The sequence below is a fragment of the Rutidosis leptorrhynchoides genome, chromosome 11 (assembly GCF_046630445.1).
Source record: "Rutidosis leptorrhynchoides isolate AG116_Rl617_1_P2 chromosome 11, CSIRO_AGI_Rlap_v1, whole genome shotgun sequence".
NCBI lineage: Eukaryota > Viridiplantae > Streptophyta > Magnoliopsida > Asterales > Asteraceae > Rutidosis > Rutidosis leptorrhynchoides.
The window spans coordinates 38,201,684-38,262,631 of NC_092343.1; the positions used below are offsets into that span (position 1 = coordinate 38,201,684).

General features: G+C 33.1%; 1 protein-coding gene across 1 annotated transcript; it reads left to right on the top strand.

The window, feature by feature from the left end:
- Positions 1-57,014: 57,014 nt before the first annotated feature.
- On the top strand, positions 57,015-58,100 carry LOC139874467 (putative F-box protein At3g16210). Its single transcript, XM_071861897.1, has one exon. It carries the CDS (start codon positions 57,015-57,017, stop codon positions 58,098-58,100), a length of 1,086 nt encoding a protein of 361 aa, XP_071717998.1.
- Positions 58,101-60,948: the final 2,848 nt, after the last annotated feature.

Sequence of the window (60,948 nt, forward strand, 5' to 3'; positions counted from 1 at the left end):
ATGCGATTTCAGGACGAGCGAAGAGGAATAAGAGGATATTGTGGACGTCCGAATTGGGGACCAAATTTTACCTCCACAAGAGTCCTTTAGATATTTAGGCTCGATGCTTCACAAATCGGGAAGGATAGATGAGGACGTGACACATCGTATACGAGTAGGATGGTTGAAGTGGAGGGCAGCGAAAGGGGTGTTGTGCGACAAGAAGGTACCCCTTAAATTGAAAGGGAAATTCTTCAAGGTGGCAATCAGACCGGCCATGTTGTACGGATCGGAGTGTTGGCCAATGACGAAAGCCCAGGAGAGAAGGATGGAGGTGGCAGAAATGAGGATGCTTAGGTGGACGTGTGGTAAGACAATGCTAGATTTGATACCAAATGGAGTTTTTAGGGAGAACTTGAAAGTTGGGAACATAACCAACAAGCTGAGGGAAGGACGACTAAGATGGTTTGGACATGTTTTGAGGCGCCCACTTTTAGCCCCGGTTAGGAGAGTCGAGACCCTTGTTGTTGGGGGCGTAACGAGAAGGGGTAGACCCAGATGTAGGTTGGAGGATAGATTGAAGCTTGACATGAATGAGCTCTTATTGACTGTGGACATGACTTCTGATAGGAATTTATGGAGGAGTAGAATTAGAATAGATGACTAAGCTCTACATTTTGTTTATTTTTTTATATATTTATATTATATTTCCTTCCTACTTGCTTGTGTGCCTTATCGTATTGGCTGTACCTGTTTTACGGTTATATTATATATCTATACTTATTGTAGCATTTTCAGAGGATTTATTGCACTATATAGTTACATGTTTGTATTACATTATATAGCAATTAATTTATACATACTTACATATCACATGCTTTTATGCTATCATTGTATGCTTATTTGTCTATGTTTACATTGTATACCATCTATTTTATACTGCATAGTATACCTACATGCTTCTTACCAACATGTTTTCGTATACTTATTGTACTTACATGACTGGTTATACTTGCATATTTGACACGCACATATTTTAATTATATGTTATATTACATTATTTTGTTACATGCTTTATTTACCTATACATATCGTATTGATATATACTTTATTCATGGTAAAGTTTCTTTTTTATCTACTTTACTTGTATACTTTTACTGCACATATCGAAATTCATGGTCCTTTATGGTCGGAGGTCCCTAGAAAGCAGCCTCTCTGCTCTACAGAATAGGGAGGGACGAATTCCTCTACCTGGGGACCGATAGGTATCCGTGGGTGGAGGAATGACTTCCCTTTTACTTTAGGGTAGAGGAAAGGACTGTCTACATCTAACCTCCCCCATACTCCACTCTAGTGGAATTGGGTATTGTTGTTATCGTGTTGTTGTTGTTGTTGTAGTGATTTCCATATGTAGATAATAATTCTATATAGGTATTGAGCAAAGTAGAAACAAAAAACCAATATTTACATAAAAAAACAGAATCATACTATATTAATTTAAAATTTTGGTCTTGTTTCCTATAGGTTATTCCACGTTTCCAATCTCTTGATGTGCTGATGAATTGTAAAGATCGCATAAGCCTTCTGCTTTGTATACAGAATTTTTTGGATTGTAGAAAATGTATCAGATCGCAACTTGTCTGCCTGAAATGTCAAACGAATAAGTTAGAATTCATACAAATTTTAACTGTGCTTATAGATGGTAATTTTAGTATCTTACCTTTGTTAAATAGTTTTGCATGGTATACAACTTTCCAATTTGCTCAAACATTTGGTTATGATATTTTGACGAAGCCGGATCATCGCCTTTATAAACAAATGAGTGTCCAACAAATGTTTGTGATATATTTTGTTTCAACAAATTAAATTTATTTGAGATGTTTTTTTAATCTTTGGTTGTAGTTTTTTTTAGTAAATTTATTTTCTCCGACTGATTACTATACAATTCCACATGATTCAATATTAGCTGCAATAGTTTAGTTTTCATTTAGTTAGAATATATGTAGTGAAATATGGTAAATATATTCATATATATATAAAAAAAAAAGGTTTATGTAAGTCTAACCGTAAGGATATCTGATGGACGAATTCCACCAATCCGTATAACAGATGTTAATGCTTGTGGCATCCATGTGTTGTTGATTATAGACATTACACATGTCTTCGCAGATATTCTCTTAAGTTGTAATAGCTCATTGTAATTATCGTTCATAACTTTTATTATTGGCTCTATGTGTTCATCAGAATTGTTTGCCGATATTTGCCTTTGTAGTGTTAGGATAAGATTGTTAAATGTTGAACACCATTCCTTATAGTATCTAAAGAAATTTGTAATGTCTATAAATATTGAAGTTGTTAGACAACACTCATTAACAGATCATAAGTGGAAAAATAGAAAAATCTATAGCTATTTGATGTTTAAAATTACCTGTAGATCCATGACAATTTTTGTTTGCCTGCATTAACATGAATAATTATTAAATTCGTAAGACATTTATGTATCTTGACAGAATATGACTAACCTGTACTTTAAAAAAAGCAAAAACATTTGTAGTAAATAGTTATATAGTTACCTTAATTTCGGATTCGGATTCGGATTCTATATATATATATATATATATATATATATATATATATATATATATATATATATATATATATATATATATATAGAGAGAGAGAGAGAGAGAGAGGGGGAATAATATTGAAAGTTTAACATTGTACAAAAAAATTGACATTGATGCTTGCTCAATATTTTATACATTGATGTTTTTTATTACTAACGATGTACCTGCTTCCTCAATATTTTTATTGATGCTAAATGGTTTGTTGGTCTCTAATCTTGAAAATTTATTCTTGAAACATTGTTCTTCAGACCAACATTCTTCCAAAAGTGAGTTTCCTCCCAATTACCTATTACTTTCTCAAAAGAGGACAAAAAATCCAAACCCAAATTGCAAAAGGAGTTGCTAATATTTATAATGGATTTCCAAGTGCACCCACCATTAACAACGTGCGAAATACCAGCATCCTCTAGCCCCCCATTTCTTCCTATAATACTTTTAATTATTTCGACCCAAAATGAATCTTTTTCAACCCGAAGACGTCACAACCATTTTCCCAAAAGTGCTAAGTTCTTAGCTTTTAAAGGCCCAGTATTTAACCCCCACCCTCATAAGGTAGTAAAATTGAATCTATCAAATCCAAGCCATTTTTTATCACCCGAACCGCCCCAAAAAAGTTACGCCTCATGTTATCGAGACGGTGGATGATGCTTGAATGAAAAACGAAATATTGAGAAGTTCAACATACTATTGATGAACCATGTTTATTTATCAAAGTACCCATGTGAACAGTAATGTTCATAGTTATTTTCACAGGTGTATTTTGGTAACAATGGATTACTTTTTTAAATTAATTTTTATAATTTCTAACAATGGTGATTATCAAAGTTGGTAAATTTATCCATTTAACTGTGAGTGGGTCAATTTTAGTTATGTTTCGTAGCGACCCGACAAAATCGTCATTGACGGCGCCGCTAACTTAGGTCCCGTTACGTGGTCGTAGTCCCTATATGAGACTCGTTTGACCAAAATTACGTCGCCTTCATTTGAAAAGTACAAGACTTGCAAAGTTTAGTTTGCCAAACGGATTGACTACAAGTTTAAGTTTACAAAAGTATAATGTATAAATGAAATAAACTTGCAACATAATGTAAGTTGAAAATCACGGTTGCTATAAATAGCGTAAGTCTGTAGACAAAAGTTTGAATCCAAATGCGCTATCACTAGCATATGTATGTATGTATGCTTGACTCCAAGCACGAAATCAAAGTGTATGCATGTATGCTTGACTCCAAGCAAGTATGAGTGTACGCAGAAGCATGTAACAAATAGCCAAGTATGAACCTGAGAAACATATAGAAAACTGTCAACGAAAAACGTTGGTGAAATCATAGGTGTTTTAGTAAACGTTGTAATTGAACCACAAGATTTAATATAAGATGATTATCAAAATCATTTGCATTCCAAAGTTGTTATTTGTATCGCGGGCACCCAATTATCAAACTTAACTGTTTTGCACCCTTTGCGTAGTGTTAGAACATACACTAGACCCGAAAATATATTTCATCCGCTAACGGTAGCGAACCGTCCGAATGAGGCTCGTCAAGCCCATGTGATCACATAATATAAGTTCACGTTTACACCCTGTAAGTGTAACTAATTATAATTGAATTGAGGCTTTTTGTTCAAACCCGTACGTGGAATGTTCGTTTCCGTACTTGTGTTCAAAGTGTAAAAGTATGTAGTATAAAACCGTATATGTTTCTCATCCCATGATTTAAAAGTATAAAAGTTGTTGAAAGATGGGACTATGATCTCACCTCGAGTGCACTAGTATAAAAGTACTTCACAAAGTAAACGTGTGCATGAAAGTTGCTTAGCCTTGACCTAAACAAGTAAGTTGTATCAATTAACCAGTTACGACACAAGGTCGGGCGAAATGTGTTCAATTAGTCCTATGGCTCGTTACGACTCGAATAGTATAGCATGTGAATCACGTTGTCAAGTTTCATGCAAGAATTAAGTATAAAAGAAGATTAGAACGATTGCATAAACGTTTAGTTAAGTTTAACTAAAAGTCAAACTCGATCAAGTCAAAGTCAACGAAAAAGTCAACACATTCGGGTCGGGTCCCGAACTATTTTTCTGTGCTAATTATTCATATATAAGCATGTTAGAACAAGTTACATGTGAATCGGAGGTGCGTAGCGTAGCAAACATTTTTCTAAATTTTGACCATGTAGGTCAGAACCCAAACACGGCAAATGCCGCGCCGCGACAGAGGAGGGCCGCGCCGCGACATTAGGCGTGGCCTGGCACCTGGGCTGTTTCAATTGTTCAAGTCTTGATCCAAAATTCAATTTAGCACAAAACACAAACCGTAAACACTTAGAATACGTATCTTATATCGTTGGAAAGCTCTTTTGACAAGAAATACGACTAACCACTTTTCATCAAGCAAAAACATCAATTGCAATAACCGAAATCTCGTCAAGTGATCATTAAAGGTTTATTTTCAAAGTTTCAAGTTCATCAAATGCATTTTAAGTTTCGGGAATCCAATTCACACATATGATATGCCGTTTTGAAGGTAATGAAACATACATTACAACTAAACACTTACTAATAACATTTCATGACATTCGAAACATCAAAAGCTCATTTTAAGTCTATCAAACCTTAACCAAAATCCACAAAAATCAATATTCATGTTTTTGAAGTTTTCTTAATCAACCTACGCATCAAAACGAAGCTAGTGATACTAGTAACACAATTAAAACATGAACTTTAACAATTTAACAACATTAACTCATCCAAAATCAAAGAATAAGCAAACCCATTTTCAAATGTTCAAACTAGTGACTCAAAACAACAAATCGAGCAAACAAATCATATATTCATGTTATACACGAGCCATAGACACTAACTAATACCATTTCAAGTATATAAAACGAATTTAGAGAAATTTAGTGTTTTAGAAATGTTACCCAAACGAGATGAAATTGGTACCAAAATGTAGAGGATGAAGAGAGGATCACGAATATGTAATTTGTTTTGATGTTTGCTTCTTGATTCAGATTTAGATGATGATTTTGTGAAGATGGGTGTTTGAGTTCAAAAATGAATGAGAGAAAAGGAGGTAGAAGAAGAAGTAAAAAATGAATGGATGAGGTGGGAGGTGGTTGACTTAGTCAACCACTAGTCACCTTTTTGATTAAATGGCAAAACTAGTCCCTCAAGTTTGTAGTCGGGTGCGAGAATTAACCGAACGAATATTTTAAAAACGCTCGAGTAAACGAGTGATGTTATAATTAAGTAACGGAAATATTATGAACGTTAGTCAACGGAAACTACGAATTTAAATAACGAAAGGTATTATTTAAAAAAAAGATAGTGTTAAAAATAAATTTAACGAAAAAACGCGGGATGTTACATTACCTACACCTTAAAAGAAATTTCGTCCTGAAATTTAGTTGGAAGTAGTAGTTGTTGTTTCTTCTTCGAAACCTTGCGTTGCAAATTCTACGGATATGTGAAGGTACTTCCTTGGGCATTTCAACGAACTTTGACAGTCGGGATTTTACGTTGGTTTAAAGTTTGGCTTCACGATTTATAGTTTCAACCGGTCCTCCTAGGAAGTGAAGTTTATCGTTGATAGTAAGTTCATCGAAGAGGATAACAAGTTCTTGTTTCGCAAGACACGCCCTTAAGTTTGATACACAGAATGTAGGATGAACGGAATTTGTTTGAGTCGGAAGTTTGAAGCGGTAAGCAACGGGCACAACACGCCCCAAGATTTAAAAAGGACTAAAAATATCGCGGATTTAGCTTTCTACGTTTCCGAAACGGACTATACCTTTTCAAGGTGCGACTTTTAACGTTACGCGGTTTCCCACATGGAATTCGAAAGGTTTACGTCTAACATTGGCATAGCTTCTTTGGCGACTACGGGCCGTCTCGAGCCTTTCTCGGATTGGAACGATTTTAACGGTTACTCCGTGAATGAGTCCAGGTTCGGTGACTTGATTATCATTTACTTGGTTCTACAAAAGGAGAATGACGTTTCTGGTCATATAAGATTTCAAAAGGTGTGACGTTAAGACTTGAATGATAACAATCGTTGTAAGAGAATTTGGTTAAAGGCAAAAACTTTTCTCAAGTAAATTTGAAGTTGATAACACAAACTCGTATTATGGTTTCCAAGGTTTGAATCATGTGTTTGCTTGGTCCGTCGGTTTGTGGATGATACACGGTACTCATGTTTAAACGTGGTCTCGAGGCTTTTTGTAAGTTTAGAAGTGAAACGAGCATCTCGATCCGAAATGAGGTACATTCCTTTAAGGTATATTTGAAAGGGTTTGTTAGGACGTGAAAACGTTTGTTGGAACAAGTTTCTATTTCTCAAGAATTTCGCGCCGCGGAAGATTTATCGATTTCTAAAAACGTTCGTTAGGACTATTCACCCTCGTGGCGAACGCTAGTATAGTGTGAAGAGTCTCTCTCTCCATTGAGAATTTAGATAGAAGGTTTCTTTATACGAAAGTACGAGTGCAATGCGGAAGAAGTTTCCGCCTCGATATGAGCATAACAAGCATATTGTAGTTCGTCGATAAAACTATAAGAAAACGAGATAGTATACACGTGTAACATATGTTTGGAGTCGAAAGAATTTGTCATTCATTCGGAAGCATAAATATGGTTCGACAATAATCGAAGGTGTGTCCTTGGTATGGTTGTTATCAATATTCTCGGAGTTTTCGGATACCTAACAAGAAAGATGAAGTCATGTACATGGAACATGGTGGTGATTAGGTTGATCGAGTCTAACCACCATCACGTGTTATTAGAACTTTGGTATGACGTACCATAATATAACCACGTTGATCGAGTGTCGTTATATTACGCTAACTCATACCTCCATTCCCACATCATTCCATAGATTCAAGTTCGTGTAATCATAAAGATCTAAAATGAACAAAGTGTAACGACGTCTCAAACGTGACTTGTACTGAATCGAAAGAATTAGTGCGACTCTAAAGAAGCGTTCCCCGAGGGAAGTGTATAAATGATCGTTCACGTCAATGCGGTACAAGTTAAACGATAATGCCTTTAGGCACGAAAAGAGTAACGAATCATGATAACAAATAGTACGCAGCCGTAGTGATAAGCATTGATGACGATACTCACATAGAGTAGTGATGGTAGTAACAAGAAGTGGTAGATAGTAAGGAACACCGGTGTGACACCGATAGTAAGTTGAAACGGTGGCGAATAAAAATCTGGGAGACAGAGTTCCCGAACAAGTGTGACTAATGAAGTCGTTGTCATCCTTACGCGCATGAATCTCGAATTTACGTGTGTTACCAGGAAGTGACAGAATACGGATTCGTATGATGAAAGTTTAGTACCATTATGGAGTTCACCTAAGAAAGATTCAAGTATATATGCACAAGTAGTCAAGTAAGTGCTATCTATAGCAAATGCAAGTCAGGATCCAATGATTAACTATCCGGTTGTAGTCTAGATTCACTAATGCGTCATAACGACTCTGTCAGACACACTAATGCACATCCTAGTTCCTTACAACCAACGCTCTGATACCATCTGTAGCGACCCAACAAAATCGTCATTGACGGCGCCGCTAACTTAGGTCCCGTTACGTGGTCGTAGTCCCTATATGAGACTCGTTTGACCAAAATTACGTCACATTCATTTGAAAAGTACAAGACTTGCAAAGTTTAGTTTGCCAAACGGATTGACTACAAGTTTAAGTTTACAAAAGTATAATGTATAAATGAAATAAACTTGCGACATAATGTAAATTGAAAATCATGGTTGCTATAAATAGCGTAAGTCTGTAGACAAAAGTTTGAATCCAAAGGTACTATCACTAGCGTATGTATGTATGTATGCTTGACTCCAAGCACGAAATCAAAGTGTATGCATGTATGCTTGACTCCAAGCAAGTATGAGTGTACGCGGAAGCATGTAACAAATAGCCAAGTATGAACCTGAGAAACATATAGAAAACTATCAATGAAAAACGTTGGTGAAATCATAGGTGTTTTAGTAAACGTTGTAATTGAACCACAAGATTTAATATAAGATGATTATCAAAATCATTTGCATTCCAAAGTTGTTATTTGTATCGCGGGCACCCAATTATCAAACTTAACTGTTTTGCACCCTTTGCGTAGTGTTAGAACATACACTAGACCCAAAAATATATTTCATCCGCTAACGGTAGCTAACCGTCCGAATGAGGCTCGTCAAGCCCATGTGATCACATAATATAAGCTCACGTTTACACCCTGCAAGTGTAACTAATGATAATTGAATTGAAGCTTTTTGTTCAAACCCGTACGTGGAATGTTCGTTTCCGTACTTGTGTTCAAAGTGTAAAAGTATGTAGTATAAAACCGTATATGTTTATCATCCCATGATTTAAAAGTATAAAAGTTGTTGAAGGATGGGACTATGATCTCACCTCAAGTGCACGAGTATAAAAGTACTTCACAAAGTAAACGTGTGCATGAAAGTTGCTTAGCCTTGACCTAAACAAGTAAGTTGTATCAATTAACCAGTTACGACACAAGGTCGGGCGAAATGTGTTCAATTAGTCCTATGGCTCGTTACGACTCGAATAGTATAGCATGTGAATCACGTTGTTAAGTTTCATGCAAGAATTAAGTATAAAAGAAGATTAGAACGATTGCATAAATGTTTGGTTAAGTTTAACTAAAAGTCAAACTCGGACAAGTCAAAGTCAACGAAAAAGTCAACACGTTCGGGTCGGGTCCCGAACTATTTTTCTGTGCTAATTATTCATATATAAGCATGTTAGAACAAGTTACATGTGAATCGGAGGTGCATAGCGTAGAAAACATTTTTCTAAATTTTGACCATGTAGGTCAGAACCCAAACACGGCAAATGCCGCGCCGCGACAGAGGAGGGCCGCGCCGCGACATTAGGCGTGGCCTGGCACCTGGGCTGTTTCAATTGTTCAAGTCTTGATCCAAAATTCAATTTAGCACAAAACACAAACCGTAAACACTTAGAATACGTATCTTATATCGTTGGAAAGCTCTTTTGACAAGGAATACGACTAACCACTTTTCATCAAGCAAAAACATCAATTGCAATAACCGAAATCTCGTCAAGTGATCATTAAAGGTTTATTTTCAAAGTTTTAAGTTCATCAAATGCATTTTAAGTTTCGGGAATCCAATTCACACATATGATATGCCGTTTTGAAGGTAATGAAACATACATTACAACTAAACACTTACTAATAACATTTCATAGCATTCGAAATATCAAAAGCTCGTTTTAAGTCTATCAAACCCTAACCAAAATCCACAAAAATCAATATTCATGTTTTTGAAGTTTTCTTAATCAACCTACGCATCAAAACGAAGCTAGTGATACTAGTAACACAATTAAAACATGAACTTTAACAATTTAACAACATTAACTCATCCAAAATCAAAGATTAAGCAAACCCATTTTCAAATGTTCAAACTAGTGACTCAAAACAACAAATCAAGCAAACAAATCATATATTCATGTTATACACGAGCCATAGACACTAACTAAAACACCATTTCAAGTATATAAAACGAATTTAGAGAAATTTAGTGTTTTAGAAATGTTACTCAAACGAGATGCAATTGGTATCAAAATGTAGAGGATGAAGAGAGGATCACGAATATGTAATTTGTTTTGATGTTTGCTTCTTGATTCGGATTTTGATGATGATTTTGTGAAGATGGGTGTTTGAGTTCAAAAATGGATGAGAGAAAAGGAGGTAGAAGAAGAAGTGAAAAATGAATGGATGAGATGGTGGGAGGTGGTTGACTTAGTCAACCACTAGTCACCTTTTTGATTAAATGGCAAAACTAGTCCCTTGAGTTTGTAGTCGAGTGCGAGAATTAACCGAACGAATATTTTAAAAACGCTCGAGTAAACGAGTGATGTTATAATTAAGTAACGGGAATATTATGAACGTTAGTCAACGGAAACTACGAATTTAAATAACGAAAGGTATTATTTAAAAAAAAAAAAAGATAGTGTTAAAAATAAATTTAACGGAAAAACGCGGGATGTTACATGTTTGATCTTAAATGGGTCAAAGGGGGATAATGAAATGGATCGAGGAAAAAACTAGTCAAATCGGTGAAACTTTTTCTGTTCTATTTGCGAATCTTACCCATGAATTCTGCAACTAAGTGCTTTTAAAGGAAAAGATTGAAGCAGTAATATACTAACCATTGTCATTGCTTCAAAACCAATTCCTTTCATGCGGCAACTGTTACCCATGGGTAAGATTGGTAAGCATCTTCCTCGAATAAAAAAATAGATTTAAGTTAGAAAGTTTTATCTGTGTCCTCTAAAATAAATCAATATAGAGGTGGAAAAATGTGAAAGTCAAGCATATCATATATCATTCTTCTTGAACAGAATATAACTAATACTTACAAAGATAACTTTTTGTTTTCAACAACTACCTCTCAAAGTTTAGCAACTTGTACCATTTAATATCCGAAAATCATTAAAAGAACCAACATTATATAAGCAATTGCATCAAGTTAGGTAGTGAAAATGAAAATATATATATATATACCGAAACCATTAAAAGTGTACATGAACTCTTGTTCAAAAAAATATCTTAAAAACAATACATTGCATATATTAAGCCTTTTTGAGTGCTTCATGTATCATTTTTCTTTTATTTGTTATTCTTTAAATGTATTCATTATAACCGATAAATGGTTAGTATATTTAACCTATTGAATTCATATTCAGTGAGACTAATCTATTGAATTCATACTTAAATTAGTTGGCTTTTTCTATAAAAATAGTCATTTGTATAAGATCTAATAAACATTAAAAAAAGGTTATGACAACATAGATTAAAGGAATTCAAGTTTGGTGATTGGAAGTGGACTTCACTATGTTCACTCGCTTCAAAAAGTAAAAGCATCTCTTCTTGCCGAACTTGTGCCGCATACACACTCCATCTACGCATATTAACCAGATGAAATAACTAAAAACGATAGCTTATAAATAATGGATCAAACCCAACATAATAACCCAAAATAAATATTTAATGCTATTGAAAGGAAATTAACCGGTAAGCACAAACAAAACGCTAGAGAACAATATGGTAAGCAAATCCAATTTGAATTCGAATATAATAAACGATTTCGCATTTATTTCAAAACTGTAAAGCATGAATTATATCAAAATCTGTTTAGCAACTATTGTCAAAATCTACCAAGTGTAAAACAAACGATTTTGAATTCGAATATAGTAAACGATTTTAAATTGGAAATAAATAACTACTGATAAGAAACATAATAATAATAATAATGAAAACTTTGTATTCACAAAACATAACCCTAAATTTTGTAATATGAAGAAGGATAATTGAAATATGGAGAAGGGGATTTATCACAAACCTTGTAATCAAATGACGAAACATTTGCAACACAGATTCAGATATAGTCATCATGTTCGCAACACATTAAGCAGGAACTTACTGTAATAAAATGCCCCCTTTTAGTAATCTCCGATTTTGACACAACCCGATACATCATGACCCATTTTGCACGAACGTTTCAAAAAATGACCTAATTTGACACAACATAATTGAAATAGAATAGAAGAAATTACCTGAAAAAGGTGAAATTTATAATGTAGCCGATATAAGGTCACCTGCAGATTCACAATTAACTTGCACTATGCAATTTCATGTGATGCCAACTCGATTTCTAATTGATCGCCATCACCCTCTTTGTTAAAGCATCCCCTAGTGGTAAACTGAAATCACCGCTTCCACCACGACCACCTCCATGGAAATAGAAGAAATTAACATTTACTGAGAGAAAGAAGATTAATTTCAAGAGATGATAATAGTAGAGGTTTAGTATGATAGAAGATCACCACGACCTTTTCCATACCATATCAAAGCTTATGAAGATCACTCGTATATTTTTCTCATTACTGTTCAACCAAAAGAAGAAATCTTCAGAATATCGAAAAATTAAATCTTAACTTCTCATATTCATAAACCAGAAATAGAACTTTTATAATGCGGAACATGCACCAACAAAAAATTAAGCATGTCTAATTAACCATGTCGTTCGTTCGTACATTTTTTACTAAGAATCAACCGATAAAATAGAAGCTTCTAACTTTCCGAGATACTTAAATCAAACATCTTTAGTAAGATAAGTACGAAAATATAAACACTACATTAAGAACAATGAACCTATTAAATTATAAAGAACTCTTACTTGCAAAGTTGTAATACTAATAAAGTTAAATGACCTGACAAAGTAGCAATTTCCCATATAGATATCAAGCTAATAGTGGAAGTAGTTTTAATATTGCAAAAAACAAACATATAAAACACAAACACTAAGATATTAAAGACTAATTTATTAATTAAGTAGCATCAAATAATATAGAGAAGAAAAAAGTGTAACTAATAAGGATAAATTAAAAGTTCCATACAATCTGAGCTTCAAGTTCTGAATCTATACCAGCTCGACATATAAATCATCCGAAAACTCTTCATTTGTAATTTCATCATTTTTCTTAGGATCACTCTTTACTCGTGCAACGGACTTTTTGGAGAAAAGCTTTGCTAGCCTGAAAACATAATTAGTGATAGAACGTCAGCGAACGCTTCCGATAAGACATTCACAACAAAATAAATTCATCATCAATCCATAAATGTAGCAACTTTTAACAATATTATCATGAATGATTGAGTAGGTCACTTCGATGTGGTAACTTAAAGTTACTTAGCTAATTCCAAAAATAATCATCCTCTTAATTCGATTATTGGTCTCAACTGTAACAGAACTTGAAAATAGTTGATCACATATTAACTAATAAATATTGACAAAAGAAAATAAACAAACAAAAATAAATAAGATGAATGAATAGATGAGTAGTTGAAATTTTACTCATGTGATGTTGTGGCTTACCGCATTCATGTTTTCAACCTCAAAGGTGTGCATCCATGGAGCGTCACTATGATCAATAGTAGCGTTGTTAAAATTGTGTGTTAATATCCTGCCACCCATGAAAAAAAAGTGAGAATGTGAATGAATCTCATACCATAATAAAAGAATGTATGTATAATCCAGGTTATGATACCTGACTCAATATATAGAAAATCTTCCGTGGAATGGCTGAAAGTACTCTCCCAATTATGCCATTCAGAAGAAGTCTTCTACAGTTGGTTTACAATTAGAAAAACAATACTAATAATTAAAGATTTAAGTTTCTAGAGAACTTCATTAATAAATAACCATGCCCACTTTCAATTTTAATGATCATCAACATCAAATAGCATCGTCGGATATTCATTTTGTTCTTATTATCGGCGTAGAATTTGTCCCAATCTGGATATAGGTATCAACAAACCCTAATTAAACTTCAAATTCAAAATAATTCTAAAACTATAGATCAACCATATATGTTTGATCTATATCATAAATTAGAATCGGATTATGAAGTATTTATATTTTATATGAATTATATACGGTTCATAGCAGATGTCTTCAAGATCTGCTACCGTCGCTGCTGATATTTATACACAATTAAATTAAAGCAGAGATATAAATTAAAGCAGAGTACCAAGAATGTGATAAGTAAGTATGTTAATCAACTCCTCTTGCATCTGCCACCAAAAAAGACATGCGAACTTTTGATGCATGGAAGATCATCAGAGTAACTATACAAACTTTTGAGCAATATAGGGCCTCCAATGTATCATATTCTCCATTTTCCCATCTTCATTCAACTGTTCATTGTAAACCTGGAAGTTCTGAGCAAATCAACAACGATATAGCATACAAAAAAAGGACACAACATCAACAAATAAAAATGCAGAACAAAAACAGTCAATTGTTGATCACAAGGCTTCTAACTAAGACCAATTATCTTATACTCCGTAATATGTGTTTGTGGGGATGGTCTTCGCCCTGAGGTTATTTGGTGTCCTCCTAGCTTGATACAGATGGAAAAAGTTAAAAAAAGTTTAAGTGATAGGATCGGCAATCAACACAAGACAAAAACTATTGGTTAAAATGTTACCTTTACCAAATTGATTGAGAAAGGATCTCACATTTTGATTGTTGATTAAATACATGTGTTAATGACATAAAATTGTTAGTGTAATGAGACATAAATAGGGACTCCCCTATCAACAATACTCTACTTGTTTTGTTACATACAGTGATGTATACGTATACCATATACAATGCCAACCTATTTAGAGGATGAAATAATATTTGAGCTAGAGTATTAAAACATCACTATACACGTTTTGATCTACACCCGGTGATTAAGAGAGTGAGAGCGGTAAAAAACTATGCTGGAAAAATAAAACTCGAATTTTGTAACATATTATATCTCACAATTCACGACTTCCAGCATTAAAAAAAAAGACCACTTGATGCATGAAACAATGTTGTTACTCTAGAATGAAGAATTTATGATTCTATATAATGAAGTCATCATTAACCGTATTTCTATGAGATTAAAACCTCTTAGTCCATGAGGCGGGAAGGAATATGCATTTAATTAATTATTAAAGAATTAGCATCTCTGTCGACCCATTTGACCCGTTGAAGATAAAGCACGACCCAAATTAACCCATTCGTATGTAATGGACTGAAATATCCACTTATATAAAAGATATATCACAATTTTGAATTAAAACCTAGGCTTCCACGACCCATATAATCGGACCTTTAGCATATGAAGGAAGCAAATATAACCAATAATCGAACTCTGGTAGTATATATCATATTGCAATTGGCTGCTATCATATATGAGACTGCAGTTCATAATATTTTACCGTGTAATTATCAATACGTAAAATAATTAAAATATGTTACTCAAATGTGAATGAAACATAAAACCAAACACTCATATGACCGACTGAATACAAGTTTGTTAGAGCGGTCTCCGTGATTCACTTATGTACCTCCCCCATAGTCACCTGAAAAGATTGGCTAGGATGCAAAGTTTCTATATGATCACCAATAATTTTCTCAGCGATGATATTTGTATGCATGTCACCAATCACCATTGCCAACAACCTAACATATGACATGAATGATTCATTTCTGGAACTACAATTGTACCTTAGAAAATTACAAATATAGTACACATTTCAAGCTTACAAAAGAATGTAAGCCAACTAACTCCTGAAATGTGGATCCTTCAGAATGAGGCATTCAAGTTTAAACTCCTGAAATTATTCATTATATGACTCCTAAGAGTTTGATTAACTCATAAAAGTTTTCATTATAAAGATTTAAAAAAACATTTATGATGAAGTATTTTAAAAATATAAGGAAAAATAAACCTCATCTTCCCTGATGCTGCCTAGAATTGATTGATTCACTATTCAGGTCTGGATCATGTGTATATTAACTGATTACTAGAAAATGCATCAAATCCCATTTGACAGAACAATACTAAACCCAAATACTATATAAGATGAATAAAGGATTACCTCAAAATGATCATTGGATTCCAAAAATAATGAACCAAGAACACACTCCAGATTGACAGATATCTGATCTTAGTATGTGGCAATAAATAGTCCTGCTCACCAAGATATCAAGTTTTTTGAACTGGGATTTAACGTATTTAGCCAAATCGATCAACAGATATTGGATCTTTAGCGTCAAGCTGATGAAAAACAACCTCAGTGATCACAACATTTATATTTATATCACATCATATATATTGCAAACAGCATACATATAATCTAACAGCCTATATATCATAGTATATATCTTTGTAACTGGAGGTTTGTATAAGGCAAACAACATATATATTATACAATAGTAACAGAACTTATCTCCAGAGATACGTACAATAGTATATGTTTGATTTGTTAAATACCTCAACATCATCAAACATGAACTCCAGAAATGGTACGATTGCAGGCTCGAATTTGTATATGTGATTAACAAGCCCTAATCTGTAAATTAAATATGTTAGATTAGAAGATTAAAAGATGTAAATAAATTGAAGCAAACCAGATCCATTAATCACATATTTATCAAACACGAATCGATAGACTAAAGTAATTGTCGATTGAATTAATAGACTGCAATACTAAAAACAACAAACCTTGGTGTATCCATAGCTAATTCATTCCGAAACAAATCTGTAGGTTATAGTTCGATTAGTGGGAATGCGTTTTGGGAGAAACCTATTGTTTTTTTCTGTAGTTCGATATATGAATCGAGTTTCGCCAACTAATTTTGAAAAATGAATTTGAAAGTTGATTTAGGGTTTGATAGATAGATGTAATCAAACAATCGACGACATAATCGGATTTTACTTGCGATTGCGATCAACGCTGCGTGTTTAGGGTTGATAGGATTTTAGGGTTTTTGTGTGTGTGTGTGTGTGTGTAAGAATAACCTTATTTCTTGAAAAATGAAAAGTAACCCGTGAGTTGCAAACCCCTAAATTTTGAATTGGAGGCCGCGTATTTTATTGTGTATGGGGGTGCAGGGGTATTTGTGTAATCAAACAATTGAAGATTAAGATTATGAACTCATTAGGTAGATTAGTAGATAATCAATGGTTTAGATCAAAGTTGACTATTGTAATGGGTGGCTAGGATTGGGTATTTTTTTAAAAAATGAGCTAATTTCCATTTTGTTATTATATATAAAAGAGAAAAGAGATGCATGGTATAATAAATTAGAAAATTAAGATAAGATTATTACTTTTAGTTGGGGGAGGTACGGCTTGATCGCTTGAAGCATTCAGACGAGGTGTTTTATAATTATTTGACAGAATTACTACCGAGTCTTGATAGTGATGATCATAAGAACAAAGTCCAAAGCGAATCGATCACGAATAGTCCTCTGTCATTGGTTGGTAACGGGCAAGTAGTAACAAACAATCTTTGTTATTATTTTTTGTTACTACTATTATTATGATCATAATGTGACTTATTTATCGTTTTCTTAAATGATATACGAATTTAACAGTGATGTACAAGAGGTGAACGATCCTGTTGGAGATGAACATATTACTCCTGATTACACCCTAAGGTTCGAGTCTCGCTCTTTGTTTTTACATTATTCTTTCAGTTTGAAAGTATTAGTTGTAATTGGTCTTATTTTGTTTCATTTTGTTTGTAGGGATAAGGAGGTGGAAATTGGAGGGGGGCGGTATGTGTTACAAGGTTATCGAAAGAGTTCAAACGAATTTGTAAAGTATATTATATTAACTTTCACGTATGTTTCATTTAATCTTTTTGACATTTGATTGTTGATGTTTTATACTGTTAACTTTTATGTGCATCTCCTTTTATACATGAATTATTGTTTGTATTGTTTTAGAAGATTTTTATGTCTTTTAAGCGATATGTGAAATAGGTACTAATGAATCATCAAGAATTCCAAGGACAATCAAGAGTTGTGATCTGATAATCCATAGTGATTTGCCAACAAATTCATATAAAAGACAAAAAAACGACATGTTTTGTCATATGATACACATAAGTCATAAAAACAGGGGATATATTTAGTTACTTTCATATGTGTACTTCGTTATTTGTTGCGTTATTAGGTTTGCTGACGATGTTGTTATTGTCTTAGGAATATGATGTGTTTTAATTATTATGCGAGTAAATATATTGTAAGTTTATTTCTTGAGCTCGAACCTTATCAGATTAAAAATGTCATGCATTCGAACGATTAAGTCTTCAAACACTTTACATGACATGTTTGAATTGAAGTTCGAACACTGCGTTATTGTATGTTCAGTTCGAACATATGTTCAAACACAGCGTGAGCCACTCAAATTGTTCGAACTCTATCTCATCAGAATAAGATATTATGAATAAAATATTCTAACAATTTATAGATTTCATCATATAGTGTTTCACCTCTATATATACACTAACGGATCTCTCAATTCATCACACCTAAATATCTATTCTCTTTTCCTCAATTCTTAATTTGAATTGTATTCTCATGATATTGTTTTGAGGGCTGTTGAATCTTAAAGTTATCAAATTTTTGTTTCAAACCATACCTTGCATTTTTGAGAGTATTGAATGTTTGAAAGTTAAAAGAAGAAAATGACGGGCGTTAGGTGATGGGTTTTTTATTTAGTTTCCAATATGAGGAAGTGTTAGCCCAATGTCTAAAGCCCAACAAATATAGGCCCAAGATGTTTGTTGACTTGGTCAAGTGTCTTAGGCATTATTTAGATCAGTTGTGTGCAGCTGTATTCATTATCAAGAGAGAAGAGAGCAAAAAGTCTTCAAAGAAAAAGTGTGTTTTCTCAATTTTCGTTTTTGTGTACAGCAGTCCAGTAAATCGACGATCCCCGGAGATCCGACCGTTGAATCTTCTTCATTTTTGGATTGTGTCTTCCTGACATTAGGGCCAACATTTTCAACCGTTGAATTTGTCTAAAGAGGTCTGTAGGTCATGATTTTGCTGCTGGAACAGAGAGCAGATTTTTGGGTGAGATAATTCCTCTTTTGTCTTTTAGGTTGTTCATATACTTGTTGATTGTTGTAGTTCAAGAGTATGATGATGTTGTATAACTCTAGATGATCTAGAGAAGACCTATTGTATTGTTCTCTTTGTTGATGATAGTGGAATTTAAGTGGCTTACGAGTCCCGTGGTTTTTACTCTCGATTTTGAGAGGTTTTCCATGTAAAAAGTCTCGTGTGTATTGTGTGTGCTCGATTATTTGTTATTAGCTGATTTGGTACTGAATTGGGATTGATTTTGGTATTCCTTATTTGTTAGTATCCTCACGAGTTCATACGGGTTGGGAAATGTTTGTCAAACGGGTTAGTTTCCGCTTTGTAGATTGCCTGTTGTGATTTATTTTCCCATTAAATTGGTATCAGGAGCTTAAGGTTATTTGATTGACTTGTGTGAAAGATGGAAGCTAATACAAGTAAGATGGTTAGTTTAAATGGTTCAAATTATCATGTTTGGAAAGGTAAAATGGAGGATCTTCTTTATGTGAAAGATTATTATTTACCTGTTTTTACTGCGAGTATGCCTGAGGGTAAGTCTGAAGCTCAATGGAAAATTTTGCATAGACAGGTATGTGGGTATATTCGGCAGTGGGTTGATGATAATGTAGCGAACCATATTACTGGGGAGACTGATGCTAAAGCCTTATGGAAAAAGCTTGAACAGATATATGAACGAAAGAGTGGGAATAACAAGTTGTTCTTAATTAAACAGTTGATGGGTTTAAAGTATCATGATGGGACTCCTATTACAGATCACCTAAATGCATATCAGGGTATTATTAATCAGCTTGCAGGAATGGGTATCAAGTTTGAGGATGAGGTTCAAGGTCTCTGGTTACTTGGTACGTTACCGGACTCTTGAGAGATTTTTAGGACATCTTTGTCCAACTCTGCACCAAATGGTATTATCACCATGGAATTGGCTAAGGTTAGTATTTTGAATGAAGAGATGAGAAGAAAGTCACAAGGTTCCTCTTCACAGTCAGATATCTTGGTCACAGAAATGCGGGGGAGAAGTCATAGTAGAGGTCATGGTAAAAGAGGCAAGAATCGTAGTAGCTCAAGAAAAGAAAATTTTTCTAATGTTGAGTGCTATCATTGTCGTGAAAAAGGCACACAAAGTGGTATTGTCTACAGTTAAAAATGAGAAGAAAAAGGCATATGACAAGAATAAACAAAAGAAAAGTGATGGTGGTGATGATGATAAGGTTGAAGTTAACGCTATCACGGATGAGTTTTTTGTTTGTATTGATTATGATATGATCAATCTTACTGATGATGACACGAGTTGGATTGTTGATAGTGGTGCTACATGTCATGTTGCAATATGTAGAGATCACTTCTCATCTTACACTCCAGGTGACTATGGATTTACTAGGATGGGTAATTCTGGGTTATCAAAGATCGTTGGTATTGGAGATGTTTGTTTGAAATTTGACACGGGAATGGAGTTAGTTTTGCATAATGTAAAACATGTTCAGGATATGAGACTTAATGTTATTTCAATAGGTATTCTTGATGATGATGGCTATTATAACGGTTTTGGTAATGGTATTTGGAAACTAACTCTTGGTTCTATGATAGTGGGAAGAGGCAAGAAAGACTCAAGATTATACATAACGCGTCCAAAGATCATCCAGAACATTGTTAACGCAGTGGACAATGTTGATTCTACCGAGTTGTGGCATAAAAGACTTGGCCACATGAGTGAAAAAGGGATGTCTATCTTATTTAAGAAGAATGTGTTGTCGGGTGTTAGTGATATTAATTTGAGTAAGTGTTCTCACTGTTTGGCAGAGAAACAGACCAGAGTTGTGTTTAAGAGTCATTCACCTTTTCGAATGGAGAACGTACTTGATCTAGTACATTCGGATGTGTGTGGGCCTATGAAGACTAGGACACTTGGTGGATGTTCCTACTTTGTTACATTCATCGATGATCATTCCAGGAAGGTGTGGGTTTATACCTTAAAGTCAAATGATCAAGTATTTGAAAAGTTTAAGGAATTTCATGCACTAGTTGAAAGGCAAATGGGGAAGAAGCTCAAGTGTATTCGGACTGATAATGGCGGTGAATACATTGGGAGCTTTGATGCTTATTGTAAGGAGAATGGTATTCGACATCAAAAGACTCCACCAAAGACACCTCAGTTGAATGGCTTAGCAGAGAGGATGAACAGAACTTTGGTTGAGAGAGTTAGATGTTTGCTTTCACATGCAGGGTTGTCCGATTCCTTTTGGGGTGAGGCTTTAAATACGGTAGTTCATATTATTAATCTAACCCCTTGTGTACCTTTGCGTTTTGATGTTCCTAACAGGGTTTAGAGCGGCAAAGATGTTTCTTACTGTCATTTACGAGTCTTTGGATGTAAAGCATTTGTTCATGTTCCCAAAGATGAAAGGTCAAAGCTAGATATGAAGACTAAGTCATGTGTATTCCTAGGTTATGGTAAAGATGATTTTGGGTACAGGTTATATGATCCAGTTCAGAAGAAACTCGTACGAAGCTGAGATGTTGTGTTTACAGAAGATCAGATGTTAAAAGATGTTGATAAGACAGATTCAGTTCCTCAACCTAGTGCTGATCTTGTTGATTTGGATCCAGTTACTCCACTACATGTTGGAGATGATGTTCATAATGATGAACATGGTACTGATGATGATTATGCTCCGGAGCAGGTAGAGATTCTAGTACCAGATGTGCCCCCATTTGTCCCACTTAGGCGGTCTACCCGAGACCTTCATCCTTCTGTTAGATATTCTGCTGATGAGTATGTATTACTCACTGATGGGGAAGAGCCAGAGTGTTATGCAGAAGCTATGAAAGATGAGCATAAGAAGGAGTGGGGTGAAGCCATGCGAGATGAGATGAATTCCTTACAAGAGAACAATACTTATGAGCTGGTGAAGTTACCTAAAGGCAAGAGAGCTTTGAGAAACAAATGGGTATTCAAAGTGAAGACAGATAAGCTTACTTCACAACCAAGGTACAAAGCTAGGTTAGTCGTTAAAGGATTCAGCCAGAAAAAGGGTATTGATTTTGATGAGATTTTCTCACCGGTTGTGAAGATGGGATCTATTCGAGTGGTTCTTGGGTTAGCTGCTAGTCTTGATCTTGAGGTTGAACAGATGGATGTCAAGACTGCTTTTCTTCACGGTGATTTGGATAAGGAAATCTACATGATGCAAACTGAAGGTTTTCGGGTTAAGGGTAAAGAATATTATGTTTGTAGACTTCAGAAAAGTCTATATGGGTTGAAGCAAGCACCGAGACAGTGGTATAAGAAGTTTGAGTCGGTTATAGGAAAGCAAGGCTACCGAAAGACAACTTCAGATCATTGTGTTTTCTTTCAGAGGTTTGATGATGATGATTTCATCATATTGTTGTTATACGTTGATGATATGTTGATTATTGGTAAAAATATTAAAAGAATTGCGCAGTTGAAGCAAGAATTGAGCAAGTCTTTTGCTATGAAAGACTTGGGACCAGCAAAACAGATTCTTGGCATTCGGATTTCTAGAGATAGAGGTGCTAAGACGTTACATATATCACAAGAGCAATACATTGAAAAGGTTCTTAGTAGGTTCAACATGGAGAATGCTAAAGTGGTTAGTTCCCCTCTTACTACCAACTTTAAGCTAATAGATAGAGATTGCCCTACTTCAAAGGAGGATGTTGAGGAGATAGACAAAGTTTCATATGCTTCAGCGGTTGGTAGCTTGCTTCAGCTATGGTGTGTACTAGGCCTGATATAGCTCATGCGGTAGGTGTTGTTAGTCGGTTTATGTCAAATCTGTGTAAGAAGCATTGGGAAGCAGTTAAATGGATTATGAGATACTTACGAGGTACTTCAAAGTTGGGTATCACATTTGGAAATGGAGAGCCGATGCTTGTTGGTTATATAGACTCAGATATGGCAGGAAACAAAGATAACATGAAATCCACTTCTGGATATTTGATGATCTTCGTAGGGGGAGCAGTTTCATGGCAATCAAGGTTACAAAAGTGTGTTGCATTGTCTACGACCGAAGCTGAGTATATGGCAGCAACAGAAGCGTACAAAGAACTATTGTGGATGAAAAGGTTTCTACAAGACCTTGGGTTTAAGCAATCACGATATGTGGTTCTTTGTGATAATGAAAGTGCGATTCATTTGGCTAGAAATTCTATGTATCATAAGCGGACAAAACATATAGATGTGTGGTATCATTGGATTAGAGAACGTCTTGAAGATGGTTTGTTTGAACTTGAAAAAGTTCATACCGATGATAATGGTTCCGACATATTCACAAAGGCTTTAGAAAGTGAGAAGCTCAAGGTATGTTGCTCGATCGCCGGGATGGCGATTCCTTCCTCATAATTGAAAAGGGGGAGATTTGTTGGGTTTTTTATTTAGTTTCCAATATGAGGAAGTGTTAGCCCAATGTCTAAAGCCCAACAAATATAGGCCCAAGATGTTTGTTGACTTGGTCAAGTGTCTTAGGCATTATTTATATCAGTTGTGTGCAGATGTATTCATTATCAAGAGAGAAGAGAGCAAAAAGTCTTCAAAGAAAAAGTGTGTTTTCTCAATTTCCGTTTTTGTGTACAGCAGCCCAGTAAATCGACGATCCCCGGAGATCCGACCGTTGAATCTTCTTCATTTTTGGACTGTGTCTTCTTGACATCAGGGCCAACATTTTCAACCATTGAATTTATCTAAAGAGGTCTGTAGGTCGTGATTTTTCTGCTGGAGCAGAGAGCAGATTTTTGGGTGAGATAATTCCTCTTTTGTCTTTTAGGTTGTTCTTATACTTGTTGATTGTTGTAGTTCAAGAGTATGATGATGTTGTATACCTCTAGATGATCTAGAGAAGACCTATTGTATTGTTCTCTTTGTTGATGATAGTGGAATTTAAGTGGCTTACGAGTCCCGTGGTTTTTACTCTCGATTTTGAGAGGTTTTCCACGTAAAAAGTCTCGTGTGTATTGTGTGTGCTTGATTATTTGTTATTAGCTGATTTGGTACTGAATTGGTATTGATTTGGGTTGATTTTGGTATTCCTTATTTGTTAGTATCCTCACGAGTTCATACGGGTCGGGAAATGTTTGTCAAATGGGTTAGTTTCCGCTTTGTAGATTGCCTGTTGTGATTTATTTTCCCATCATTAGGGATATAGACCACCTGTGATTAAGGTTCAAACCACGGGGGCCATCATTGATGAAAAAAAATATGGACTATGAGAGTAATCCAATACAGCCTCACGTATACAAATAGTCAATGGTGATTCGTATATAGATGCTTGTCAGTAGGCTAAAGTCATTCTGGTTGCTAGGAAAATATATAAAGTTATCCATAACAACATAACTTGTCGAGGATAAGTGAATATATTTGATGGTGTCCTTGTTATGGAGGCTCTAATTATCTTTGGATCATAAATGGTATCGCATTTTATGCGGGTAACGTCATTCTTAACCGGGTGCAAGAAGCTTTGGAAACACCCATGGTTTCATTGCCTTTGGAATGTTTCTTACAAAGTTATTCCACCAATCTGAGTGGTTACAGCAGTTCTGGGTATCCGTAAGGCCTCGAGTTCAAATCTCACACGTGGATTTCTTAATGCAATTTGCTTTGCAGTTAGTTATGGAGTCCTTTGGTGGCATCGTTGTATTAGTGTGTCATACGGCAGTTGTTCGATGAAATATCTTGAACGAATATGTCCATTGATAGTCTACGTCAGTGACTCGAGTCTATCTGTTTAAAAAGAAAAGAAAAAAGATAAACTCTAATTGCAAAAATATCTTAGCAAGAGACGTGTACACCAAATTAAAATAGAAGATACATTAACGGTGGATGATCGTTGGATCTTATTTAAAACGGAAGGTAAATATAACTTGCAAATTCGTGATTTTTTTCTCTAACTATATAAACTCATACGGAGTAATTCTTAAAACCTTAAACAATCAAATTACGGAGTGTCTCCCAAAGTCGCAAAACATGGTTGGTTTTCAAATTCCGAGTGAAAGTGACACACCAATCATAGTGAATTCCGTTGCATGCGTGGTTTCCTCCGTCATTTGCACCGTCATTGCCATCGTTATTGTCCGCAAACTCTCGCAGTGCTCAATGAACTTCAAAAATTGAGGCTCCACCTCAGGTTTCATCACATACTTTCGAATCCGCATTGAGATCTTCCATTCCTCTTCCAACACTTCTATCTTTTCTTTATTAATTTTCACTGGCAAAAACCCTTTCGATAACACATCCTCTTGCTCTTTCTGTTCTTTCTCATTGCACTTTCTATTCAAAAGTTCATCGTTCATTTGAAAATAATCAACAAAAGTTGGAAGATCCTCATCTGCGCTCATCCTCAATAATAACCTCATCAAAACTGTTATCACTTTCATCAACAGCACCAGACATTATGTTTGCGGTTTGCCTGTGTGCTCGTTATCAGGCGAATCCTAATGTTCATCATATGTTTGTGGTTAAGAAGATTCTGAGGTATTTGAAAGATACACCGAGTTTAGGGTTATGGTATCCATGTAAGGATGGTTTTAATCTCACAGCTAATAGTGATTATGACTATGGCAGTTGCAAGAAAGATTTTAAGTCAACATCTGGAGGTTGTCAATTCCTTGGTAGCAAACTAGTTAATTGGCGGCGTAAGAAGCAGACAGTAGTGGCGACAGTAGTGGCTCAGTCTACTTGTGAAGCAGAATATATTGTCGCGGCCAGCTGTACATCACAGGTTATTTGGATTCAACAGCAACTACGTGACTACGGTTTGCATATTTCTAACACTCCTATTTATGTTGATAATACTGCTGCTATAGCTGTCACTAAAAATCCCGTAAATCATTCTAAAACGAAACATATAGGGATTAAATACCATTTCATTAGAGATTGCTATGAGAAAAAGTTAATAGATGTAGTGCAGATAGACACTACAACCCAACGGGCTGATCTCTTCACTAAAGCTTTTGATAAACCATGCTTTGATTTCTTGTTGAAAGAAATAGGTATTAAATTGTTGACTGATGTGGTTCCTGAAACTGAGGTTCCTAACACATAGGAACCTAACAAAGAGACTGAGTTGTGAATGCCTTAAAACTGCTTGTATAATATGTGTAGTTTTGCATGGTAGTTTGTAGTTCATTTGCATGATTAATTTTCGTTTGCATGATAGATAATTGTTTTCTGATGGTACTGCATACTAGTTTATGTTCACTTAGTTTTTATGCCATTGTACAGATAAAATCTAAAAGCCATAAAAATCATAAAACCAGAAAATCAAATAAAAAGTTGAAAAATAGAAAATCCATAAAAAATGAAAAATCCTGAAAATGAGTTGCTTATTCTATATGTGGGGAAGTGATTGCAATACTGGACTGACATGTAACTGGTGAAAAACAAGTAGTACATAATGATTGATAATGTATTGTTAGACTTTATTGATCTAATTCTAGATGAAGATGATCACACTAACAACGCGTAAATATCATGATGAGGAAATCATGGAAAGGTTTACAGCGGTTGAGGGTAGTCACCTACTTATCACTGAATATGTACTGAGAAATGATTGTTCAGAAACTCAACAGACGGTTGAGGTCTCCCCTACTACGATTTATACTCGGTAGCAAAGGATAATTCTGTGAGTCTCCAAGGTGAGTATACTTTGTCTAGGATGCATACTTGTTTCTATTTACCTTTATTGCTTGGACCGAAAGTCAACAACATACATGTCGGGTATCCAAAGGGAGGTGTTCTGTGATGACCCGGGAAATTTCGACTTATATAAACCAATTCTCTATATGATTTAATATTTTCGTCATGATAAGCAATGAATTTTGACAAATTTTAAAACTTTTGTAAATGAGTTTTTATATAACGGTTGACCACCCTGTTTGTCCGACGATTCACGAATATCATAACTTGTGATAATTATATAATTGTGTGTGTGTGTGTGTGTATATATATATAATTGTGTGTGTGTGTGTATATATATATATACATATATATATATATATATATATATATATATATATATATATATATATATATATATATACGAAAACATGCGAATAATATTTATATACGAAATGATAAAAATTTACTATTGAATGATGCAATTTCAAATTAAAATTTTTACGTATATAATCATTTTATTTTTATGATGTAAATTTTGTAATTTATAAGAAGAAACGCAATTAAATCAAAGATGTACAAGTTGTAAAGCAAAATGTACAACGATGTAACTTAAATAGTTAAATCGAAATTAATTCATTTACTATTCATATGAATAGTATATGAAACGAAATTAATTAATTACTATTCACATGAGAACGACATGATAGAAATTATTAATTATAAGTTACATAAAATACCCATAAAGTATTTAATAAATACGACTTTTTAAAATATTAAAATTCATTTATTCGATTGAATTAAATGAATTCCATGATTTACGGTGGCACGGAATGATCAGCAGACTAGTACGTACACTCTACATCGAACGTATATATTAATTTTTTTTTTAAATAAATGGACCTTTTTACAACTAGTTTTATAAAGCTTAAAACCAAAATAAATATATGTATTCAATTATAAAAAGTGGAATTTTTTTATTTATACTTTTAACCATCAATTATTAGCAACAGAGTACGAAATACTGGTCCGTGAAAAACTGTCGGTATAAACTAACAAAAATGGGGCGGCTAAGATTACACACGTTTTCAATTCTTTATTTTTATATTATATTTTAATATTATTATATTATTAAAATTATTATTATAACATCTATATATATGGTCGACCAGTTCTGCGAGAATCACAAACCGAATTCATATATTACTTCGTATCATATTCATCATCATAATTATTATTATTATTTTATTATTATTATTTTATTATTATTATTTTATTATTATTATTAAGATTATTATTATTATTATTATTATTATTATTATTACTATTAATCTTATATAATTATTTATATTAGTTATGTATACATAAAATACTACGACGGGGTTATGTTCGGGTGATTTGCAAACGGGTTTTCAAGTGGGTTTTAGCTAAGGAAATTATGGGTATAGTTCGGGGGTGTTGTTCGTGGAACCGAGACCAACCATGCATTCGTCGTTGTCATTGCATCTACATATTTTGCCTACAATATTCAACTACAATATAGGAATGTGAGTTTATAGATCCTTTTTTAAATGATTTAAATATTTTTGGGCTGAGAATACATGCACTTTATTTTATACGCAATGGACACAAGTACATACTTAACTCTACACTGAGTTTGAACCGAAAATCCCTTAGCTTTGGTAACTAGTAACTGCCGGTTATAAGAACTGGTGGGCGCGAGTAGTTGTATATGGATCCATAGGGCTTGACATCTCCGTCCGTTCCAGGTATAGAGAACCTAGCCTGAACTATAAAGCGGATGTATGCTATTTGAGTTTAGTACACGTTGGTTTGCGTGTATTGTACATGTTGGTTGCATGTATGTTAAAACAAGGGTACTTATTATATATACATTAAGTTTAGTTACCAGGGTGCTCAATTTCGTAGAATATTTTGATAAATGTTTTGGATGGAACAACTGAAATCTTGTGGTCCACCTTTATATACTGATTATGCGCAACACTAAAACTATGGACTCACCAACCTTTGTGTTGACACTTTTATCATGTTTATTCTCAGGTCCCTAGAAGTCTTTCACTGTTTGCTTATACGTTATACAAGATATGTGCATGGAGTCATACATGCTTTATTCGAGAAAACTTTGCATTCACAAAATCATCACCATGTATCTTATTTTGACTATATTGTAAACTGATTTATTATTGTAAACTATTATTTACGGTGATTGTCTATATGTAGAAATCATCAGATGTCGAAAACTTTGGATTTAGATATTCATTTATGGTGTGCCTTTTTAAAAGAATGCAATGTTTACAAAACATATCATATAGAGGTTAATACCTCACTGTGAAATCGATGAATAACGTACCGCGTCAATAGCGATTTTGACGGGTCGTTACAGTTGGTATCAGAGCTGGTTTAAGCTGTTTAATCGGCTTAATCGTAGAGGGGGTTCTCACAGTGTTACCTGTGACGAAGCATTGGCTCTTACTCCTCGCGGTCCGATTATGGTTGGCTTTGCCGAGAGGCAGGGCTGTAAAATCAGTATCTGAGGTATGCTCAGTGGTCACCAGGCGGTTAGCTGGGAAGGCACTGAGTGGGATGCGTCCCCAACGTTAAAGTTGGTATCCGAGCTTGAGGTCACATGGAACCAGAATTTGCATTAGTGTGTTTAAATGGTAATTGTTAGGATGCATTAGTGAGTCTGGACTTTGACCGTATTTGTTTTTACCGATTTTTGCTTATCATTTCTTGTCGGAAATTACTTGTTTATCATTCTTAAGTCTAGACACGTTTTTTCTGCATTTATTGCATAGATAGTGATGTGTGCAGGGTAGTATGCGAAATAGTTATATTTTTATTGCGAAATACTATTAAATACGATACAATTTTACACAAGTTATTTATTTATTTATAGAGTGGATATACCTAAACCTTGCTACAACACTATAGGCAGTGTACCTAATCGTAAAGTAGTGTAGTTTTTAGTAAGTCCGGTTCGTTCCACAGGGATACAACTAAATTTAACGCTATATTTATTTTAAACTATATTTGTATATAAATATGTATATAAGTAGTATTATTATTGTTATAAAAGGGGGGTTTTACCGTTTAGTGACCGGTTTGTCGATTTTATGTCTTAAGTCACAATTAAAACCTAATGTAAAATATTAAATATAAATATAACTTAATTTAAAGCGTAAAGTAAATGACGATAAATAAAAATGCGATAATTAAAAGTGCGATAAATTAAAGTATGATAAATAAAATGACGATAAATAAAAGTACGATAAAATATGAAATAAAGGAATTATGCTTATTTAAACTTCCGTAATCATGATGTTTGACGTGTTGATTTTAATTTATTACCATGGGTTAATTATCCTTTGTCCTGGATTATTCGATATGTCCATCTGGTTTTTGTCCATAACAGTCCATCAGTCATAAATATAAAGTGCGAGTGTCCTCGTCAAATTATCCTTATACCCGAAGTTAAATATTCCAACTAATTGGGGACTTAAACTGTAACAAGATCTTAATACTTTGTTAATAATTACACCAGGTTATCGACTGCGTGTAATCCAAGGTTTTAATACTTTGTTAACAATTACACCAAGTGTCCTTGTATGTAATCCACCCCTGTTTTAATGAGTTCATTGACTATTAATCCATTCCCGTGTCCGGTCAAATGAACGATTATTAGTATTTATAAATATTCCGCCCATCGTGTCCGATCGAGTGTATGTGGTTATTTATAATTACCTCAAATTGTAAATCTCTATATTAAATTAATGAACTATCATTCAGTTAAACAAATATAAAGCCCATTAATAGCCCATAGTCCAATTTCCACAAGTGTAGGTGTTTTGTCCAAACCCCAATTATGGTCCAAAACCCAATAACCCAGTCTTAATATTTAGTCCAACATCACGATTACTTCGGCTTAAATAAACATAATAATAATTTAGCTACGAGACATTAATTTAAAAAGGTTGAACATAACTTACAATGAGTATTAATAGCGTAGCGTTACACGGACAGAATTTCTACTTACAAACTTAAAACATTCGTCACTATAACCTTATTATTATTAACTTAATATTAAAATTATAATTATAAAATATAAATATATATTTGAGAGATAGAGAGTAGATGGATATATATTGGTGTGTTAAACTCGTCCGAAAAATGCTGAATTTATAGACCTGGCCAGGCTTTTGGGGCCATGCTATCGCATGGGCTTCCTTTGCATCTGCCATGCGATCGCACGGTGACTTGGGACAGCTCACAATCTTTTATTTTCTTGTTTGCCGACGGTTTTTATTTTAATATATAAATATAATATATATATAATTTATAGAATTATTTATATATTATATTATATTCTTGTGCATAGTTGACTTGTAATTTTAGGTCCGTTGCTTCGCGCGTTGATAGTTGGTTCATGTCCCGGTTTCGGATTTTCGAACGTCCTTGCGTACGATTTAATATCTTGTACTTTGCATTTTGCGGCTTGTACTCTTGTAATTTTGAGACGTTTCTCATCAATAAATTGAACCACTTGGATTGTATTTTGTACTTTTGAGCTTTTTGGTCGTTTGCGTCTTCAAATCGTCGAATCTATCTTTTGTCTTCACCTTTTATTATTTAAACGAATATCACTTGTAAATAGAACAACTGCAATTAAAAGCTTGTATTTCTTGAAGGATAATGCTATGAAATATATGTTCATTTTTAGCATTATCAGATAGTGTACAGACGAATTCATATCTTAGCATAACTGTTACTGTAAACTTTGCCTGACATCTTCCAAAGATTCCTCCGTAATTTATGGGATTTTGGTATTATATATACATATGTAAATTATGTATTGAAGAATACCAATCTAAATCCTCTAATCTATTTCATATCAAAAATCATTTCCCTGAATATACAAGATGGATCCCGCATCTAGTTCAAATTCCCTAGATTCCGAGAGCTCTTTCGATATGGAATTCTACCTGAGCTCCGAAAGCAGTATGACAGGAATGGATCAACCAATCAACCATCACCTATTCTGGATGAATTGGGGATAGGTTCATAGTATACTTAATCATTGGAGACAAGAAGAAGGTGATCCCTTTCATCCACCAAATTGCCCTATTGGCGAAGAACCTGAAGCGCTTACCGGCGAACCAGTCCGAAACACCATTTTCTCTCTCATTTCCAGAGTATCTCACCACGATTAAATACTATCTCAAATTCTAGATCTTATTCATCCACTCTTCCGAACCGCCAAGCATCCCAGTGTAATAGAAGAAGTCAACGAGCTTCGCGCTCGAGTAGTGGCTTTGGAGAGTATGATGCGCAACTTACAGGCATCGCAAGCAACACCGGCATCAACAGTACCACCGACATCAACACCAACAGCACCAGTACCACCACCAACAACATCTGCATCGCAAGCCTCAACTTCACAATCTGTCCCACGAGCATCAACGTCATACGCACCATAGATACCAAGGAGTACCAACAACAATAAACGATGAAGTATTGATTCATCACTTCACTGAAGAAATATTCTGCAGAAAATATGTAGTTTCTAAAAGTTTTAGAGATTATTTATTCTCGTGCTAACCGTAAATCCGATGAGTGGGCAAATAAAAATGATGAAAGGAAACCCTAACAGGAATGGTGCGTGATTTACAAGCTAGACTTATTATACAAAGCATCACCAACAGTATCACCAGCACCAGCAACACCTGCAGCACCACAAGTTCCATAAGCTCCATAACCACCACAGATATCAACACCACAATCATCAATGGGTATATTGAAATAATGAGTTATGAAGTATTAACTCATTATTTCCAAAGAATTTATATATTATATATATGAATTTTGGAAACCATAATATATCTTTTTGTACTAAGCTATTACGTATGAATTTAAAGGGTAAATACTACTCGGTTAATTCATATTACTAATAGGCTATGATATACATCCTTCGTTAACAACTTAACCATTGTTAACTACAATCTCTGTTTCAACTCAATGAATTCTAGTTCATAATAAACCAAGTGTATCTTCATTTTCGATGTACTCGAAACTTTCTAGAAAACATCATTCGTACCTTGCGAAGTTCACAAGAATTCCACATCCTTCACCGAGGAATATCAACAAGAATAAATAATGAAGTATTGATTACATTAGTGAAATACTCCACGAAGATTATGTAATCTCTAATGTTTTATAGATTATTCATTTCTAGCCGAAAATCAAATGAGTTAATAGTATATTAACTCATTAAATCCGTATTACATCCGAAGAAAATATACATACATATATTTTCATAAAGACTGTAATAAAAATTCTTTTGTACAAAATATTAATTGTGAAAGTTTTTAACGAGTAGGTAATACCCAGAAAATATATAAGTTCACAATTAATATGTTACACTGTACATTCTCCAATTTTGATTCAAAAATCATTAGCTATACTCACTACCTTCATAGCGATACACAATCATTTCATACAAATTCAGTTACATATTGTGATTTTGACAGAACAGAATCCAAGTCAAGATTTAACAGGTGACATCTCTCTTAGATCCCTACATCTTTCAAAGCTATACTTTGACTTCAAAATTGTGCTAGAACATCACTCCTATTCATAAAACCCAGAAAAATATTCGTATCATTCAAAATTCTAGAACATCATATGTATATTGACGATTACAATCTGCGTTCAAACCCTTCATGATTCTTGAAAATACCTCAATTTAGAAACAATCGAGAGGATGATTCAACCACACTTTATCTATGAAAAGAAAGATTTATGCATATAGTTATGCACCTAGGAAACTCTCAAAACCTAAGTAAAAGTTTAACATGTATCTGTGTTAGATCCTTTAGCATTGTTATTACCGAAAATAACCTTGCAATTCCTTTTCAAGGTATCCAGTGTTATCACCCTTCCAACAAGTCAACTTTGACTTTTTATTCGGATTAGCCTTATTATAACCTTGATACATACGTTTGCCTTTGTTACCGGGGAACCTTTTATATTCCACAATATTAACAGTAAACGTATCAGCAACTTCATTACTCTTTGGCGTAATTCTCTCCGAAAAATCACTATATATATTCATTGAAACCCTATCATGTACTCATCTGCATCTTGTAACAGTAATTGCCATACCAAAAAGCTTCAATCATTATTCTCGAATTTCGTAGCGTTTCTACGCCAACAGTTATATATATACATATAACGTTATCTCCTGAAATTATAATTCTGAAATTCTAAAAAACACCCAGTCTGCGAAACAATTCTTTGAGTTTTGAAAAAGCTGATGAAGCAGCAAAAATTGTAGATAGCTTTAACAGCCAAAAGTTTGATGATAAAGATTAGTGTGTTGGCAAAGCTCAGAAAAAGTTTGGAACTAAAAAACGGACTGAGCAAACTATGAAGAAGGCTGTGGAAAAATCACAAAAACTAAACCTGTAATCAAAGAATCCAGATGATTCAATTTCTGATGAAATTCCAGAAGATATGTAAATCTCTTTACATCCTTACATAAGAATTTTCCTCATTATCTTCTGATTTTAAAAATTCTAAGATATCATCGTATCTTTCATTATGAATATCTTTGATATTTCTGAAGATATCTTCATAATTATTCTTATCCGAAAATATTCATTTTTAGCGTTATTTGTATTATATCATAAAGGAAACTGTTTTAGTATCTAAATTCTGAAAAATTCAAATTTAAAATATGAATGTTTTTGAAGTAGTGTTGGGAATTGAAGCATGAGTTAGTATAATATAATGACGCCTGATCAATGTTGTTATATTACAGTAAGTTATGCTGAGTTTCTAATGAAACATGTTGATTCACACACCATAACGTCATCATGTGCCATGTTACACGACTTTTGCATTCTACTTAATCGTTAAACATATCAAGAAATATTTTCTTGATAGTTCTATCTTTCTCGTGACTTCTGGTAATTTAACAAATCAGATCGTGCTATCACAATTTCTTTCTAAGAACATCAGTTATGTTCATTACGAAATTCATACCTACGAATTCTGGACCATTACTTGCATTGTTTGAAGTCGAGGAAAAAAAGCATAGAGCTTCAAAATATATATATATAGGAGTATAAATCGCAGAAAATAGGAGAAATCCTTAACTGTGGATGTCAATGATTATGAAAACACGGAAGCAGGGGCTCCGAAATATAAGGAAAAGTATAAGCACGACAACAACATAGAAGTTACAAATTGTGTATATCAATGCGTATAGCAATATAAAGACACAGGAGAACTAAAAATACTATAAACCCAAGAGCATAGTAGAAGTAAACATATTCCTCCGGTGGTAGATGAAAAAGAAGAATGACAGATACAAAAGTTAGGAATATATCAAGAATCAGAACTGGATGGAGCATACTGACAAATGTTTTAGAAGTATGAATTAAGGAAGAAAGTATAGAAAATGGGAGTGGTGGAAAATAAGAAAACGAAGGAGGTGAATTTATAGTGAAATATAAGACAGAGCAATCGAGACAGATTACCGCATTAAATCGAAGAGGATCGTAATTTCCTTAATTACTGAAGAATCAAATCTTATAAAGATTATGAAGATTTCTTCTAGATCCCTTGAATTCTGGAAATCAATCGTTACTACGTCAAAAGATAAGACGAATCTCTATTTTCTTTATTTCATTCTTTTGCGATAGCTTCACTCATGCTCTTCACATAATCGAATTGTTTTATCCATATTATTCAACAGTGATAAAACTCTATTTTTCAACTCATATTCTTCATGAAAATATTCTTGTTGTCAACCATGACGATCTCTGTCAAATTTCGGGACGAAATTTCTTTTAACGGGTAGGTATTGTGATGACCCGGGAAATTTCGACTTATTTAAACCAATTCTCTATATGATTTAATATTTTAGTCATGATAAGCAATGAATTTTGACAAATTTTAAAACTTTTGTAAATGAGTTTTTATATAACGGTTGACCACCCTGTTTGTCCGACGATTCACGAACATCATAACTTTTGATAATTATATAATTGTGTATATATATATATGTGTATATATATATGTATATATATGTGTATATATATATGTATATATATATATATATATATATATGTGTATATATATATATATACAGAAACATGCGAATAATATTTATATACGAAATGATAAAAATTTACTATTGAATGATGCAATTTCAAATTAAAAATTTTACGCATATAATCATTTTATTTTTATGATGTAAATTTTGTAATTTATAAGAAGAAACGCAATTAAATCAAAGATGTACAAGCTGTAAAGCACAATGTACAACGATTTAACTTAAATAGTTGAATCGAAATTAATTCATTTACTATTCATATGAATAGTAAATGAAACGAAATTAATTAATTTACTATTCACATGAGAACGACATGATAAAAATTATTAATTATAATTTTCATAAAATACCCCTGAAGTATTTAATAAATACGACTTTTTAAAATATTAAAATTCATTTATTCGATTGAATTAAATGAATTCTGTGATTTAAGGTGGCACGGAATGATCAGCAGACTAGTACGTACACTTTACATCGAACGTATATAGTAATTTTTTTAAATAAATGGACCTTTTTACAACTAGTTTTATAAAGCTTAAAACCAAAATAAATATATGTATTCAATTATAAAAAGTGGAATTTTTTTATGTATACTTTTAACCGTCAGTTATTAGCAACAGAGTACGAAATACTGGTCCGTGAAAAACTGTCGGCATAAACTAACAAAAATGGGGCGGCTAAGATTACACACGTTTTCAATTCTTTATTTTTATATTATATTTTAATATTATTATATTTTTTAAATTATTATTATACATCTATATATATGGTCGACCAGTTCTACGAGAATCACAAACCGAATTCATATATTACTTCATATCATATTCATCATCATAATTATTATTATTATTTTATTATTATTATTATTATTATTATTACTATTATTATTATTATTATTATTATTATTATTATTAAGATTATTATTATTATTATTATTAATCTTATATAATTATGTATATTAGTTATGTATACATAAAATACTATGATGGGGTTATGTTCGGGTGATTTGCAAACGGGTTTTCAAGTGGGTTTTAGCTAAGGAAATTATGGGTATAGTTCGGGGGTGTTATTCGTGAAACTGAGACCAACCATGCATTCGTCGTTGTCATTGTATCTACATATTTTGCCTACAATATTGAACTACAATATAGGAATGTGACTTTATAGATCCCTTTTTAAATGCTTTAAATATTTTTGGGCTGAGAATACATGCACTTTATTTTATACGCAATGGACACAAGTACATACTTAACTATACACTGAGTTTGAACCGAAAATCCCTTAGCTTTGGTGACTAGTAACTGCCGGTTATAAGAACTGGTGAGCGCGAGTAGTTGTATATGGATCCATAGGGCTTGACATCTCCGTCCATTCCAGGTATAGAGACCCTAGCCTGAACTATAAAGCGGATGTATGCTATTTGAGTTTAGTACACGTTGGTTTGCGTGTATTGTATATGTTGGTTGAATGTATATTAAAACAGGGGTACTTATTATATATACGTTAAGTTTAGTTACCAGGGTGCTCAATTTCATAGAATATTTTGATAAACGTTTTGGATGAAACAACTGAAATCTTGTGGTCCACCTTTATATACAGATTATGCACAACACTAAAACTATGGACTCACCAACCTTTGTGTTGACACTTTTAGCATGTTTATTCTCAGGTCCCTAGAAGTATTCCGTTGTTTGCTTATACGTTATACAAGATATGTGCATGGAGTCATACATGCTTTATTCGAGAAAACTTTGCATTCGCAAAATCATCACCATGTATCTTATTTTGACTATATTGTCAATGGATTTATTATTGTAAACTCTTATTTACGGTGATTGTCTATATGTGGAAATCATCAGATGTCAAAAACTTTGGATTTAGATATTCATTTGTGGTATGCCTTTTTAAAAGAATGCAATGCTTACAAAATGTATCATATAGAGGTCAATACCTCACTGTGAAATGGATGAATAACGTACCACGTCAATAGCGATTTTGACGGGTCGTTACATGTTCTCTCTAGATGGGTTGAGAAGTGCAATCTTGTATCACAGACATAGAATGATTTGTACAATGCAACGTCATCGGGTTATAGATTTCAACATCAGAAGATTCGTTTTCCGTGCAGATACTACAAAAGTCAAAGACAATGGTGCATCATCATCTATGGTTGTATTTGTTTTATTTTATTTGTTTTATTTATGTTATGTAATATAGCATGGAGTAAAATGCAACATCAGAAAATCCAAAAAAAAAAAAAAAAATTTGCTTATGTCTATTTATTCAAGTTGTAAATAAAATGATGCACCACATTACTGCAAGAGAATCATGGATCAAGAATCGAACGAAGGTTACAGGATTCATACGTTATTTAAGTCTGAGACAATAGATGTTTCAATCAGAGAATTGTTAGGAAGATTTAGTTATCTACATCCGAGGGGGAGAAGTTTATCAGATCATCAGATATAGAGGACTTAAATCATTCAGTCCACATCACTAATTTGGTAGACTTTACATCGTTTGTCTGTGATATGGGATTGTACATATTGGCCTGGATAGCAAGGGGTATCTTCTGGAGAATATCTTAGCGTTCCATCACTCAAATATATCACTACCATCCATCCAATATCATACATCATACGATTTCCGTTCAAGTATGGGGTTTATAGCGGCCGGTATTCGTCTTTTCAAAGTATGCAATAAATTTGAGATAAACAATGCTATCTGAAACGAAAAGTGTAAGTTTAAGGTAGAAGCTCATGGCTGACAGTGTTGCTAGAAACATCGTGAGATGGTTCTGTTCAATCAAATCAAAAGTACATTGATGTGATAAGAGGACAGCATCAATAAATTTGTGCTCAATTGTTCTACCTGATACATCGTACGATCTCAAATGAGGACTGACTTTGTGATCAAAATCTAATATTGAAAAATGTTAATGTAATTAATTTAACGTGGTCATCGAAGTCTAGGGTGAAAGTTGGTAAATGTTTATTGATATATTTGAAAGTTGTTCTATATATGCTTTGTTATACATGAAAATGTATGAATTGTAAAATAACATGTCAAGATAAGTTCAGTTCTGATCCCCGAATCAAAAGATTGAATCTATGTGGTATGTCAACTCACAAAAACATGTATTATGTTCTCTTTAGTGATGCTCTTGATAAACAGTAGTGTTCGTTTTTAGGGTAATAACTGCAGACATGTAATGTTAAGGATCAACTGAATATGCTTGTTATAATATTGTTTATCATGACACACTAGATCTTGTACAGTTTCTTGCTTTGTAGCTTTGCGTGTGCTTATATATCTGAAAAATCTAAAAATATTTGCATTATTATTTAGTTGCATGTGCATTTTATTATAAGTTATTAAGCTTGTGAAGCGACCCATCCTAATCCATCTAGACGAAGTCTTCAACATCTGGTCATATTGCGGGATACTGACCTAAATATGCCATGAACGACTCCATGTAATATCTTTAAAATGAGCAAATGCACAGCGGAAGATTTCTTTAATACCTGAGAATAAACATCCTAAAAAATGTCAACCAAAAGGTTGGTGAGTTCATAGGTTTATCATAAACAATGATTTCAGTAATAGTAATAGACCACAAAATTTCAGTTTCCATAAATATCATTACACCGTAGTGTAATAAAAAAAACATTCTACAACCATGGGCACTCGGTAACAAGCCTTAACAACAATAATAATGAATACCCCTTATGTATATAGTGCACCGAATCAAGTGCGATAATAACCTCGAAGTACTAAACATCCGTCGACTGCTAGTGCGACTAGCCCGGATGGGGTTGTCAAACCCGATAGATCTATCAATAGGATTCGCGCCTACCAGTTCATAAACTAATAGATTATGTTACCAAGCTAGGGGAATATTTTTGATTCTAACCCAGGTAGAATTAAGTTTAGTACTTGTGTCTATTTTGTAAAACAGTTATAAAACATTACAGGCATTCTCAGCCCAAAAATATAGATTGCAAAAGCAATTAAAAAGGGAGCTATGAAAACTCACAATACGATATTTCGTAGTAATTATGTGTATGACGGCACTGAACAAGTGTAGAGTTGACCTCGGATTCACGAACCTATATCAAGTATATATATTAACACATATACTTGTAATCGAACAAGTTTATATACATTATTTCAACTGTTATATATTTCTATATATATATACTTTTATATATATTCTATATATAAGTATTTATTTGATAGAATAATATTAATAATGATAATGAATAAAGAGTTGTATTATTTTGTAATAATAATAATAATAATAATATTCATAATGATAATGGTAATATCCATAAAAATAATAATAATGATACTACTAATAATATTCTTAATGATAATACCAAATAAATTGATAGATTTAAAAATAATGATACTTTTAGTATTACTGATATCAATAATAATACCAATAATAATAATAACTATAAAAATAACCATTTCATTATTAATGATAATAATTTTAATAATAGTTCATTAATAATGATACTCATAATAATAATGATAATGTTAATAATAATACTTATATTAATATTAGTAATAATAATAATAATAATAATAATAATAATAATAATAATAATAATAATAATAATAATAATAATACTACATGATAATACTTAGTAATGATAATAATATTAGTAATAACAATATTAATAATAATTATACTTACTATATTCATAATAACAATTATAATAATTATAATACTAATAATAATAATAATAATAATAATAATAATTTTGGTAATGAAAACTACCTTTAAAAAGCTTCTCTAAAAATATTGCCACGAACCGGGCTCGAATCCGCGACCTTCTGCTCACCCGTAAAGACCTCAAACCATCTGCTCTACCCCATTTTTCTGTAATTATAACCAACTTAAAAATATATAACCCGTCTATCTATTTTTTTCTATTTCTTCTTCTTAAACTAATCGATCAAAAAAAATTCCAATAATCATTTACAACCATTTAAATTTGGACTTAGGATGTGAAATTGAATTAGAAACAATTAGGATGTGGGTGTTATCGTGATTTGACAGAAAAGAACAACAACAAAAATTTAAATCGTGCTGTAACAGGATGCGAAGAAGAAAACAACTTCAAATCTGATTTTTGGTTTTAAGATCGTTTTAGATAAATATTTACTTCATGAAACAGGTTTTAAATCCTTCCTAAAAACTTTCTAAATCATTAATTGATCTTGAAACATCAAAACGAACTCGAATTTTACGATGAACAATCCGTTTGACTTTTTAAATTTAATCTTTGACTCCAAAATTCGAATTCAATAAAAGAAATTGGAAGTTGAAACTTTGCAGGTAGTTTGAGTAAAGGATTTCTAACACTTCTGCATTTCTAGATTTTGCTAATTGATTCTAAAATAAGCTATGGCTTTAATCACTTCGTGAACAAGGGACTGGAACTTTTTCTTCTGACTTCTCTGATTAATTCTTTGATTAATTACAATTAAATGGTATTGTGTGATTGTTAATGATTTTGGGAGATCGACTGGTTTATATCAAACACCATATGATCGATTTGTTTTTATAGCAGATAATGGATCGACATAATTCTAATTAAGGAGGAAGAAAAAAAATAAAAAATAAAAAGCAGATAATTATTAGTACTCTTTATTTGACTTTTTAATTTATTTTTTAATTGATATTAATAATTAATAAATATATTAATAATAATAATTTGATAATATTATTAATAATAATAAAAGTAATAATAATGATAATAATAATAATAATAGAAATAATAATAATAAATAATTATAATGATAATGATAAATTATTATTTATGATAATAATAATAAATGGTATTATTTTTATATTAATAATAATAACTATATTAATTTTTAATGATAATGGTAATAATAATTATGATAATAATATTAATAATCATAATAATAACTAAAGTCAAAATTTTACGACTACTTATAATAACATTAATATTAATAATGGTATTAATTACTATAAAAATAATAATGCTAATAATGTAATAATTTACATGTATATATACAAATATAGGGTAGTTGATATATATATATATATATATATATATATATATATATATATTTAGATTGATAATGTATCTATTTACAAATAGTTGTTCGTGAATCGTCGAAAACAGTCGAAGGATAATTGAATCCATATAAATAGTTCAAAATTTTTTGAGATTCAAAATAACAGACTTTGCTTATCGTCTGAATTATGAAATCATTTATAGATTTAAGTTAAAAATAAGTCGAATTTTCCGGGTCATGACAGTACCTACCCGTTAAAAGAAATTTCATCCCGAAATTTGATTGTGGTCATCATGGCTAACAATAAAAATGTTTTCATGACGAATATGAGTTGATAAATAGAGTTTTATCACCGTAGAGTAATATGGATAAAATAATTCGATTACTCGAAGAGTACGAGTGAAGTTATCACAAAAAAGTGAAATGAGGAAATTAAATGTTCGCCTTAACTTTTGACATAGTCACGATTAATTTTCGGAATTCAAGGAATTTAAAGAAAATCTTCGTAATCTTTATAAGATTTGATTCTCCGGAAATTAAGGAAATTATGATTCTCTTTGATTAAATTCGTAATCTGCCTCGATTACCATGTCTGATATTTCCACTATAAATTAACCTCTTCCGTTTCATTATCTTCACCACTTCTATACTTTCTTCCTCAATCCATACTTCCAAAGATTGTGAAAATGCTTATTCCAGTTCTGATTCTTGATATTTTTCTGGCTATCGTATCCTTCATTCTTCTTTTTCATCTGTCACCGGAGGAATTTATTTTCTTCTACTATTACCTTAGGGTTATAATGTTTTTAATTCTCCCGTGTCTTTATGTTGCTATACGTATTGGTATACACGGTTTGTAATTTCTGTGTTGTTATCGGGCTTTATATTTTCCCTTATATTTCGGAGCTCCATGCTTTTGTTTTCTATTCTTGCCTTTAAGTAAAGCAAGTAATGGTCCAGAATTCGTAGGTATGAAGTTTGGAATGAACATAACTAATGTTCTGAGAGAGAAATTGTAATAGTACGATCTTGATTGGTTAAATTATCGAAATTCAAAAGAAAAAATAGATCTATCAGGAAGATATATTCTCGATATGTTTGGAGATTAGGTAAAATGTAAGAGTCGTGTAACATGGCACATGATGACGTTATGGTCTGTGAATCATCACGTTCCATTAGAAACTCAGCATGACTTACTGTAATATAATTACGTTGATCAAGTGTCATTATATTATACTAACTCATGCTTCAATTCCCAACACTACTTCAAAAACATTCATAATTTAAACTCGAAGGTTTACAGAATATTGAAACTAAACAGTTTTCTTTATGATGTAATACAGATAACACGAGGAGATAAATGATTTTATATGAGAATAGTTATGAAAATATCTTCAGAAATATTGTGGATACTTATAATAAAAGATACGGTGATATCTTAGAATTTCAAATATCGAAGGATGATAAAGAAGATTTGTCCGTAAAGGTTTAGAGTCTGGAGCAAGGTATTCGTTAATGACTTCAGCAGATACTGAATCATTTGGATTCTTTGAAGGCAGGTTTAGTCTTTGTGATTTGTCAACAGTCTCCTTCATAGTTATCTCAATCCATTTTTTAGTTCCAAATCTGAGCTTTTTCAACACGTTATTCTTTATTATCAAGCTTTTGGTCATTAAGACCATCTATAGCTTTTGCTGCTTCATCCGCATTTACAACGTTAACATATCTGAATCATTGGTTATCAATTCGAGGTGTGTTCAAGAATTTTGAAGAGTTTGAACGCAGATGGTAATCGTCAAGATATATATGATGTTTAAGATTAATTCGTTGTGAATTTTGAATGATGCGAATATTTTTCTGAGTTTTATGAATAGAAGTGATGTTCTAGCACAGTTTTGAATTCAAAGTATGGCTTTGAAAGATGTAGGAATTTAAGAGTAATGTCACTTGTTAAATCTGACTTGGATTCTGATCTGTAAAATCAGAATATGTAATCGAATTTGAATGAGAATGATTGTTCTGATTTCTATGATAGAATATATATCGTTGTGAAAGTAGTGAGTACGGTTAACAATTTTTGAATTAAAATTGAGGATTGTACAGTGTAGCATATTAATTGTGAACTTATATATTTCTCGGGTATTACCTACCCGTTAAAAATTTTACAAGTAATATTTTGTACAAGAGAATTTTTATTACAGTCTTTATGAAAATGTATATTTTCAGCAGATGTAATATATATTTAATAAGTTAATATACTATTAAACTCATTTGATTTTAGCTGGAACTAGAAATGAATAATCCTTAAAACTTTAGAAATTACGTAATCTTTGCGGATTATTTCTTCAATGAAATTATGAATCAATACTTCATTATTCATTTTATTGATATTTCCTCGGTGAATGATGTTGATGCTCGTGGAATCCTTGTGAACTTCGCAAGGCAAGAATAATGTTTTCTAAAATGTTTCGAGTACATCGAAAATAAAAGTGTACAATCAAACATGTATTTGAATAATACACTTAGTTTATTATGAAATGGAATTCGTTGAGTTGAAACGGAGATTGTAGTTAACGATGGTTAAGTCGTTAATGAAGGATGTACATCATAACATATTAGTAATATGATTTAACCGAGTAGTACTTACCTTTTAAAAATTCATACGTAATAGCTTAGTACGAAAAGATACATTATGGTTTTTCCAAGATTCATATATTTATATAATATATAAATTCTTTGGAAATAATGAGTTAATACTTCATAACTCGTTATTACAACATACTCATTGGTGATTGTGGTATTGATATCTACAATGATTGCGGAGTTTGCAGAGCTTGTGGTGCTGTTGGTGCTTACAGGGCTTGCGGTGCTGGTGATGTTGGTGGTACTGCTGGTGGTGTTGCTGTTGCTGATACTGGTGATGCTGTCGGTGCTGGTGATGCTTGCAAGTTGTGCATCATATTCTCCAAAGCCACCACTCGAGCGCGAAGCTCGTTGACTTCTTCTATTACACCGGGATGATTGGCAGTTCGAACAAGGAGATGAATAAGATCTAGAATTTTAGATATTATATAATCATGGCGGGATATCCTGAAAATGAGGGTGAAAATGGGGTTTCGGATTGGTTCGCCGGTAAGTGCTTCAGGTTCTTTGCCAATAGGACAATTTGGTGGGTGGAAGGGATCACCTTCTTCTTGTCTCCATTGATTAAGTCGACTACGAACCCACCCCCAATTCATCCAGAAAAGATGATGACTAATTGGTTGGTTCATTTCGGTTACACTGCCATTGGAGCTCGAGGAGTTCCAGGAATCAAGTGAGAAATCCATATTATATGATCGAATAAAGGGTTTTCGTTATGAGATGAGTGTTGAATACTGAATGATATCTCCGTCTCCTCGAATACGTATATATAGCAAAAATATTCCATAATGTACAGAGGAAATTTAGGAAAAGTGTTAGACAAAGTCTATTGGGATAGATATGATAAGATATGATTTGTCTATACCCCATTTATGCAATAACTGCAGTATGACGTGTCTAGATTAAAAATGATAAGTATGTAATCTGATAAACTTTCAATTAAAGACTTTCAATTCGTAATGGCCTATTCAGGTCTAGGGGCTTGAGCTATAGGATCCTTTAAATTGGTAATCCAAACCCTTCTGTTCTAGAGTTTCGTAGTCGCCACCCATCAAAAAAGTTCAATGATCAAAAATAACAAGAAAACAAAAATTTAAAAGTAATGAATATGAATAGTGATGACATTATAATGTCTTTGAGTTATTGAGAATCTTTATGAGTCAATAATGACATTTTCCGATTCGCAAACCAATGCACAAAGACATAAGGGCAAATAGGTACGTAATATAACAGGGAGTTATATACGTTTGATTATGAGTAGTAACAAACATAGAAATTTCAAAAATCATAGATAAAATTTCATGTAATACATACGTAATACATAAAACCATGATAGATGACATAGGAATGTCAAGAATTTCAGAAATCATGAGTGACATCCCTCGGTTCCCTTAACCAAGGTAGTTTTATAAAGATAACTCGCGTGAGTTATAGAATATTTTGAATCACAATGAGAGTTCCTCCCGGAGTGATAGAATAAAAGATATGTATATGTATAATGCAAGTAATAATGTTCTAAAGCTATAGGTCAGGCTGTAGACTAGACTTTAATGCACCCTATTACTCTGGGTTATCCACATTAAGACTGTCTAGTTTCCTACAACCATTGCTCTGATACCAACTGAGATGACCCGTCCTAATCCATCTGGATGAAGTCTTCAACATCTGGTCCCATTGCGGGGTACTGACCTAAATATGTCATGAACGACTCCATGTAATATCTTTAAAATGAGCAAATGCACAGCGAAAGATTTCTTTAATACCTGAGAATAAATATGCTAAAAAATGTCAACCAAAAGGTTGGTGAGTTCATATGTTTATCATAAACAATGATTTCAGTAATAGTAATAGACCACAAAATTTCAGTTTTCATAAATATCCTTACACCGCAGTGTAATAAAAAAACATTCTACAACCATGGACACTCGGTAACAAGCCTTCACAACAATAATAATGAATACCCCTGATGTATATAGTGCACCGAATCAAGTGCGATAATAACTTCGAAGTACTAAACATCCATTGACTACTAGCGCAACTAGCCCGGATGGGGTTGTCAAACCCGATAGATCTATCAATAGGATTCACGCCTACTAGTTCATAAACTAATAGATTAAGTTACCAAGCTAGGGGAATATTTTTGATTCTAACCCACGTAGAATTAAGTTTAGTACTTGTGTCTATTTTGTAAAACAGTTATAAAACATTGCATGTATTCTCAGCCCAAAAATAAAGATTGCAAAAGCAATTAAAAAGAGAGCTATGAAAACTCATGATACGATATTTCGTAGTAATTATGCGTATGACGGCACTGAACAAGTGTAGAGTTGACCTCGGATTCACGAACCTATATCAAGTATATATATTAAAACATATACTCGTAATCGAACAGGTTTATATAAATTATTTCAACTGTTATATATTTCTATATATATACTTTTATATATATTCTATATATAAGTATTTATTTGATAAAATAATATTAATAATGATAATGAATAAAGAGTTGTATTATTTTGTAATAATAATAATAATATTCATAATGATATTGGTAATATCCATAAAAATAATAATAATGATACTACTAATAATATTCTTAATGATAATACTAAATAAATTGATAGATTTAAAAATATTGATACTTTTAGTATTACTAATATCAATAATAATACCAACAATAATAATAACTATAAAAATAACCATTTCATTATTAATGATAATAATTTTAATAATAGTTCATTAATAATGATACTCATAATAATAATGATAATGTTAATAATAATATTTATATTTATATTAATAATAATAATAATAATAATAATAATAATAATAATAATAATAATAATAATAATAATAATACTAAATGATAATACTTAGTAATAATAATAATATTAGTAATAACAATATTAATAATAATTATACTTACTATATTCATAATAATAATAATATGTGATAAATAATAATAATAATAATTATAATAATAATAATAATAATAATAATAATAATAATAATAATAATAATAATAATAATAATAATAATAATAATAATAATAATAATAATAATAATAATAATAATAATTTTGGTAATGAAAACTACCTTTAAAAAGCTTCTCTAAAAAAATATTGCCACGAACCGGGCTCGAACCCGCGACCTCCCGCTCACCCGTAAACACCTCAAACCATCTGCTCTACCCCATTTTTCTGTAATTATAACCAACTTAAAAATATATAACCCGTCTATCTGTTTTTTCTATTTCTTCTTTTTAAACTGATCGATCAAAAAAAAATTCCAATAATCATTTACAGCCATTTAAATTTGGACTTAGGATGTGTAATTGAATTAGAAACAATTAGGATGTGGGTGTTATCATGATTTGACAGAAAAGAACAACAACAAAAATTTTAATCGTGCTGTAACAGGACGCGAAGAACAAAACAACTTCAAATCTGATTTTTGGTTTTAAGATCGTTTTAGATAAAATTTACTTCATTAAATAGGTTTTAAATCCTTCCTAGAAACTTTCTAAATCATTAATTGATCTTGAAACATCAAAACGAACTCGAATTTTACGATGAACAATCCGTTTGACTTTTTAAATTTAATCTTTGACTTCAAAATTCGAATTCAATAAAAGTAATTGGAAGTTGAAACTTTGCAGGTAGTTTGAGTAAAGGATTTCTAACACTTCTGCATTTCTAGATTTTGCTAATTGATTCTAAAATAAGCTATGGCTTTAATCACTTCGCGAACAGAGGACTGGAACTTTTTCTTCTGACTTCTCTGATTAATTCTTCGATTAATTACAATTAAATGGTATTGTGTGATTGTTAATGATATTGGGAGATCCACTGGTTTATATCAAACACCATATGATCGATTTGTTTTTATAGCAGATAATGGATCGACATAATTCTAATTAAGGAGGAAGAAAAAAAATAAAAAATAAAAAGCAGATAATTATTAGTACTCTTTATTTGACTTTTTAATTTATTTTTTAATTGATATTAATAATTAATAAATATATTAATAATAATAATTTGATAATATTATTAATAATAATAAAAGTAATAATAATGATAATAATAATAGAAATAATAATAATAAATAATGATTATGATAATGATAAATTATTATTTATGATAATAATAATAAATGGTATCATTTTTAAATTAATAATAATAACTATATTAATTTTTAATGATAATGGTAATAATAATTATGATAATAATATTAATAATCATAATAACAACTAAAGACAAAATTTTACTACTAATTATAATAATATTAATATTAATAATGGTATTAATAACTATAAAAATAATAATGCTAATAATGTAATAATTTACATGTATATATACAAATATAGGGTAGTTGATATATATATATATATATATATATATATATATATATATATATATATATATATATATATATATATATATATATATATATATATAGATTGATAATGTATCTATTTACAAATAGTTATTCGTGAATCGTCGGAAACATTCGAAGGATAATTGAATCCATATAAATAGTTAAAAAAAATTTAGATTCAGGATAACAGACTTTGCTTATCGTCTGAATTATGAAATCATTTATAGATTTAAGTTAAAAATAAGTCAAAAATTTTCGGGTCATGATAGTACCTACCCGTTAAAAGAAATTTCGTCCCGAAATTTGATTGTGGTCATCATGGCTAACAATAAAAATGTTTTCATGATGAATATGAGTTGATAAATAGAGTTTTATCAGCGAAGAGTAATATGGATAAAATAATTCGATTACTCGAAGAGTACGAGTGAAGTTATCACAAAAGAGTGAAATGAGGAAATTAAATGTTCGCCTTAACTTTTGACGTAGTCACGATTAATTTTTGAAATTCAAGGAATTTAAAGAAAATCTTCGTAATCTTTATATGATTTGATTCTCCGGAAATTAAGGAAATTATGATTCTCTTTGATAAATTCGTAATCTACCTCGATTACTATGTCTGATATTTCCAATATAAATTAACCTCTTCCGTTTCGTTATCTTCACCACTTCTATACTTTCTTCCTCAATCTATACTTCCAAAGATTGTGAAAATGCTTAATCCAGTTCTGATTCTTAATATTTTCCTGGCTATCGTATCCTTCATTCTTCTTTTTCATCTGTCACCGAAGGAATTTATTTTATTCTACTATTACCTTAGGGCTATAATATTTTTAATTCTCCCGTGTCTTTATGTTGCTATACGTATTGGTATACACGGTTTGTAATTTCTGTGTTGTTATCGGGCTTTATATTTTCCCTTATATTTCGGAGCTCCATGCTTTTGTTTTCTCTTCTTGCCTTTAAGTAAAGCAAGTAATGGTCCAGAATTCGTAGGTATGAAGTTTGGAATGAACATAACTAATGTTCTGAGAGAGAAATTGTAATAGTACGATCTTGATTGGTTAAATTATCGGAATTCAAAAGAAAAAATAGAACTATCAGGAAGATATGTTCTCGATATGTTTGGAGATTAGGTAGAATGTAAGAGTCGTGTAACTTGGCACATGATGACGTTATGGTCTGTGAATCATCACGTTCCATTAGAAACTTAGCATGACTTACTGTAATATAATTACGTTGATCAAGTGTCATTATATTATACTAACTCATGCTTCAATTCCCAACACTACTTCAAAAACATTCATAATTTAAACTCGAAGGTTTACAGAATATTGAAACTAAACAGTTTCCTTTATGATGTAATACAGATAACGCGAGGAGATAAATGATTTAAGATGAGAATAGTTATGAAAATATCTTCAGAAATATCGAGGATATTTATAATTAAATATACGATGATATCTTAGAATTTCAAATAATGAAATATTTTCAAACTTATTGAATGTTCCTCACACTGGTGTTAAGATTCTGTATCCTAGTAGAGACCTAAGAAAGATTTCCAACAAGTTTAGTCTGTCTGACATAATTGCAAGGATATGCAAGCCAGGACGAGTAGCTAGTGCTGTTAGGGTTGAGATAATTGATGACGATGTGTTGCATGATCATGAGTTACACTTGAGACTAATCAAACGTAATGTGACCTTTAGGAAAGAAGGAAATAATGTGTTGAGCGGTACTAAAGCCTTGCTACTGTACTGTTTACTTGAGGGTATTAATGTAAACATGGGTCATTTCCTTATTAATGTGATGGAAGATTTTCTTGAATTGGAAGAATCGTTTCCGTATGCTGCTCTATTGCATAACATGTTTGAGAAACTCGGAATAGTTCGGTATGTCAAGAAGCTAGTGCCAGAGGATCCCATTGTGGGATGAGTAATTTTGTGTTAGCTCTTATGTATTTGTTCTTGTTTAATGTATTTTCAGCTTTATGTGTAATCAGAAAATGCTAGCCTGTTAGCCTTGAAACTATGGTTTGTAATAAACGGTGACCTCTGAACTATGTAACTGTGTGTTAATCAGTTAATGTGTTTATCACGTTTGCTTATTCACTGATCGATATTTGCTTATTAACTTGATACCCCATGATACATGATGGTAAATTCTTATTAGTTGCGTTGTTTTGAGTGTTTTACATTTATACAGGATGTCTCAAGAACACCAACATTCATCGAAGGAAACTGTTCCAAATGAACCTGAGATTCTGTTATCATCTGACTTACCTGGTCTGATTGGACGTGGAGACACTAATGTTCTAGCCTGTGTTGATGAGACTGGAACGAAGGCTAATAGAGGAAATTTTGGTCTGATTATCAAGTTTCTAAAGCGCTCTCGAATCTTCAAAGCTATAACAATAGAGGGTACACCATACTACTTTCATCAAAGAGAGTTCTGGGAGACAGCTGTGGTGGTTATCGAGGATAATAAGAAAGTGATCATCAGCTCAGTTAATGGTACTGTAGTTTGAATCTCTGCACAGACTATCAGAGAAGACATTGGCTTTCCTAATGATGATACAATGCCAACGTCACTGCCGGCATTGAAAGTGAGAAGATGTTTGAAGCTTTGTGGTTACGCAGGTGACATTACTAAAGCAGTGAAGCGTACTAAGTTCAGTAGACAATACAGATACTTCACGTATGTGCTTTTAAGATGCTTGAGCCCGATGCAGGGTGGTTTTGATGAGATGACGGAGAAGTATAGCTCGATGTTTGTTGCTTTGGTGTTGAATGCAGACTTTAATTTTTCTCAAGTTGTTTTTGATGGCATGGTTCTAAATATGAAGAAGAAGGTCCATCTTGTGTTTTCGAGGTTCCTGCAAATAATGTCGGAGAAGCAGGTTCAGGGTTTGGTGAAGATTCCACAGGATGTGCTTACTTTGAATCATCTGAATGATCGGTCCTTTAATTGGTTTATGCAAAACAGAATCGGTTCAACTGTAATTCCTGAGAAGAGGTTGATTGGTCATCTGGCCAAGGAAGATTATGTGTATCCAGAGGGTTTGAGCTGTCGTCACAAAAATGGCACATCTGGTGACGAAACTAATATTACTATTGCTGGAGAGGAGGAGGTTAATCAGCCACCGCCTAGACATGCTGAACCTCGTTTGCGTGATGAAGATGATGTTACAGCTCTAGATGATTCTCAGACTGAGCTAGTTAAGAGGAAGTTAGCTGAAGCTCAAAATGTTAGTACTAAGTAGAGGCAGAAGCATTTGAGGTTTATGGTTAGAGATGGAAGTTCATCTTCGACTACTAAGTCGCAACCGAAAGTCACTCCAACTACTCAACCTACTGCGGATGCTGGTGGTTTTACTCAACTTCCACCCACTTAACAATAACAAACACAAACTACTCAACAAGTTCAAACCTCGCAGCGGCCTGCAGTTATTACTGGTGATTTGACTGGAATGGTTAATCGACGACTTATTCAGTTGTCAGCTGATTTTGCTAAGTTTCAAAAGGCTGCTGAGGAGGATAAGCAGAAGCGAGAAACATAGATGTCTGCGATGAGAGAGCTAGTTGATAGACAGCAGCTGCGAATAGATGAGCTTGAAAAGACTGTGGAGAGTCAGGCTGGTGAGATTGTATCTTTACAGACAGAGACTTAATATTTGACTGAGCATCTGAATGAATGGGAGAAGAAGGTTAAAATTGAAGAACTTGAAGATGAACCGAATCCTTTTGGTACTTTGGATAATGAGGAGGACATAGTTCTTGAGGTTGCAATAGGTTACACAGAGGATAACCCACTGTACGTAACTCCACTTCAAGTAATAACTATTTTCGAGTTTTTAGCTATGCAAGATTGCCATAATCATACTACTATTTATGATGATTTAGAAGAAAGGGAAATCCCTCCGGATCTAATCGAGACTGAACAGGAATTGATGGAGCGTCTAGAGCGAGAAGCTAAGGAATCTGCTAACACCAAATCAAAAGCCTCGACAGAAGCCTCGACTTCAGGGGCCCATAAGTTTGATAATGATTTAAGTGATTCTGATGCTGTTGATGAAAGTGATAACAGAGGTTATTATTGATGATGAGCGTAGATGAGGATCTTCCAACTTTTGCTGATTATTTTCAAATGAACGATGAACTTTTGAATAGAAAGTGCAAGGAGAAAGAACAGAAAGAGCAAGAGGATGTGTTACCGGAAGGGTTTTTGCCAGTGAAAATTAATAAAGAAAAGATAGAAGTGTTGGAAGAGGAATGGAAGATCTCAATGCAGATTCGAAAGTATGTGATAAAACCTGAGGAGGAGACTCAATTTTTGAAGTTCATTGAGCACTGCGAGAGTTTGCGGGCTAAAGGAAAGATCATAGCCTGGGCTTACATAAAAGAGTTTGATATCTACGCGATAAAGAAAGAACACGGAGTGGATTACATCAGATATCCACACGAGTTCACTTCGTTACCATATTTTGAATTTATGCAGGTCGCTAGGCTTAAGATGTTATATCAGGATTATGTTGGTATTCCTGATCTTTTGGTTTGTTTGATAAGAAGATCATTTCGGTCTCCTAATTTCAAAGACTTTCGACCCCAATTTCTAAAGATTTCTTACAGGACGAATAAGAAAACGGGCATAAGGAGAAAGATAGTCAAATATCAACCTGTGAAGTATATGTGAAAGGTTCCTTTGAGGAAAATGCCGCAACACTTCAGCCCTCGTTTTTGTTGGTGGTATTACGATGAACGCTCGGAGGAAGCGGTTATGGTGTTAGATAAGGATGGAGGAGATGAAAATGATAGTATCAGGGTTCTAGATCCAATCTGGTTGAGAAACTGCTGTGAAGAAGATATGTTTACCCTATACTACAACAAGATGCTCTATCGCCCAGAAAATTGTGTGCAGACTGAACAGTATTGCAGGGTCGTGAAACTCTGTTATCGGAAGAACTGGGTGACAGATCCTTATACGGATTGATGGCTGAATTTTTTTTTCTACGGCTAGGTCTTAGGGGGAGTTTGTTGGTGCATGAATTCCCAGCCATAGTTTACTTATCATTTTAATACATTCGGTCATGTAATAAAGTATTCGTATGACTATTGATTATATTTGTGATTGTGTGTGCTTATTTAATTAAACAATCAATATGTTAAAATGCATACATAGATGACCGAGTGTGTCCACACACTAGACCGACTGTGTGACTCAGTCGACCGAATGAGTGACTCAGTCGACCGACTGTGTCTGGGTTGCAGTATATATACGGGTTGTGACCTACATTTCTAGGTTACATTCCCCATCTACCCTAATCGACTGGTTACGGTTTCTCTCGATCCCTAACACCTTTACCATCGAAATAACACGTTAAAGAGTCGTTCTAATCTAGGTTTCTCTCTAGGTTTGACTCAAACGAATCCAATACGACCCATATCTCGATTTTAGTTGTGTCTAGTGATTTCCGCCTCTAGATACGATCACAAGCGACCTAAGATCCTTCAAACAACGTCTACAGACTTGTCCCAACGGTGCCATCATATGTACCGTCACTTTTAAGAAATAAAAGATGCAATAGGGTCTGGCATGTCGTTAGGTGTCAATATAAAGATATTACTTTTTTCGGCGAAAATATAAATATACATATAAAAGATCATAAAGATTCGGCGGTACACATGAACGACAATAATTGAAAGGTCTCGCTCTGATCGTTTTACAAACATTGAACGATATCATTGGAAGAGAGCGAGCACATTGAAATTGTAAAAGACAATACATTCGTACAAACCACCTAATCTAAATCTGAAACATACGTAAAACCGATCTCGTATCTAACCCCACAATCGCCACTACTCAGAAGCTTCACAACTAAAATGAACGTCGGGCACTCCAGCAGCACCTAACCCGAGGCCTGCAAACCAAAGTAACCACTCGTACCCGAAAAACCCCGTATAAACTCCAGAACCAGAGAAATACAAGCGCGTCGAATAAGATCAAATCTCCGTTCGAGCGGAAAAAAGGACCACGAGAGAAACACCCTAGTAAACATCAATTTTCCGAGGTCAACAAAGTCAACACAAGTCGGCAACAACATCGAGCCCACCCGAATAGACTCGACTACGGGATAAGTATGAACAAAACAGTCAAGCAGCATCCAACCAGCGCACAACGTAGAATCAAACCAAACAGAAACCCGACCATCTTCACCAAATTTTCGGAAAACATTTACAAACCCGTAAAACCCGGCAGTCGACGAATTAGGAGCGAGGAGTCGCGGTAGCCGCTGGCATAAACCAACAGCCACCAGCATACGACCAGTACCATCATCAGCCGCCGGCAGCCGCAGTAGACCACCAGACAACCGTCAATAGCGCTAGCCGCCTCAAACCACCGATATCCACCTCCATAAGCCGCCATAGGCAGTTTACAGTCGCTAGCAACCTATCAAAGTACCCAGCAACCGCCAACCACCCAATGGCCGCTGGAGAAGGTCAAACCGCCAAGTTCAATAGGTTTCAACACAAGACACAACAACCACCGATCAACCATCATAACCCTAACCCGAACCTGACGGAAATCCGACCAAGGAGAAAGTAGAGTTTCACAAGGAAACTCGCCGCCTACAACCCCAAAAACCAGACTAACGACGGTGGATGACAGAGCCAAAAAAAGGAGAACGGCGGTTGAAGATTATTCGGACAAAAAGCATGAAAAACCGAACAACCAGCGAGGTGCCGGTGGTCGGAGAGGAGATCGAACGGAAGGACTTACAAAATGGCGATGATGGATGAAGGATGAAGCAGGTTGTAGCTTAGCAAAACCAAATCCTAGATCTAAAAAGAAGAAGATGCAGTCGACGTACGGAGAGAAATAAATTGAAGAGAGAGAAAACAAAAGATAATAAAAAGCATTAGTTTTAATTGGTTAAAAGTTCTCCGTGTAGAGTTAACCTATACTCAACTAGGGTTTAAGTCTTGAGATACAAATACTCCGTTTATATATTTTCGTGATATGTGGTAGGAGTGCGAGTATTTTTGTTTCTAAGAAAAACATGTTTGTCCATGAATCTATGATATGTGGTATGCATCAAATGTAGTGGGTGATATATCATTGACCAAACAAACAATATATATGTATCCATCATTGTTCAAGCTCTCAAGGTGTTCTTGTAGGCCACTACTTATAAATGTTGTTATATTCTTTAAATTTATACGGAGTACAGTAAAACCTCTGTAATTTAATACTCGATAAATTAATAACCTTGATAAAATAAATAATTTGTCCGGTCCCAACTTGGGACCAGTACAAATTTCAACCTCAATCGATAAAATAATAAGATAATAATTTTTTTGAAATCCAATGTAAATATATTGGTTCCAGCGAAACTATAAATTAATAATTACCTAATTTTTTTTTGAAATCTCAATATACATTGAACTTGACAAGTTTATTAATGTGTGAATGTACATGCATGAGAATTTTGAAGGTCCTTGTTTATGTTTTATTCAAATAGGTAAAGTAAACGGACATGATAATTTCGAATGCCGATACACTAATTTGAGACTTGCTCACAAATATAAGCTAATTTTGTAAATTGATAATTTATTAATTTATCGATATAATAATATCTCGCTAAATTAATAAAACATCTCGGTCCCAGCATTATTAATTTATAGAGGTTTCACTGTATTAGAGATTTCACCCAGACTCCTTTGACGTGCGTGTAGTTGATGTTTGTAATTTTTCTTGAAACCTTCATCCTTTTTAAGAAGTGATTACTCTATTTTTTTTTCCCATGTTCTTTCAGAAAGAAAAAAAAAATAGATTATTAGTAGGATATTAAATTTAAGATGTGTGAGAGTAATAAAAGGATAATAAGTTACTTGCTTCCAAAATTACACTCATATGTCAGGTAAACAGTCACATGATAACCTTTATTAAGCCGTGTACATATGAGTAAAATACTTGTCATCCGCCGTAATCTAAAGATGAAAATTTCGTTCTTTTTTGTTTCTTCATATGCATATAACAACTATGTTTACAATTTTGATAATTGCAGAAATTAATGGTTAAAACTGAACTATGTGAAGACTTGATTGATGATATCATTGTAAGACTGCCACCCAAATCTATCCTCCAATTTAGATGTGTTTCAAAATCATGGTGTTCTCGTATCGATAGCTCCAACTTCATCCGTAAGCAAGCTATTCATTCAGATGCACGAGCTAGGCGGACTGTTAATGTCAAACATTTACTTGATATACAAAAAGGTGCTTATGAAATGTTTCAAAGATCAAAACCAGAAGGACCAATCTTGGAATTAGACTCACTCAAGTTCTCTAGTAGTTACAATTCCTTCATTTATTATTATGGAATCATATGTCTTTATAATATCACTTCAATTACCTTGTGGAAGCCTTCGATTAAGCGCAAACTAAATGTTCCAAATGTTCCTTATGATCCTTATCGACAATATTCAGTGGTATTTGGGTTTGGGTACGACTCAATTGCAGATGATTACAACGTTGTCTGTTTATGTACTTATGGAATCACCTTGCAGACCCTATATCTTTACTCTACGAAGACAAACGCTTGGAGTGAGATTGATCTCCCGGAAGCTTATCTGCCTTTTCAGGTCCGGTCAGCAGGAAATTTTGTCAATGGAGCGATGCACTGGGTGGTGAAGAACAATTCGCCTAACACGAATGATTCTTACATACTTACATTTAATTTAAGTAAGCGTGTTTTTGGCGTGATTCCTTTGCCAAGTACCACTCAGGGTGCTATCCACCTGTCAGTCTATACCCGTTATTTGGCAGTGATTTTGAATGATGGTGAAGAGAGCTCGATGTGGTTAAGGAAATTAGACAATAATAATGTTGCATCTTGGTCTAAACGAATCAAGATTATTTGTTCCGATTTTAAAGGAAGAACTAGAGTTTCCATTAATGATGAGTGGTTTGAGGTTCATAAAGCTTATAATCATTTCTCAGAGGCATCCCGCACATCTGTGAGTTCTTCTAATTCGTGTGTTAAATATGAACTTGATAGCTATGTGGAGACCCTTGTATTGCTAGACAACGAGAATTGTTTGACGAACAAAGAGACCAACATGTTTGAAAAAATATTATCCTATTTTAGGCGTTTGTGACAACAATTTTATATGCTTTGTTCATAAGAAATATTTTCCGATTTTAGTGTTTTATGGAGTAGTTATTTGAAAAAACATTTATGATTTTTGGCTATATATTTGTTTTCATGTCCCATTACTTACTGCATTTACATTACTTGTTTACTACAAAGCTGCAACCATGTTTTTTGTTATTCTTATGATGATGACATTGAGCGTGAGACGAAATTGCTAAGCTGTGTTATGTTGTACATATTTTATAAAAATTCACAGTCAGTACTTTTATAAAAATTGCTAAGCTGTAAATTTTATAAAAATTCACAATCAGATTTTGAATTTGTATAAAAAGGGAACTGTTTATTCGTAGTTCATGAAAATATGAATATGAATTTAGTATATACTAGTTAAATGACTCGTAGAACCACGAGTTTGTTTAAACGAAACAATATAGTTACATGTTTTAGGTATTAAGTAAATGTAAATACTAAAGTCATTTAATTTTATGACCTCTAGAATCACGGATTCCGACTAATAAATCTATATAGGAAACATATATAATTAAACTCACAAATTTACAATTAGTGGCGATGTGAGAAGAAAAAACTCACAAATTTATAAAATTAGTATACAAATTTACGTGTGTTTCATTAGAGTTAATGTTTCATGTATATATTTATATTTAACTTTTATTTAGGAGAAATTAGTATTTCCTTTTATAAAAAATTCGTATTATTTTTTTAATTAAATTAATATAAAATAATGACATAATCAAAGATGTTTTAAAATTTTTCTTTTTTATTTTGAATTATTTTTATACTTAGAAAATATTTATTTATAACATCATCACTCTAGAGATTTAATATAGAACTTAATAGATTGAATTACATAAGTTATAAGTATGTCTCCCTATTTCTTCGTCCCAACACCAAAATGCCCCGAGTCTGGCATTGCAGGGCGTTGTTGCCTTAACTGGGTTGGATTCGGTTGTATCTTCCGAGAATTATTCATTTGCACGTTGACTAAATTGTGGTTCATAGCTCTTTGATTCATTCGAATCTGCTCAACATTAATGGTTTGGACATCACCCGTTCCAACTAAAGGTACGCCCTCATTAACCCCAAATCGAGTTAAATCACTAGCTCTAGCGCCGTCAACTGAATCATTAACTTCAACCTTAACGGGTATTATCGGCCCATTATTAATAGATGTACTACCGCCATCTCCATCTTTAACCTCTGCAGCGTTTTCGCCTCCCATTAAAGGCAGCCAAAGCCAGATTCCCGTTTCGTCCCTGGTTGCTACGACACTAACATTCGGTCCGTACATTACACCTTCAACCGTATCTTCGTCAAATTGCCATATACCGGAAGATTTGCCGTTCATTATTTTTATATAAACTGCATAAAATGAAAAAAAAAAAAATGTGAATTGTAGTAACTGCAAGCCCATTTTCACTTGAATGATTATGTTCATTATGAAACCGCCATTCTATATTAATAACAATAACTCGAAGAAACAATAAAAAATTACCAATGTATGTCTTTCAAGAACCTAGTACGTACGTAAACTATTAATAAAACAAAAGTTACCTTAAATTATCAGACCGAAACTTGATCAGCGATTGTTAGGGTGAAACAACGGGGCTTCGATCGTCTAGTATTTATAACAAAACACGAATACATATTCGAATTGTTTTCAAATCCTATAACATGTAAATGGTAAGTACTCGTAATATATAAGGTATTACATTCATCTCGTACGTTATTATTATATACGTAATTATATATTTTCCCATTTTTACGTATTTGAAAACACTATATTAATAAAAAGTACAGTAGTAAATTAAAGCGCTATTAATAAATTAATGAATAATGAATTTATGAATACATGAATATTATATTATGACTATGAAATATGAAAATGAATACAAAACCATTAATGAATCTTTTATGTAAATAAACCCAGGGCCAGTTACCTGCAAATAACAGAGGATGGATCTGAATGTACAAACTCCATTAACAACGTAAGCGTTACTGCGTTAGAGAAATGATACCACTACGTAAATATCATAACACTACAACAAAAGAGCCCTTTCCAGACGACATTTTGCGACGATAAGTCGTCTGGAAAGCCTTTTGGCGACGACCTGTCGTCGCTTATATGTCGTTCCTAAAGCCTCGCCGCGAAAAGGTTTTCTCGACGCCTATTTGCGTCTATCCCGACGACAGTGGGACCCACTTTGACTGACACAGTCAAAGATCAAGTGACTCTTTTGAGACGACCATTTGCGACAACGCGTCTTTAGAAACTAAAAAAGTCAAATGTTGACTAATTTGACCTTTTGGTCAAAGTTATTATTCGCAACAAAAGAGTCGTCGCGAATAATAACTTTGACCAAAAAGGTCAAAGTAATCAACATTTGACTATTTTAGTTTCTAAAGACGTGTTGTCGCAAATTGTCATCGCAAAACACTTTCCTGACGACTTGTCGTCGCAAAATGTCGTCTGGAAAGGGCTCCTTTGTTGTAATGTATATATATGTGATACTTGGTAGGTCTGAGTATTTTGACTTGCTGACTCGAAATTACATATTTTAATTTGTAATTATAACTTCTGACTTGTATAGTATTACCCTAAAAGTTCGCCTGATTTTCTTACAATTTTAGACTCAAGAGTCAAGATTTAATATAGAATTTGTGAGAGTAGAGCCTAACAACTATAGGTGATTTTGCTTTTAAAAAAACAACTATAGGGTGATTTTTCATTTATGATTTTATGAGTATTTAGGTTTGAACAAATGTTAATGTGTACGTGAAAATTTTGATCTTATTTCTACAGCTTAAAACGTTTCAAGATGTAGAGCCCGTGT

Bases quoted from the DNA above. Each gene is read 5' to 3' on its own strand.
- LOC139874467 (XM_071861897.1), top strand. From the start codon at position 57,015: ATGGTTAAAACTGAACTATGTGAAGACTTGATTGATGATATCATTGTA.